Source organism: Lactuca sativa, chromosome 6 (assembly GCF_002870075.4).
Source record: "Lactuca sativa cultivar Salinas chromosome 6, Lsat_Salinas_v11, whole genome shotgun sequence".
Lineage (NCBI taxonomy): Eukaryota > Viridiplantae > Streptophyta > Magnoliopsida > Asterales > Asteraceae > Lactuca > Lactuca sativa.
In genome coordinates, this window is record NC_056628.2 from 118,476,738 (window position 1) to 118,548,826 (window position 72,089).

General features: G+C 37.4%; 2 protein-coding genes and 1 long non-coding RNA gene across 5 annotated transcripts; all 3 read right to left on the minus strand.

Moving 5' to 3' along the window:
• Positions 1–4,453: 4,453 nt before the first annotated feature.
• LOC111899269 (uncharacterized) lies at positions 4,454–6,543 on the minus strand. The gene is made up of 2 exons (XM_023895126.1): positions 6,417–6,543; positions 4,454–6,267 (listed from the first exon to the last, which is right to left on the minus strand). Exons 1-2 carry the CDS (start codon positions 6,541–6,543, stop codon positions 4,454–4,456), a joined length of 1,941 nt encoding a protein of 646 aa, XP_023750894.1.
• Positions 6,544–10,872: 4,329 nt separating this feature from the next.
• Positions 10,873–13,466, minus strand: LOC111899263 (uncharacterized). Of its 2 annotated transcripts, XR_008224817.1 has the most exons (9): positions 13,267–13,466; positions 13,042–13,162; positions 12,801–12,947; positions 12,641–12,725; positions 12,487–12,557; positions 12,233–12,373; positions 11,801–11,858; positions 11,407–11,553; positions 10,873–11,226 (listed from the first exon to the last, which is right to left on the minus strand). It is a non-coding gene; the product is annotated as an uncharacterized LOC111899263 (long non-coding RNA). The 2 variants fall into 2 exon arrangements; XR_008224816.1 differs by having other exon boundaries at positions 13,042–13,466.
• Positions 13,467–15,209: 1,743 nt separating this feature from the next.
• Positions 15,210–18,703, minus strand: LOC111899265 (serine/threonine-protein kinase KIPK1). 2 transcript variants are annotated; one of them, XM_023895125.3, is made up of 3 exons: positions 18,402–18,703; positions 16,280–17,766; positions 15,210–16,177 (listed from the first exon to the last, which is right to left on the minus strand). In XM_023895125.3, the coding sequence occupies exons 2-3, from the start codon at positions 17,734–17,736 to the stop codon at positions 15,403–15,405; spliced, it is 2,232 nt and encodes a 743-aa protein (XP_023750893.1). In that variant the 5' UTR covers positions 17,737–17,766; positions 18,402–18,703; the 3' UTR covers positions 15,210–15,402. The 2 variants fall into 2 exon arrangements, with proteins under 2 accessions (XP_023750893.1, XP_023750892.1); XM_023895124.3 differs by having other exon boundaries at positions 16,280–17,820.
• Positions 18,704–72,089: the final 53,386 nt, after the last annotated feature.

Consider the following 72,089-nt stretch of genomic DNA (forward strand, 5'->3'; position numbering starts at 1 on the left):
AGAAAATCCGACATTTTCTGAAAAGAAAAGCTTTTGAAAATGTTGTGAAGATCCATAGGTATGCTTGTTTGTTTCTATGCTTGTAAAAAAAATTGTTCATTTAAAATTGTATGCATTTCAAATCTGTATGTATTGAAAACCCTAGGAAAACCCGATGTTTTCCTAATTCCTTGAATTCCATGAAGTCACATTGAAAACATTGCATAGCGTGTAGTGTCAGTCCCAGGCGACGTTGGATTATTTTTGAGCATGATTATTTGCTACAAACACGCGTTACACAAACGACTAGTCTATAGTTATACTAACGATCCCGTAGGCGTCGTCCGTACTAATCACGTTATCCAATCGCCCTGACTATGTGTAGTCCCACATCCGAAGAGAGAGAGGTCACGAAGACCCCGATGACTCCATTAACCGGTTGGGGATAAAAATGTATGAGGGGTCCCCGACCCGCCTCGCATGAAATGTAGACTTTACTAGCAATACCAAAGGACCCTTGGGGACCAGTAGTATACAAGCCATTGAAAGTCCATTTACGTTGTGTCGGATCGGTAAAACCCAACACTCCGTAAAAAAAATGTCTTCGGGCCTTAAGATCAGGTCATTGGGCTAGCTAGGCTCAACGACAAGATTTTACACTTTTGGGCCCAAAGATGGTGCGTAGACGTCTGTGCACACTCGCATGTATGATGAATTACCAAACGTTACTTGTATGAATCGTAGTATCGTAGTGTCGTAGTGTTAGTAGTTGTAGGTTTCTATTGATTCGAGACCGAGCCAATTCGTTTAACAACGACTTTTGGTATTGTAATGTATTGTATTTCGTCGATAGTCGTGGTACCATTGTTTGCATGTATTGAAATAGCCTTGAAAGTTTTCTGTTTCAGCCCCTCATTGATTGTAAAATTTACTTTTTCAACCCTTTTGTTAAATAATTTCCGGTTTGGTCCTTGAATCGATTTTCTTGACATTTTAACACCAAAAGTTATTGAAATTAATATTTTTCTGCATATTTTTCAATGAAAACAGTTTAAGCCCCTGAAATTTCAGTTTTCTCGGTTATAACCCTTCTTTTCGCAACTTTGACAATTTTGGCCCAAATTGTAATATTTTTGCAATTTTGGTCCTTTTTAAATTTAAAAAGCATTTTTAAACCTTTGGAAAGGATTTGGAACACTTATGGTTCACTGTTTTCCAGAAAAATACAGTTTTGGCCCTCCAAAACAGAAAATCTCGCATAATGGGCCTCATTGGGCCAAAAATGTCATTTTTAGCCCATTAAGCTTGGAATTTATGTTTTTAATCCCCTAAATGAGTATATTTCCAGAAATTGTTTTATTGAAACTGTTTTGGCACACCTCATCCCTCAGAATTCGTGATATGCCAATTTGGACCCTTAATTTTGTATTTTTCACATTTTAGGCCCAAAATTTGTGTTTTTAACCCAAAGAAAATTGTTACTAAACCACTTAACCATTTTTCTTGAAACACTTTGTATTTAGAAATATATTTGAAGCTAAAATCATTTAACACAAGATATATCTCGGTTTTGAGGGGCTTTATGGCTAGATCCAACATTATAACACACAAATGCATACATATAAGCATGGAAATCATACAAGGCATACAAAACACATATAGATCTACACTTTCACTTGTATTCCCCCCCCCCCCACAAAACTCATAAAAACAGAAAATAGGGGGTATGAAGCTCACCTTGGGTGTGGTTTCGGTATTTGGAAGAAAAGATGGAAGAAAACTTGATGATTTTTGGCCTTAGCACCTTTCCTTGGTAGATCTCGAGTTTGAGATGGTTCTAGGATGCAAGATCATGATTTTTGCATAGATTAGGAAAGGATTTTGATAACAAAAAGAATCTAAACCATAGACCCAAGCATAATCTTACATTAGATGATGATTAACTTGCAAGATCCTCTTGAAAGCCCCTAATTTTCGAGATTTTTGGAGAGGGGAGGAAGGAGTGTTCTTAAGTGATCTAGAGAGAGTTTGAGAGATTTTTGTGGTGTGTGTGTACTTGTGGCCGAGAGTGAGAGAGAGGAAGAAGTGAGGTGATCTTTGAAGTGATACTTGCATGGAAGAATGGGATATCTTGCATTGAAATCCTATGGACAATAATGATGTGGCACAACAAGTCAACTCTTCCATCTTCTTGGGCTTGTGCATTTGGGCCGAGAATTTGGAAAGAAAAGGAAAAATTTGGGCCTTTGCCCCTTAGCCCAATATTAGTGTTAATCTTGAGTATGTTTTAAGCCTAAAAGAATGTGGTAGGATTTTCATATTTTTATTGGACTAGTTTAGGTTATTCATGTATCAAGGCTTTTAGTTCATTTTATTCTAGGTCCAACATGACCTAAAATGTTGAATTAAATAAATGTGGGTCCAATTTGAGTCCAATTAGGGTTCTAAGCCCTTGATAGTCAAATTGGAAGCTTATTGGTCCATTTGGATCCAATAAGGGAGTCCTAGCCCAAAATGGACTTAAACAAGGACTTCTAAGGTTTCCAATTGCTTGATGACTATTTGTAGTACTTGCATGATGTATTTGATTGAAGTTTTTGATTCACATGAGCTTGAATGTATAGATTACATGACACAAAATTTCCAGTTGTGACAGATGTTCCCCAAGTTCTGTTAGCTGCGATTTAGAAGCAAAACGAAACCAAGTAGTCGGGATGGTTATTGTATTTGCAAGTGGTTTTATAACAGAGCTGAGGCCAATATTTATGTAAAAATCGTTCTCCAATACTTTTTGATATTTATCTAATTCAGGGCAACTGTATTCTGATATGGTGTAACATTCCGATACATTAAGTATCGATTCTATGTATGACTGGTTCGTACGTTGTCCTAGGATCTGTATTGCATCTCCCTGTGGAAGAGAAATAATATGGTTGAAATTTTGATTAATCAATATGTGTTACACTTAATAAAAGATTGTAGTGTCGTTGCTTTTTATTCACTTACAAATCTGTCAACCCCAAGAAACCAGGTTTCGTATCGACGGACATCTTGCCTCCATTTTCGAACAATTCTCAATTCTATTGGACTTCCAATTCCATCGCGCCTCAATTCAGATATGCTGGTCATTGTTTGCTGTTCGTTTCTGACAGTAGGTGAAATGTGTTAGTAACTTTCCATTTTAAATGGATATAATGAGCCTATGTAAAAGATCATAATCTATTCTGTAAATTACTACATATCTGTAATACACATAAATATTTGTTGGTGTCTAATACTGAATGACTATAGTAAAATGAGGATATGAACGGGATGACAGTATGCGGTGATGATGTGGGAAACCTCGGTTGCAGTGATTTTTTGTAATAAGTCTCTATACACAACATTTTTTGTTTCGTTGTATGGCATAGCATCATCTCTTTCTATAAGGATCTTCAATGAATCTGGGGAAGTTGCTCTAGAAAGTGCTACATACAACTGCCCATGTGAGAAAACGGGTTAAGACCGATAAACACCGATTTTTTTCAGAGACTGCCCTTGGCTTTTGTTGATTGTCATTACATAGCATAATTTAACAGGGAATTGCTTTCGTGTAAAGGATACGGGAAAATCTAATGGTTTATGGATGAACTTTATGCGAGGTATATAGACTCGTTGTCCGATGGATGTCCCTGTGATTATAGTCGCCTCAATCACTGCTGGCAGAAGTTGTGTGACAATTAGTCTGGTTCCATTACATAAGCCATCTCGTTGCCTGATGTTTCGCATTAACATTATGGGTGTCTTCAACTTTAATTCCAATGTGTGTGGTGGTATTCCTAGGAAAGTCAACTAATTTAGGTATTCTATGGGGAACAATCCCTCTAAATCTGATGTGTGTTTTCCGTTCGGTTCCATTGCATCAGTACTGTTATATGTCCTGCTATCCGTTTCAACCGATTTGAGGATGATGTTGTTGATATTATCGGCGACTTCATTAGTTGGACAGACAATCGCTCGTGTTGATAGATCGATTACTGTCGGAGCATTAAGTAATTTTGTGTTGTATACGAAACGTATCAGTTGTTGTAGTGAGTCATGCGTTGGAGGTATCAGCAATGAATGAGGGATCTGAATCAAAGACGTGTCGCGTAGATCATCTGGATCAGGCCGTCCAACTATGCCCTCACCAATTTGAAGTAGCCATTCGGCAAAGAAGGCTGTTGACATTGTCTACGGATTCCTATCGTCATTGGAACTGAGCCTCATGTTTTGAGTCAACATCTGAATGTCGAAAAACTTCCATAGATATGAGTTTGGCAGTGTAAGATCTATGATTTGGGATCGTGTGCCTTTTGGCAAAACGGGTAGTGTTTGTCGAAAGTCACCACCAAGAAGGACTGAAATACCACCGAATGGCTTCTCGTCACAGTCAAGTACATCCCGTAAAGACCTATCAAGATATTCAAAGCATCGTCTATCACTCATAGGGGCTTCATCCCATATGATGAGTGATGTATGTTTCATAAGATTCGCTATTGATGTCCTTTTTTTTTATATCGCATGATCTGTTGCTGGCGAGATCAATTGGTATCTTAAATCTCGAATGTGCTGTGGTTCCAGAAGGCAAAAGCAATGATGCTATTCCGGAAGCGGCGACTGCAAGAACAACCTTTCCGAGCGATCGAAAAAAAGAAAGAATAGTTGTCCAAAGGAATGCCTTTCCAGTACCCCCATGGCCATAAACGAACATAAGAATCTGTTTGTTAGCTTCTATACAGGAAACAACATTTCTATAGATCGCCATCTGTTGCGTATTTAGTTGTGGAAGCAATTGTGCATGCTGATCTGCCAAAACCCTTTTGTCGTAAGTCATCTCTTCCAGGAGTAGTCGATTTTGGAGAATTATATGCATAACAGGTGATGGCATGGGCAAATTGAAATAAGCAAGTGATCTTGTTGGAACAGAAGAAGAGAGCATGTCTTTTAGATCATGAAGTAATTGCTGACGAACTACATCGTCTGTTGCATAGAAAGCCTTATCAGGTAATGTTGAATTTAATCTATAAATGTAGTCGTCTGACATTTTTTCATAAACCTTTTGCCACAAAAGGTTTGGATCTGTAACTTCACTGAATAATAACAAACTACAAAAAAAAAGACGAAGTTGGAACGGTGTTGCCCATGTAGAAGCATCATTGAACGCAACAAGCAACTCAATGTCATCCCCTATGATTCCAAGCGCATTACATGCAGATCTGTACGTAGGGTGAACATAACCAGATACGGTTCGGAGGTCTTCAAAAGAGGTACAACCCTTTTGGTGACACAACAACAACCGCAAGTAGAACAATTCACCAGATGATGGATGCACAAATACAAGACGACCAACCATGTTGGATGAAACAGCTGCTCTCCTATCCCACGATTTGGAAGGGCCATCCCATTTGTAGTATTTTGGATACTCAATATATGTGTGTTGATGACCTGTCGGGTCCTTTGCGTTGCTTTCAAACCATGCTAAAAGGGTTGTCCTAGTAGCAGATGGATTACAGAGAACTTGTATTATTGTTGTGTCTTCCTTGAAAAGAATTGATTGACTATTTTCTTCATGAACTGAGAGTATCTGGACCGCTGGATTTCGGTGATGTATAGGGAAATCAAATATTCGCCATGCTGCTTCATGTGGACAAATATATCTACCATCCAAATATGTTTTTATCTCATCAATGCGTTGCTTTTCTTGACACATGACATCCGGTTGTTCATTTATAGTGTTGCTTGGTCCAACATCATTGACACCTACATCCTTTTGAATGACATATCTGACACGATCTATTCCCTTTGAGATATACTTAAAAAGGTATTTGATCATCATGTTCCACCCACAATATTCTACATTTATATGAGCTTCGAATCTGGAGCAAAGTTTCTTGTTATATGGCACAACATATCCATTATGGATAATGGTTCCACATGATGTTGTGTGTTGGGCATCTGGTCCGTGTTTGTAGCGAGTGTAACCTTCTGTATCAAAGACTGTAGCGGCGAGGAATGGCTTTGGGAAATGTTTGCTGCACTTTCCATCCTTCATACATGGAGCTCTTTCATTGAGCAATCCACACGGAACATGGATCATGCACGTTGTTATAGTTGCATGTAGTTGAGGCTCTAGTAATGGATCCGGCAGTTCTGCTGTAATAAATGCATCAACTTCTTCCGGAGTTTTTATATTGTATTTAGCATTTACCCAAATTAATGTGTGACAGTGGGGAAGCCCTCTTTTTTGAAATTCAATTGTGTACAAATCTACACAGATATAGAAATCTGTTATATAGGAAAAGGGAAACGAATCGAAATGGGAATTAACAAATAGTTATAAACTATTGGGAGACAATACTGAGCACACTATAGAAGTGAAGTAATAATTAATAAATACAAAGAATGGTTATACGTACATGCATCGATTTCTCCAAAAGGTTTATCTTGCTTTAGGTAATTTATGAAGGATTGTACTTTCAGTTTGAATACTCTAGCAATGATATCTGCTCTGCTTTGCGGGTCTCTCTGATCATGCATGTCCATATACCGTGTAATCTCCGGCCATTTGACATTGCATGTAAATGTAATGAAATACTGTGGATTTCCGTGTACCCTACAGATCGCTAAAGCATCTTGATAGTGGCTATACATATAACGTGGACCACCAGTAAAAGATGCTGGAAGGAGACACGTTTTCCAACTGATCGGGACTCCCTATCACCTTTCGATAATGCATCATAAAGGCTTCCAACATATTCGGAACGAAGGGTTTCCTGATGTGTTGCATAAAATTGGAGACGACTATCCTCGATACATGTAAACGCATCGACTAAATACCGCTGAAACAATCTAGAAGAATTAAGAATAGCAGACCATATGTACTGACGCCCGTGAAGGTGGTATGCATAATACATATTTACCGTGAGGTTTTTAGCCCCAACATCAGTTCTGTTTCCTAATCTCATGGTCGGACACCATCCGGGCTCACCGTATGGAAACAAAAGCGGGTAATGCAGAGGCATATAAGTAGGGTGTAGCTTACTAATACGCTGAGGACGACCTGTATTGGAATGAATGACAATGTCGTAACGATCACCAGCAGACGCATCACCTATAACAATACAACCTAAAGATCCAGGTGTAGGTAAATCATACCTACGATCAGCAATGTCATTAAACAGATGAACTGAATATGATGGGATGTTCATCTCATCTACAAACTGTTTTGCAGTCTTAAACGTCCGTACGTATTCGTTATTGTCACTGAGAAAGGACACCAGAAACCTAACGACGCCCTCATCCAAAAGGTTTTTCTGAGGAGTTTTAAGCGATTTCAACCTGTTCTGAACTTCGTTAGCTGTATCAAATAGATATAACTGGAGATATCTAGGCCCCTTTACAACATCAGGACAGAGGGAACCGATCCTATGACTAATTTGTCCTGAAACCTTAAAAACATAAGGACCACGACCATTGTTCAGTCCATCATCAACAGTGGCACCAAAAGATGTCATAGTGAACATACTATTATAAGCCCTAATGTCCCTCAGGAAGCTGTTATTACGGAAAAGCGACATGTATTTAGGTGGAAATGTAGAGGGATAGGGCAGAACAACTTCACCAGACCTGCAACAACGACTATACCTCAGATGATTACGCGTAGATAATTTCATACTCCTTTCAGAAAACCAAAAAAGGCACCACAATACTCGCAGACACAACGACTATCCCCTAGGTCAACATACTGAGGAAGAACAGGCATAAGCCTCACCCGACCTGGCCGTCGACCACGACGAGCAGCATGAGCAACCTGAACATAAGGAACAGCCGACGTTGAGGCGGCGTCACCAGCAACAGCCGAGGGGCCACCATGATGGCAAAGTCGTTTCCGCGGACCGTACATCACAAGATTTAAACGCAACGAACACAAAATAAAAAAACTACACCGGGAACGAAAACACACAACGTGACAATTAGAAGATAAGAAAACGGAATAGAAAGCAAACATTCTACCTGCACATAAACGAAGGAAGCAGAAGAAGGAAATGGAGGCGTCTGAACCGCGAAAAGGAAGAAAGAGTAATGCAGAGAAAGCAAGGAAACAGAAGAAGAAAGAGTACTGAATGCACAAGGTTCAAAAATACGGATAAAGATGAAAGAAACAGACGTGGAATTAGTTGAGAAGAAAGAGCAAAGAAGACCCTAAACAAAATTAATGAATAACAATAAGACCCTTGAAAACAACAAAGAAAACAGAAGGACCATTCTTGCCAAATAACAGATAAGTTCACTATTCCTAAAAACTAACCTCCTTTAATATATATATATATATATATATATATATATATATATATATATATATATATATATATATATATATAAGAATGTGATCTATTCTATATATTAGTTTTGTGTTTTTTCCCCTCACATTTATATTTCCATTAATATTTGTTTGTGTATTGTGTTAAAAAATTAGTATTAGAAACTAGATTGACTGTATCAAACTGAATCTGTGTTTCTGTTAACAAAAAAATTATGCCATTTACGAACACTCTCATCGGGCCATCACTAGAACCAACTACAATCTCTAAATATTATTAAAAGAGAAACCTTATGACATCATCTTAAATAATCTGGACCCTTGATGTATTTCAATCTTATTTTTTCCATCCTTAGATCAAATTGCTGACATCAACTTCCCCATATGGAATGTATTTAATTCCAGTAAATGATTTCCAATCGTCAAACAATAACTTACATTCGTTGAAATGAAATGTATTTAATTCCAATAAAAGTTTCCATATTTTAAATCTTGAATTTCCGGTTATGAAGATTTTAATATGGTCAATTTTAAAAGCATATTACTAACAAACCATTTCAATCAAGGCATTAATATCAACCATTAATACACATTCGTTTATATTAGTAAACCATTAATATAAAATCTATTTTTATTAGGAAATCATTAATACCGAAAAATCATATTCAAATTATCACATAATATACGATTTTTCCTTGAAACCGCGGCTCATACTTATTTTCAATTTTTTCTTTTCTTCGAACATTCTCCAACAACATCATTATTATTGCTTATAACTTTCATCATCATTCACTGCTTCAAACATTCGCTCTTGTGCACTAGAAGGTCATTATCTTCTTTCGCTTTTTATATTTTTTTCGATTATTTTTTTGTTCCTATATCAAATATATCTATTCATATATTTTGATTTTCTTTGTCACAAATTACATGAAATCAGTTAACTATTTTTCTGAAACTTTTCAAATAAACATGAAAAGATATTACGTACCTTTAATAAAACAGAACTTAACTATATTGAGAACTAACATTAATTACGAAAATATTACTTTTATATATTAGAGATGATTATGATTTTTTTAATTTTTATGTCATAAGAATCCGGTTAATTTTGACATGATTTTAAAATATTATTGAAATTATTATGTTTTTGTGTATCATATCAACCTAATTTTTTATCTTTATATACTGACAATAAAATTTATAAATTTACACAACAAATATACATATTTCGAATTTTGTAATATTATTATACCTTACAAAATACAACTCCATCCAAAATAATTTTCGTCAGTAATTTCATCCATAATTTCAACAAATTTAAATTTGTATTTTCTTTATATAAATTTTTTTAATGATCCTAATTTTTTTTCCTACAAAAATATATCAAACATTTACGTCTTAGATAATGCTGCCCCATTATAATTATTACTTTCCAAAAATATATCCGTTTAATGAAGAATTTGATATAATGAAGGAAGTAAATGTTAATTAAAATGAGATATATATTCCATAATTATTACATGGGTTTACTAAAAAAAATTAATATCAAGGTGTAAACATTAAGCATTTTTAAAATGAAATTTCAAAATACATACAAACATTGATGTTGTACAATGAAATATAAAATTGAATAGACTGAAAAAAACATAGTTATGAAAAATTATATAGTTATGAAAAATTATAAAGTAAGATAAAAATTATTAAGATATTAGAAGATTTGTAAAAAGTACAATTAATAAAAATGTTACAGTTATTAGAAAAAATAAGACCGTTAAGATTAGTAAAAATACAATATATAAACTAAATTATCACAATAGTAATGAGATGTCATTATTTAATATTTCATATAATTGAAAGATATACCAAATTACATTGATGATATACTAAAATTATTTAAAGTTGTGCCAAAACTAATGCAAGGTTCTTGCAACCACCAAATAAATAAGAACAAACATAAAAGTCATCACTTATATTCATAATCAATTTAAAATAAACCAATCATGATTTAGAAAAGAATCTCCATTGATGATATACTAAAATTAAATCCATATAACATTTAACATTCTATAAATTATATTATATAACTTTATTTGAATAAATGATATAGTTGTCAATATTTAATGTAGTATAAAAAACGGTATATTGGTTGTCCATATATGTTTAAATTAGGTAATCTTATTATGGAATGAACGTCTAATTAAAATGCTTATAATTATATAACAATATCATAACTATATGAGACGATGAATGTCGTTCAACTAATAAAACAAAAAATATTGTCTACAAAAAAGTTCTTCAATGATTATAGATATTTATCGTTTTCAATGTATTTTCTATACATTTCAATAATACCAACAACCATATATTTTTTTGTAATCATTATGTAATATCTTTAAACGATTATATGTTTTTTATGCGTTTCCCGCGTTTAACGCGGGCTATAATCTAGTTATAAAGACAAATCTCAAACTACAATCTACATATCAAAACACTAAATTAAAAGCCGGAAGTTGAGAAAAATAATTGTAAGTTTTAAAATGTATAAAACTAGGGAAGAACCCGCTTTGTGGGATTGAATTGGATTTCATTCTATTTCTTTTGAAAGAAAAATGTGATAGATTACAATTCTTTCAAACTCTTTAACAATAAAATCTATTATCACAATTTTAATCACAACCAAGGTAGTTTTCCTTACCTCAGACGGTGGTCTTAATGATGAATCAATCATAGTATATTGTTCAACCTATAAAGAGTACAAAACACAAAAAATACTGTCGTTTGAAGGTGCCACCTGGAAATAAGTTTTAAATGCTACAACCAACAATCCAAATCTGATCATTTTTCCTTCAAGGGCAATTACAATGGCAGTACTATCACATGGTCAAATAATTCATTTTAGTTGTCACCTACAAAAAAAAATGATTGTTCATATGAAAAAGTTTACAACGCATCACACTTGGTCATTTTGTTTAATACCAATGCCATTAGAATTTTATGTTAAGTCGAATGTGAAAGAGATTGGATAAATATTAAAATATTATGAATAAATTAAATAGATTAAAGATGAAGTAATGTAGTTACATTACTTTTTATCAGCAAGCGCTGCCACCATTTGCGAAAATCAAATCCATTAACCTCATCTACGAAATTAAGCCAAACCTTTATCTACTCTTCGAAAAAGTGATTTTCCTTCGGTTCCCTCATTTAGTCTCATTTGAAATGGTTAGTTCAGTCTAGAAAAAGAAACAGAAAAATATCTTATGTAAAAAAAACACTTTATCCGGTCAAAGATCTATATGCATGAGAAGCTTTCTGCGTAACAATCCTAAATGAACAGTTATGTGAGCACAACATATAATGTAAACTCTATTATATAAGTATACCATTATAACAGGTAATTGGATATTTTAATGCTAACTGTTTATATCAAAGAATACTTGTTGGTTGTGTCGTATCCTCCACCAAAAAACAAATCCATACCTGAAAAGTAGCAAACAAAAACACCACTGGCTTGTTCCAAATGCTAAAGGATATGTCCCTGTAAATGGAAGGTTATTTTAGTAAATTCAACCAAATGAAAAGGCATTTGACTCGAAAGATTAAGGTTTAAAGTTTTTTATTAAAGATATTACGCTAATGTGAGTTGTGTCAAGTTAGCCAACACTTGTGGAATTGGTCCTCTTAGACTGTTGTTATTTAGCCTCTTGGTATAGTTCAAATTCCAAAAGTTCAATAAACTAAAATCATCATAGGTGATTATTAAAAAAAAAGGTAAATAGCTAATTTTACTACTTAAAAATATTGTAAGGTGTTAATATTAGTTAAATAAGGACAACGATTTTATCCTTGTAGGAGTTGATAAAAGTAAAAAAGAACAACAACTAAACTTGTTTCAAAGGAGACATATATTACCAGTTACAACAGCTGATGAAGAACCTCCAGAAGCAATATGGACATCTTTCTTAACAGCTAGAGACTCAATAAATGAGGGAATACTCTGATGTTGTCAAGATCCATGTCTACCATACCCCCAACAGAGCATCCAACCAACATCTTTCAAATAAAAAAACAATAAATCATATCAGTGGAAATATTGTTAAAACTGTTTGTTGGAATATAAGGGTAAAACGGTCATTAAAGTTAACAAAGGGGACAAAAAGTGTTACCAAAGGTGATTTTAGGGGCAAAATGGTCATGTTACATGAACTTCACACCACAGTGGATTTTTTTTACCAGACTGCAACAAATAGTGTTCTTTTACTTTTTACTTTCATTTATTCATGTATTGTAGCATCTTTGATTAAAAATTAAAAAAAAAACCTGAAATCGCTTTAATGCAATGGTAAGCACGTTTGGCGCTTCCAACAATGTCAATTCCTTTTTGGCTTTCTCATAGGATTTACACCTGTAAGTTAAAAAGTTAATAAATAAATAAATAAATAATTTTAAGGTAAGATTAGATGAGAAATTTTGAACAAACCTGCTGCATTTGTACTTTTTTTCACCATCTAGTACTTCAGTGCATGTAAGCTTCTTCAAGAGTTGCTATATCACCTTCAATTTCAACAGTGAGATCCATCATCCGCTCATGTCGCTATGATTTTCCACCACATTTCATGCACTTTATCTACAATTCAAAAGCCACAGTAGCTTAAGAAATTAGAAGCTTCTTGTGTTTTAGATAAAGATGATTTGAAGCAGTTAATAAAAGACATTGTTACCTTAGATCTCAGATAACCACCAAATGTAAGTGCGATTAGAGTTGTTTCTTCTTCTAAGGAGTTGGAAGATTTTGTTCCAGCTTCCTTAAGACTGGCGGATTGCAAAGTATCAATAGCATACCTGTAATAACATCACTTGATAACTGAGTCAACTGAGTCAACTCACTAAGAGACTATTACATCAATTTAAATGGCATAAATAATAAATGCAAAAGTATAAGTCACTTTATCTTAAAAATTCATGTGCATCTTCTTCTTTCCCATGGCCAAGATTGCTTCACCGGAAGACCTTCAATCGATCATCGTTTTTCAGAATTTCTGATAATCGATCGTCGTTTTTCAGAATTTCTAATAATCGATCTTTGCAAGTCGATGATGATAGAAGCATGAAAGGGAAAGAGAAGTACAAGCCCCGATTCAAAGTAAATCACATACCTCAACGCTTGTAGCTGCCTTTGACCCCATCATTCCTTCTTGCTCATCTAAGATTGCTAGGATTTACTTCAATCTCAATGTGAAACCTCTGTATATCCAACCTGAGAAAGCAACAGACAATTTAGATTTTATTTGGGCTTATCAAGTAAGGAAAGAAACCAACCGCATAGAGTTGTTTCTTCTTCTAAAAGACATTGTTACCTTAGATCTCAGATAACCACCAAATGTAAGTGCGATTAGAGTTGTTTCTTCTTCTAAGGAGTTGGAAGATTTTGTTCCAGCTTCCTTAAGACTGGCGGATTGCAAAGTATCAATAGCATACCTGTAATAACATCACTTGATAACTGAGTCAACTGAGTCAACTCACTAAGAGACTATTACATCAATTTAAATGGCATAAACAATAAATGCAAAAGTATAAGTCACTTTATCTTAAAAATTCATGTGCATCTTCTTCTTTCCCATGGCCAAGATTGCTTCACCGGAAGACCTTCAATCGATCATCGTTTTTCAGAATTTCTGATAATCGATCGTCGTTTTTCAGAATTTCTAATAATCGATCTTTGCAAGTCGATGATGATAGAAGCATGAAAGGGAAAGAGAAGTACAAGCCCCGATTCAAAGTAAATCACATACCTCAACGCTTGTAGCTGCCTTTGACCCCATCATTCCTTCTTGCTCATCTAAGATTCTAGGATTTACTTCAATCTCAATGTGAAACCTCTGTATATCCAACCTGAGAAAGCAACAGACAATTTAGATTTTATTTGGGCTTATCAAGTAAGGAAAGAAACCAACCGCATCTTAATTATAATACGAAATCGGTGATGATGTTGAACAGTAAGCAACAGACAAACCCTAGAAATTTAGAAAAAAGAAATCGAGTCGACATATGTGAAGAATATACCCGGGATTAGGTAAACCGATCGGGAAATCAGAACAGATCTAATTGCTTCGTTCTCTCGTTTGTGTCCTTCAGACGACAAATTAGAAGGGTGAAGAGGGTGATCTGGAGTTGCTTCAGACGGAAGCCGGTGGAGGATCAAACCAAGGTGGGGAAGGTGAGTAGTAGACGTAGAGAGATACAGAAGAAGAGAGAGGTATATGGACGGATGCTTAATTGCTTATTGAGTCGGTGGACATTAAGTGGAGGTGGACACTAATCTCTTTTCCATTGGCTTCTGTAACACGTGTATTTGTAGACACTTCCATATATCAACAAAAAAAAATGTGGTTAACAGTGATCCAAAGGAAAGCAAAGCAAAAAAGCAAAAAAAAAAAAAAAGAAGAATGAAAAAAAATCCCCACCAATGAGAAGCAAGTCCTGCCCCTTCAAAATTAGTATATATATATATATAATAACGTGTAAATAAACATTAAAAACAAATAGTTACTTGAAATAACTTTTATATTACAAGTCTTTTGTTATAAATTAAAGCCTACGTTTGTGTTCTTAAACGAAATTTTGTTTCTTTAATTGATTTTCTTTTATAGAAATAAAAACTAAAACTTTTAAAAAGTCTCAAAAAAAGGTTTATTGAATCTGCAGTACTACAGACAGTAACAATGTGCCAGTTATTGTTGTGTACTTGCATTAAAAAAAAAAAAAAAAAAAAAAGTCACATTATATTTATTCTCTCTCTCTCTTGCCATTTTGTCTTGGTTTAAACTTTGAATAACGAGGAGACCCTTTTAAGGAATTGGCAAAAAATGATCTAAGAATAGAATATGCATTATGCAGTAATTATATGCTTTACTAGTCATTAATTATAAACCATTTTGTTGCATCTTCAACCACATTTACATTATGTAGTAGAAACTACAGCAAAGAAGATACATTATGTCTAATACAATTCCGCATCAAGACACAATATGTCTGATACATACATTGTATAAATCTGATACTGTATCAGGCACAAGACAAGGCTAAAACAGCTCAAATTGGAGGTTCCCTCCACCAACGCTATGACTCACTCCAACATCACAAGCTTCCGGAACCTCCGGCGGAACCGCACACCGTATCAAAGCCCAATTCAACCCATCAAAAAACGGGTGCCGCCTAATCTCCGCCGCCCCTCTCTGCGACCCCAATCGATTTTCCGGCGACTTCTCCAACAACCCTTTAATCAAATCCCTCGCCTGAAAACTAACAATCGGTGTTTCCGGAAACCTTAAAGTTTCCAAAACCACATTCGCTAACGTCTCATCATTCCCTAAACCTTTAAACGGTGTCCTCCCATACAAAAGCTCAAACAAAAACACCCCAAATGTCCACCAATCAACCGCACTTCCATGCCCATCTCCCTTTATAATCTCCGGAGCCAAATACTCGTGGGTCCCAACAAACGAATTTGACCGGGCCTCCGTCGGCTCCGCCACAAGTTGCGGGTAATGTGCTTTAAGGTCCGGTTTCGGTTTGTGGGCCCGGTGAGAGGTGAAACATGAGACTTGGCATGTGGGTTTGAGGCAAAACGGGTCGATGCAATTGGACCCCGCACATGGGCCCGAGACCCGTGGTGGGTCCATGGGACCCGATTGGAGGAGAGTCGGGTTCACAGTGCAACGAAGAGAGAGGTCGAAATCGGTTAGCATGATGTGTCCGTCTTCTCGGACTAAAATGTTTTCCGGTTTTAGATCGCGGTATACGATTCCAAGCATGTGTAGGTATTCTAACGCGAGAAGGACTTCCGCAACATAGAATCTGCATATAAGACGAAATATAAAAAGTAAATGGCAACATACTTTTACAATTATTTATTCCTCGTATTATAAAAAGTATATGGTAATATCGTATTTAGCATACCTTGCTGCTTGCTCATTATAATAACGATCCGGTTGTTTCTGTCTAAGAACATGAAGATCGCCACCCGGGCAATACTCCATAACCAAACACGATAAATTCTCGGATACAAAATGCGCATACAAAGTAGGTAAAAATGGATGATCCAAAATTCTCAAAATTTCTCTTTCCGTATGTGCCCTTGGCATCTTCTTCCTTCTTTCCAAAAACTCATTATCCATAACCTTAATAGCAAAAAGACAATTTGTCCCTACTAATTCCGCTAAATAAACCGTTCCAATGTCCCCACATCCAAGTTTTTTCAAAAGACTAAAATTTCTTAAACCCAAATATCCGTTTTGTTTCATGACACGATGAATCGCCTGCCATTTCATATCCATTGACATATGAGGTTTGTTGTTGATACTACACCTACTCATATTGCTTTCTTCACTAATGCTAGTGCTACTACTGTATTCACCAATGCTGCTATTTGAACTTTGGGTGAACTCTGATTTATCTCCATGTTTTGAATTCTGGTTGTAAAGACTCGACCCGGTTGGACCGCATCTGGTTTGGTTCGACCCGTTGGGTTCGTTTGGTGTTAAAGCACATTGGCATTTTTGGCATACTAAATGGCTTGTTTCGGGAACTGAAGGGGACTTCTTTTTCATGATAAGTTTCTTTAATTTCCCTTTTCGCCTTAGCTTAAGGGTTGCTTTATTTATAGGCTTACTTGGCTTAGATTCTGGTTCGCGTAAAATCTCGTTTATCCGAAGGGTAGTTTCGTCTTTTTTTGTTGGCTTTTTCGTGGTTGATTGAAGAAAAGACTGTGGAAGATCGGGTTTTGACTTTATTTTAAAATCTTGTTGTTCTGGAAGCATTTTTCTTGAAGAACTGGATGTGCTTTCTTCACTTGGTTTAACTGAGGTGTGGACATTTGGTGGCTTGCTGGCGGCGGCGGGAGGCTCCGGCGGCTTTGATGTCCTCTTCATGGTGGTTATATCTGGTTTTCTGGTGTCAGAGAAGGCGGGAGATGGCGGCAGTGATGACCTGTACATGGTGGTTATATATGGTTTTCCGGCGTCGGAGAGGGCGGGAGAGCCTGGCAGCTTTGATGATCTTTTCATGGCGGCCATTTCCGACGCCTGAGAAATGCATTGTCGACGGAGTGCCTGTTTTAGGGATACGGGTTCTGGGTATGCTGAAGAAGAAGAAGATGATGTACTCATTCTCATTGGTTTCTTTGATGGGTTTCTTCTTGGTGTATTGGCACCTGTTTCATCTAAAGTGAAGCCATGAAATGATGTTCTGACATTAATGGCCTCAAAGAGCTTGTTGATATCATCTTCTATTGATTTAGTGTACATTTGAGGCTTTTTCCCTTTATCGTTTGCTGTTTTTTGGTAATTTTTCTTGGAAAAGTTACTTGATTTAGGATCATCCTCTAACTCCACAATCTCACAAGTACCAGACCCCATTTCTTTATAAACAGTATGCAAAGAAGAGCCCTGATTTAGTCATATCATCGAAGTCTTTAAGTCAGTTCAGAAATACATCAATTCCTGCAATGGGAGATAAAATTAAGCAGCAAAAATATATAGAATTTCCTGATAAGTAACAGAGGTGCATATAGTTTATATGCCAAATTATCTTTTTTCATATTCAAATATACTGAATTACTGAAAGTAACAGCTGATTATGATATAAGCACTGAAACAGAAAAGCATCCGACACATATATCGACCAATCAAAATGTGAAAAGATGTAACGCATAGCAAGAAAACAGAAAAACGATACTATTCTACATCAGAACTGAAGAATGCAGAACATCAACAATTACAAAACTAACCCTCTAGCACTATATGTTATAATCACAGCGAAAAAATAGTGGTTGTAATTTGTGAACATCAAGAGATCTAATACTCCTAGAAAGCCATAGAAGAAATGAAGAAATTTAAATTGAATAGCGTAGTAAGACATTGAAATAAACTTGTTTAAACGCATATCGGTTATAAAATTGATAACCATCAAAATCAGTATAAATAGTCAAAATTAATTCATGTATCATCAAGCAAAAATGCGCAAGATTTAATGGTTCAAGAAACAAAACGCTGAGATTGCAATGAAGGACAACGGAACAAACCTCAAGAATCTGATACCGGTAAGCTTCAAATCTGCAAAAGAAGTAAAAAGTGGATCGAGAATAGACGATAACTTAGATGAATGAGAGATCTGGGGAGATGAAAAGAGGAGTTGAAAATTGAAGTTTTGAAAAGTTAGGGTGGAAAAACACAGAGAGAATGGGAGTGTGTGAAAGTAGAAACCCTAGCGAACGGTGGGTGGAGGTTTGGAGTTCGAGGTGACAAAGAGAAGAGCAAGGTATCCTGATGAGAGAGATGGAGGTGTGAATATCGAATACAGTGAATAGTATTTTATTGGAAAGCAATGTTTGAGTGTGATGTATCTTAAGCGGATCGTAGATGGTATAAACATTACTTGGACCCACTTGCACCAAAATGAACAACAAATGCATTTATTTCATATATATAAAACAAAATAAAACATAATTATTAGTTGAGCTTAATAGATTAATATCATTTAGATTTTCTTTGAACATAAAATATGTGTTATTATTTGTATATGAAATGTGTTATATGTTTTTGGTTTGCCGATGAAATCTAAAGAAATTAATATATTGTTTTGGGAGTTTTTTAATAAATAGGTGTTTTTGAACAACTTATTTACCTAATAAGTATATTTTTAAAATTATTTATTTTTAAACTTAGGTCCCTTTTAATAATTATTGACTGAAAAAGATATGTCTTAAGAAATTCCGACTAAGGAAGAAAATCATGTTGTTTGATATTTTGATTGTACATCTGACTGAATGTGTTGACTGATGAAAAATAACTATTTTACTCCGCTGCTCTATAGTAATTGATGAAATTGCTGAAAAGTTATAAAAACATACATTTTTAAACACAAATTTGATTAACATTTGAAATATATATATATATATATATAATATTTTTGTACCCAAAATTCTCTTACTCATGAAAATGTCATAAATAAGAAAACAAATTAACAATACACCAATTAGCAAGTCAAAACTTTTTAAGTTGATCAACAAGCAGTTTACTGATTACAAAACCATTAATGGACACTTGTATCAAATTAACCCCTAACTTATTGACATTTGGATCATCAAAACCTTAAATTCTTGCATCTGCTACAAATCTTGATCCTTCACTAGAGTTTCATTTCGAATTTCAACTCCATTTACCTAACATGAGTTTTGATAGCTTCCAGGAAACTAAACGACAGATGATGTTGTTATAAAGAAAATGTGTCAGGGAACTCATCTTTCTTGCTCATTGTCATTCTCTCCACAAGCTTACCATTAAACCAAGTCATGTTTTTGATGTTCAAAACAAATGGTTTTATGACTTTATTTTTGGTAGAATAATAGGATCAACTACAATCTGAAACAAAAGAATAAACTACAAACTCATCATGTAATGATGCTAATAAGCAATCTATGATATTGGGAATTACAATGGCCATATGTACTTTTACAAAAATTCCCTTAAATCTTGCCAAGATTAATCTCAAGTTCTATAACGAATCTAGAAACATAATTGTGAAAACTATAGATGAACAAATAAACGACATTTTTTAAATTTGGTGAATTAGAAAGTTGTAATTTCATCATAAAATCCTTTATTCAAATAACCTATAAAATTGATGAATTAGAAAGTTGCAATTGCATCATAAATCTTTAACTTAATGATGTGGTGTCAGCTGTAAACAAGTGAAATCGATGTGATTAAGAAGATACCTGAATCGATTTATGTGTTTCTGTGGAGTCAGAGGAACAACAAAAAATCGGAAAACAACCAACAAAAATTCGGACACAAGCAAAAAACGCAACTGAGAAGAGGGAAGTCTGATGGGTTTTGATACATAAAATATATCAAAAAAAAACGGCAACAAAAGCTTTAAAATTTGCTTATAAATTTCGAGTATATAACAAAACCAACTCATCAAGGATCCTTTTAAAGAGGATATAATGATATTAAAACAACCATAGGGTGTTTGAGAATGACAAATTTTGAAGCCTTTGTACCCTCTTGGATTTGGGGTGTTGAAGTAGATGGCAATAACAAGAAGCGTGATCTTCTCTACAAGTAATCCACCAACAAAAATTTGTATTGTTTTTTCTTTAAGCCTTTAAGTGCTTAATAAAATAAACACTAAAAGGGAACACACAAAAGCACCAAATTCTTCACAAAACAAAATTCAAAAGAAGAGATGAAGAAGAGCCAAAAAGCTACGACTTTTTGAGAGGGTTTTAGAGAAAAGGCCACTATGGCAGCCAACCATGGTGGCTACCGCCCAAGTTGTTTCTTCTGCTGCCACCAACCACCATGAGGAGGTGGTTGTGTGCGTAATTTAGTGTGTATATGAGCATATTTCATGTGTTTAATGTTGTATGGATCTCTCTTGGCTAGGAAACGGAAGGAAACGCGTCACCACCACCATGAGGTGGTGGCCGCCATTTTCTGCCGCCGTTCCGCCACTACGAGCCACCATCTCGAGTGTCTGTGGGCTTTCAGGTGCGTTTGAATTGATGTTTGGAATATTTTTGGTGTTGCTTTGGCCCAAGATCATAACCACCACCACCGTGAGGTGGTGGCTGGCGCCGTGAACCACCGCCAACCACCACTGCCCGAGGTGGTAGTGGGTGGTACCCGACTTGTTTAGACTTTAATTAATGTAAAAACTTAACTATTGGATTAATTGGTTTTGTGATTTGGTTAAAAACCCTAATTAGGGTTTAGAAAACCCTAATTTTGGAAATGTGTATTTTGGATTTGTCGGGACTCGCACTTGGACCGTTGGATTTGGAATTTAAAATTATGCCCAACCTTTTTGTATGTTTGGTTTAGCAGAGTGATGTACTTAATGGATTAGGTACTTAATGGGTTAAGTAGGAACACTTAACCCTAATCGTCATTTTATGTGGAAAACTCTAATTGGGTTTGGGTTCTTGTTGGGCCATTTCTTGGACTACGTTATTGTGGGCCTTCGTGGGCCAAATGGAAACATGTTTATGGGCTAAGGAAATTATTGGGCTTTAGGATAAGACCTATTGGGAAGGCTTGGGCCCAATTTGGAAAATTTGGCCATATGTGGACCATAATTGAGCCTTGATGATTATGAGATATTGGACCATCGGAATGCCAAATGTTTGGACTAGGATGAATGGTTGGGCTATAAGATAAGTCCATGTAGAGTTTTGGGCCCAATTTGGAAAATTGGGCCATATGTTGGGCCTTGGTTCATTGATTGGTTTTTAGGCCTTTAGAGAGTGTGTTTGGACCTTGGTTTTGGATCAAGTTAAGTTAAGGGTAAAATAGTCTTTTTACCCCAAGCATGGACTTATGGTTATGTATTGGAACCCAATTATCAATTGGGTGTTGTTTTGATGCTGGCAGTTCGGAAATCTATCAACTAGCACCTGGAGTTTTATCCGCGGGACTTCAGCAGTGCGAGGTGAGTCTCCTCACCATACCATAGGTCTAAGGCACCAAGTTCGGCCCATTTATCTAGTTGTGATGATTATTGCGGATGTGCTATTAATACATTATGTATTTATATGAAGACCATGTGGGGGTTCCCATGTCAAGTAGTTATATATGTGGTATGCTAGTTGATTATGTGGTAATTGGTATGCTAGTTATCTTTGTGATACTTGCATGGAAGACCCCGAGGGGTTCCCGAGGCAGTTGGACATAAGACCATGTGGGGGTTCCTATGACATTCCAGGCTAAGACCATATGGGGGTTCCCATGGCAGTGGGCTAAGACCATGAGGGGGTTCCTATGGAACCCGATGTAAGACCTTGGAGGGTTTCCAAGGCATTCTTTGTCACACCCCCAAACCAAGGATGACGGAAACGTTCGGGGGTGGAGGACTTCATGTATAGTATCACAACAATGAGTATAATAGTGCTCAAAGTAAATACAACCATTATAAATATAATCAAGAAAGTTACATGGTTTTATAGTAGTACATGTTTCAAAATCGATTACAATATAATGACAAAATGTTTTGATTTACACCGAAGCGTTCCATCCTCAAAAGCTGGCAGTCACCTGTTTCTATTGATTACCTGAGAATACAAGTAGATTTTGAAAGAGTGTCAACAATTAATTTGGTGAGTTCATAAGCTTTTGTATGAAGAGTTGAAAAAAAAACTTTCTTTGTAAATGTAATGTTTGCACAAGAAAAATCCATTATTTTCCTTATAACATAAGTTGTAGTCTTGAGACCCAAAGACCAAAATGCTCAGGTACTTTACCATACTTATAATAGTGTAAGAAGTTTTATAAAAATAAAACCCATTTTGAAAGTAGAGATCCCCGTAAACTATGGTTGTCGTTATTTCCCTAAGCGAGTTATTATAACCATACTGATTGACTTAGTAACCTGTGACAACGTTCTTCAGGCGTCGGAATGTTATGACATTTGTCACCCCAGACCTGTCGGTCTAGCTATTGCATGCAGCTAAGGTGTGGGTTTTCAATCCCAATATAGATCTATATACAAGTATCACACTCTCCTTACAAGAGACTCTGACTATAACTACAAGATTTTTAACCAGTACTCTAGGAGTACAATGAAGTAATGCCTCACAACCGGACTTAACGAGTTTACGTGTAGTGTAATTGATAAACCTTTTTGTAGTAGGAATATAACCTTCCTTAGTAAGTTGGTAGAGTTGATGTAACATAAAATATACCTATTATAGTTTATCATGTATGTTATAGTGATGGAACAACTCTTTTGTAGTGAAAACTGAATCGTTTGTAGTGATTAGTAATGTAACAAAACATAAACTATACTTGTCATAGTTCATCTTGTATGTTTGTAATGAATGAAAACCCTTATAATGAATGAATATTTATGTTATTCAAGTGTAACTTAATATAAAACACAACTAAATAATATAGTCATCATGGATAAACATTTTGCTCAACACATTACAAAGTGTTAATAACTTGTAAACTGTTTGTATCTAATTTTTACTTTTTTGTCACTGTTTTTGTAAAAATCACAGAAAAATCATCGTGAGTCGAAATTTAAATCCGTAAACTCTGGAAGTTCAGAAAATGTGTCTAGTGTACTCACAATTTTTATTATCATTTTTAATAATTCCTAACTAGTGTCAAAAGGACCATTTTCACTAACTGGTCCGAAATCTTTGCTACAGTGATAGACAGTTTTGTAAAAATAACCATAAATCGTAGAAAAATCATATGAACATGTGCAAGTAGTAATTTTAAAGGCAAAACCCTGAATTATTTTCATATTGAACAATTTTGAAAGTTATGGAGTTCAAGATGGTCAAAATAGTCCGTGATTGAGCCATAACTTTTCTGTTAAAAGCTGTCATTTGAGTTTAAGCATGTTTTGGTGTTGTAACTTGTATTCTACCCCCTAAAACTAGAAGAAAACGTGAAAAGATGGGGGTATGAACTCACCTTGATTGATTCCCTGAGATGGATGGTTGAAGGAAGGAGGTTTCCAATTCAAAAACACTTGGAGAATGCTTGAGGATTTGAAGATCCTAAGAACAAATATGACGATATTTGTATAAGGAATCCATGATTTGAGTGAAGGAGTGTAGAATATTTGAGAGTGGAAATGAAAAGCTTACCAAATGTGGAGGAAGATTTCATGACTTCCTGGAGTTCTTGTTTCCAGGGAGAAATAATTGAGAAGGAAAGAGAGAGAGAGAGAGAGAGAGAGAGAGTATTTTTTTGATCTTTGAATGTGATGAATGAAACTTTTGGGGAGTGTGAAGGATATAGATTTTGTATGGATTTAGTGTAAGAAATCTGATGGAGTGTTTTAGGGGAAAAGATCTTGACTTGACTAGGTACTATGGGAATAGTGACATAAAGCATGAATAGTGACTTGATGTTGTCATAGCTTTATGGGAAATGTCAACCACTCTTAGATAATACCTTGTACAAAAGATATTATCTATAGTAAAAATTTCCCCAATATATGATTAAAATATGAATTTATAGGGTTTAATATGTTAAAATATGAGTTTGGGAGAAAATCCCCCTTCAAAATCATCAAAAATGGGCTTAAAACACGAAAGTGGTCAAAAACCGGGACGAAGAGGCGAACATGCGAAGTTCTGAGGGTCAGAACCGAAGGTTTGGTCTAAGAAGGTTGAGACCCGAAGATGGGTTTAGTCCGAGAAAGCTCGCAAGCAAAGTTCGTCGAGTGGGAAGCGAGAATGAGGTGAACCGAGGACCGAAGGCGAGATGAACCGAGAGAAGGTTCGGTCCGAAGTGTCATGAAGCGAAGGGATGTTTTGACCTTAAGGAGGGTTCGACTCTAGGGCTTCGGTCCTAAGGGTACTTCGGTCCTAAGGGTAGCTTCGGTCCTACGTTGCTGTTTTTTCAAATAATCTTCCCGTTTCGAGTGGTTTTTAACTAAGTTAAGGGTCGGGATGTCCCGAGTGATTATAAAAAGTGAAAAGTGATTTTGAGAGAGATTTGGGAGAGAGAGAGAGAGTGAGAGAGAGTTTGAGAGAGACTTTGTTTGTGACCTTTGTTAGTGTTTAGCCTATTAATGCAAGGCTTTTAAACCCCGTTAAGCCTGATTATGAATGTTATACGCCCCTAAAGGGTATGCAATAGTGTTTTATCGAGTCGTTACAACACTTACCCTGTTTAGGGTTTAGATTTTATGAACATATGAAACCTCTAAATGATACTTTATATTAACATAGAGAATTGTTCACTAGTATTTTTAGAGTAAGCCCTAACATATAAGAGCTAGTTGAGTGGACAGGTTTGACTTTTTGACTTTATTTGACTTTGACTTAACCAGGAATTGGTGGTTGTCACATCATCCCCCGTTAGAAGGAATTTCGTCCCGAAATTTTCGTTTTGACTGGGGAATCAAAAGTTGGGGAAAAGATGCGGGTATTTTTGTTTCATCTGGTCTTCGCGTTCCTAGGTGAACTCGGGTCCTCGCTTAGCGTTCCATCGGACCTTCACAATGGGAATGCGACTTTGTTTTGTTCTTTTGATCTCCTGGTCCATGATTTCTACTGGTTCTCCCACAAAGTGGAGACTCTCATTGATTTCAATCTCGTCAAGAGGGATAACAAGAGTCTCATCGGACAAGCACTTCTTTAAGTTGGACACATGGAAGGTAGGATGTACATTTTTGAGTTCTTATGATAGTTGAAGCTTGTATGCTACTGGGCCAATCCTAGCGAGGATCTCGAATGGCCCGATATATCTCGGAGTCAACTTTCCTCGTTTACCGAAACGTATCAAGCCTTTCTAGGGCGAGACTTTTAACAACACTCGATCTCCAACCTAGAATTCTGAAGGCTTTCGTCGGTTATCCGCATAACTCTCATGTCTGACTCTAGAAGCCTTTAGTCGCTCTCGGATTTGGACAATCTTCTCTGTAGTTTCTCTTATGATCTCCAGGACAATGAGGGTGCTGTTAGGGACTTGTCCCTTAGCTAGTTGTGTGTCACCCACTTCATCCCAGCATAGCAGTGATCTGCACTTGCGGTCGTAGAGGGCATCGAATGGTGCAACCTTGATGCTAGTTTCATAACTGTTATTATAGGAGAATTCGACAAGTAGTAAATGGGCATCCCAAGCTTTACCAAAGTCTATCACACACGCCCTTAACATGTATTCTAGCATCTGAATGGTCCTCTCACTTTGCCCGTCGGTTTGTGGGTGATAGGGTGTACTCATCTCCAGTCTAGTTCCCAAGGATTTCTGGAGTGACAGCCATAATCGCGAGGTAAATCGACTATCCCTGTCATAGATAATGGATTTTGGTACCCCATGCAACCGCACGATTTCCTTGATGTGTGTCTTGGTCAGATTTTCCATTTTGTCGCTTTCCTTTATTGGTAGGAAGTGTGCGGATTTGGTAAGTTTGTCAACGATCACCCAAATGGTATCGAGACCACCCGTTGTCTTGGGCAATTTGATTATGAAATCCATTGTGATCTGCTCACACTTCCACTCGGGTATTTACGATTGTTGCAATTGACCCGATGGCTTTTAGTATTCGGCCTTGACCTTGGCGCAGGTCAGGCACTTGCTCACAAAGGTAGCAATTTTGACTTTCATGTTCGGCCACCAATAGAGTTTCTTGAGGTCCAGGCACATCTTTTCTGAACCGGGATGAACGGAGTAGCGAGTTTTGTGTGCTTTGTTCATGATGACGTCCTTGAATCCACCAAACTTGGGTGTCCAGATGCGATTTATGAGATAGCGTATTCCATCACCCTTGATTTCTAGGTTCTTATCCATCCCTCTTAAAGCTTCACCTGTCATGTTTTCTGGTTTCAGGGCTTCCAGTTGAGCCTTTTTAATTTGTGTAGACAGGTGTGAATTGATTATCATGGTTAACGCCCTTACTCGATGGCCCGAGTATTCATTTCGGCTGAGGGCGTCAGCTACTACATTTGCCTTGCCCGGGTGATAACGAATTTTGCATTCGTAATCGTTTAGTAGTTCTACCCATCGACTCTGCCTCATGTTGAGCTCCTTTTGATTGAGGATGTGCAGAAGGCTTTTATGATCGGTGAAGATAGTACACTTCATCCCGTAGAGGTAGTGCCTCCAGATATTTAGAGCGAATACAACTGCCCCCAGTTCGAGGTCGTGTGTGGCATAATTAACCTCGTGTGTTTTTAGTTGTCTTGAGGCGTAAGCAATGACATTTCATCTTTGCATCAACACACACCCTAGACCTTGGTTTGACGCATCGTAGAAGACCACAAAGTTTTCGGTTCCCTCTGGTAGGGATAAAATTCTAGTACTGCACAGGGCTTGCTTTAATGTTTGAAACGTTGCCGCTTGTTTCACTCCCCAGTCGAAGGTTACCCCCTTTTGGGTCAGGGAAGGTAAGCGGTTTGGCAATCTTGGAGAAGTTTTTGATGAATCTTCGGTAGTAACCAACGAGGCCTAAGAATTGACCGATTTTTGTAGGCGTCCTTGGTGCTGACTAGTTCTCGATCGCCTTGACCTTGGAAGGATCCACGTGTATCCCTTCCTTTCTAACCACGTGATCGAGGAAACCCACTTCTCGGATCCAGAATTCGCACTTTGAGAATTTTGCATATAATTTTTCCGCCCTCAATGTCTCTAATACTTGTCGTATGTTACACCCCCGAACCAGACGGCGGAAACGTCCGGGGGCTGTCGTGACTCAATTGAATACCATCACAATGAATATACATGAAACATAACATCATACAATACCAAGCATTGGAATATTACAACTGGTAGCATTTACATTCAGTACATAGTTTCAAAATATTACATTCCCAAAAGTAAATTGTTCGATATTAATTAAACAACAGCAAAACGTCATAGAGTACAATTCTTCCTTCACTTTATCTGTTACCTGAGAATACAAGTATTTTGAAAAACGTCAACATATGAAATGTTGGTGAGTTCATAAGTAATGTTTGAAATCCAATGTTTTGTATCGTTTTGAAAAGCACCAGAAAAGCCGATATTTTCTAAAAATTGTATAGTATAAAAGGTGTGAAGATCCGAAAGTATGCTTGTTTGTTTCTATAAATGTAAGAGTACGATTTGTAAAACTTGGTATGTAATTCGTAGGTGTAACAATTGAAAATCCTCGGAAAACCCGACGTTTTCCCATTACTTTGCATTAAATAATTTTATGTTTCGTTATTTCGTTACGACAGGTGTATTCGTTGAGCTCCGGGGACGTTGGATTAATTGTGGATTGTGAATTGTTGTAAACGTACATTAATGAAAATGACCCGTTGACAACCGTACAAACGATTCCCTTAGGCGTCGCTCGCACTATTCACTTAACCCAACCACCCGGACTCATGTAGCCCCACGACCGAGGGGAAAAAGTGAGTGCGAACCCCCAGGTAATTCCCTACGTCGTTCAAGGCTATAGTGAATGCGAAGGGCCCTTAGCCCAACTCGCATTGGTGAATTCTCGACTTTGCTAGCAGTACCGAAGGACCCTTGGGGACCAGCAGCACGTTGCCATTGAAAGTCCTTTTACGCTGTGTTGGATCATGTAAGACCCAACAACTCGTAAGGTTGATGTCTTCGGGCCTAAAGATCAGGTCATTTGGCTAGCTAGGCCCAACAAACAAGATTTTACACTTTTGGGCCCAAAGATGGTGTATCGACGTCTGTGCACTCTCACGTGTGTATTGAATTCCCAAATTTTCCGTGTATGAATCGAGTTGTCGTCGTGTTAGTGGTTTCGGATTTGTTATTGATTCGAGACCGAATCAATTCGTTTGATAACGATTTTTGGTGTTGTTGTGTGTTGTAATTCGTCGGTAGTCGCAGTGTCAATATTTGATCACAACGGATGTATTGAATTAACATTGAAAATTTTCTGTTTACAGCCCCTCTTTATTTTGTAAATTTACTTTTTCAACCCTTTGAATAAATTAATTTCCGGTTTAGTCCTTAAACCATTTTTCTTGGCATTCTAACACCAAAACTTATTGAAATTGATATTTTTCAGCACATTTTTAGTTGAAAACAGTTTTAGTCCCTCAAAATACAGTTTTCTCGGCTGTAACCTCTCTTTTTTGCAATTTTTACACTTTTGGCCCAAATTGGAAAATTTTTGCAACTTTGGTCCTTTTTAATTATGAAAAGCATTTTTAACCTTTGAAAAGGACTTGGAACACTAGTAGTCCACTATTTTACGGAAAAACACAGTTTCATCCCCTCAAATTGGAAAATTTTGCATATTGGGCCCTATTAGGCCGAAAAGTTCATTTTTAGCCCATTAAGTTTAGAAATTTACATTTTAAACATTCTAAAGTGTATATTTCTGAAAAAATTCCTTTATGAAACTGTTTTGACACTTCTTAACCTCCAGAGTTTGTATTTTTACATTTTGGGCCCTTAAACTTCATATTCTTAGCATTTTAAGTCCAAAAATGTGATTTTTAGCCCAAGATGTTCATCTAAACCAACTTGGTTATTTTTCTAGTAATGGCTTATGTATAATGATATGTTTTAGCACTTGTTTCATGCATCATAACACAAATCTCGATTTTTAGGTCCTTTTGACTAGTTTCAACACCATAAACACACAAAAGTATGTAAATAAACATAGAAATCATACAAGGCATACACATAATGATAGATCTACACATTTGCTTGTATCCCCCCCCCCCCCCCAACAAAACTTATAAAAACTGAAAATAAGGGGGTATGAAGCTCACCTTAGGCTGTGGTTTTGGTTTTGGAGGAGAAATGGAAGAAAGTTTGGTGATTTTCGGCCCTAGCACCCCTTGATGAAGATCTCGGCCTTGAGGTGTTTCTAAGATACAAGATCATGATTTCTCATGAGTTAAGAAGAGATTTTTGATAGATCAAGGAACCTAGATCATAGAATTTAGTATAACCTTACCTTGGAGGGTGATTTTTGGTGAAAAATCTCCTTGGAATGCCTTTAAATCTCGAAAATTTTAGGAGAGGGAGGGAGGAATGCTCTTCAAGACTTAGAGAGATTTGGAATGAATTTTTGGTGGGTATAGGAGGGTGTTCGGCTGAGAATGAGAGAGGGGAAGAAGAAGAGAGGGTTGAGTTGACATACATAGATGTATGTTGGTCCATGCATGGAAGTATGGTGGACATAAATGAGGTGGCATGAAGAAGTCAACTCCTTTCTTCTTGGGCTTGTCTTGGGCCGAATTTTGGAAAGAAAAAGAGAGTATTGGCCTTTAATGCCCCTAATCCCAATATTAGAGTTAGGTTTGATGATTGTAAGATATAAGTGTGATTTTTATACTTTGTTGGGCTAGTTTAAGTTAACTATGGCCCATAATGTTTCATGAAGTTGATTTATTCCATTCTAGGCCTAATGTGGCCCAAATTGTTGGAATAAATGAAAGTAGGTCCAATTAGAGCCCATTAAAAGGTTCTAAACCCATGATAGTCAAATTGGAGGCTTATTGGCCCAATGAGTCCAATAAGGAAGTCCTAGTCTAAAATGGACCTAACAAGAACTTCTAGGGTTTCTAATTGCTTATTGACTATTAGTAGTATTTGTATGGTGTATTGGATTGAAATTTTGTTGTCATAGAGTAAGTATCATACATGCTCTTAGGTTTTTGATTCTACACTTTTACCTGACTGTAGTGATTACAAGACACAAAATTTCTAGTTGTGACATCGTAGGTGTTGGTTGTGCTCTTCCTTGCTCCTAGAATAGACCAGTATGTTGTCTATGAAGACAATCACAAACTTATCTAAGTAGGGCCCACATACCCAGTTCATCAGGTCCATAAACACCGCAGGCACGTTTTTTAATCCGAAGGGCATCACTACAAACTCCTAGTGACCATACCGCGTTCTGAATGTCGTTTTAGGAACATCCTTCTCATGGACCTGTATTTGATGGTATCCCGACCTCAGATCAATTTTTGAGAAGTAAGTTGCTCCTTGGAGTTGGTCGAAAAGGTCATCAATCTGGGGTAGAGGGTATCGGTTTTTGATGGTAAGCTTATTTAGCTCGCGATAGTCGATGCACATGCGGAACGATCCATCCTTCTTTTTTCACGAACAGAACTAGTGCTCCCCAAGGCGAGAAGCTTGGTCTGATGAATCCTTTGCTTAGCAGTTCGTTTAGTTGGCTAGATAGTTCTTGCATCTCAGCTGGCGCTAGGCAATATGGCGCTTTAGCTATGGGGGTAGCTCCGGGAATTAGGTCGATTCGAAATTCAACTTGTCATGCGGGTGGAACTCCGGGAAGATCTTTTGGGAATACATCGGGGAAATTACAGACCTTCAGGATGTCCTTGATGTCTTTCACCTCATGCTTCTCATTCACTACATGGGCTAAGAAGGCGTGGTATTCCTTACGGAGATACTTTTGGGCTTTGACACAAGAGATGATTTGTAGGTTTGTACTAGGTTTGTTGCCATAGACTACGAGAATCTTGCCATTTGGCAGATTAAGGTGAACGACCCCTTCTCAACACAAAATGTCGGCACGATTAGAACTTAGCCAATCCATGCCAATGATGATGTCGAAGCTTTTTATTGAGACCGACATTAGATCGATTTTGAATGGATGGTTATTTAGAGTGAGGGTACACCCTATGTATATATCGTTAGTGCTTTTTATCTTTCCATTTTCCATTTCTACGACGTACGTATCTTTTAGTGGTTGGGGATTTTGTTTTAGTGATTGTTTGAATTTGTGGCTAACGAAACTCCTCTCCGCTCCACTATCAAAATAACATGCATGCATATGAGTTATTGAGGAGAAACATACCGGTAACCACCATGGGATTTTCCATTGCTTCCCCTTTCCCTAAGGCCAATACCCTTCCGACACCGTCGGCATTTGCATTTTTAGCTTTTGGGCAGTCCCTTTTGTAGTTCCTGGTCTCTCCACAGCCGTAGCAGGCTCGCCTTGCTCCAACGTTAGCGGCAGTGGCGACTTGTTGGGTTGGCGCCTTGCAGAATCGGGCGGTATGCCCTTTCTTGTTGCAGTTGTGGCAATGCATCTCCTGACAAGGGTCGGTGTGGTGAAAGCTGCACTTGTTATGTTTGGGGAGGGTCCCAGTATATTGCCTTAGGGGTGCTTAAGCGGCGGGGGTAGTGGCAGCGTGCACCGACACTATTTGTTGCTTCTTGGCCGAATCCTGGGTCGGCTAGCTTTTCTTGTTGTTCAAGAATTTTCTTTTGTTGTTTCCCCCTTTTGCTTGATCGGGGGTGGCTGCCATAGTGCTATGGCTGGCCCTATGGTCGATGATTCGTTGTGATATCTGCTTGGCACTGTCAAATGTAGTTGGTCTTGAGGCCAACACGCTGCCTTGAATCTGGGAAGTTAGTCCCCAGATGTATTTCTCCACCTTCTTACTCTTCAGGGTGACCAAACTGGGACATAGCATCGCCAGATCGCTGAACCTGGCCGTGTAAGATGCGATGTCAGAGCCGATCATCTTGAGGCCCTAGAGTTCCTGTTCCAATTTCTGGACTTCACCCCTTCGACAATATTCGGTGAGCATAAGGGCCTTCAAGTCCTCCCAGCTCATTGCATTCGCCACCGGAAGAGTCAAGGACTTTAAATGACCATTCCACCAGGTAAGGGCTAGGTCAGTGAAAGTGCAAGCTGCAAATTTGACCTTGCTAGCTTTAGGACATGAACAAATTTCGAAGACTGATTAAGTCTTCTCGAACCATTGCATTAGGACAATGACGTCCCCGGTTCCATTAAAGGATTTGGGTTTGCCATTTGTAAAATCCTTGTAGGAACATTCTTTTGAACGCCTCTGACTGTCCCCCTGATTGGAGGTAGTAGCACCATTTCCCGACCCGCTAGTGTCGTTTGTACCAATTTGTGACATTACAGCTGCCACGGCTGCTGTTACGGCACCTTGGAACGGGGTCAAACTTTGGAGGTGGTGATGGAGATGATGGCGGAGGGGGTGGTATGTTGTGGGAAGGTCGAGGATTTTTCCGCGGTGGCATAATTCTGCCACAAATTTGAAATCCTATGAACTGAGTTACTGAAACCTACAAGTTATGATTATAAAGCCTACCGCATAGTATGAGTAGTGTATTCACTAACTCACTAGGTTGTATTGGTCTATTAGCTATTAGGGCGACGTGTAAGGTTTTCTGCCACCTCGCATGACTCACGAGTGGTTCCCTCCTTGTTCCTCCCTGACTCATCCATTGACTATCCTAGTGAGGTGGTGTCTCTAGTTAAGTTGTCGGTGCGAGAATGCGAATGTCTAAAGAATCTATGAGAATACTTAATCTATTTCTAGTACTAAATTTTTAACTTGAGATCCTTATTGAATCTTTCTATAATCACATAGGGTATACAAATTATATATAACTCGGATCTAATAGACATTCGAATATGTGATACTACTCTAAATCCACATCCAAACAAGGAAAGGAAGTGAAGCGAAACCACACATTCTAAGTCTATGAGATCTTTATTATATATAACTCTATGATGTATACACTCTGTAATTATAGGCCGATCAGTAAGGGTCTTTTAATTCTCACATAATTATTTATAGTTATTTAAGATACTCATATAGTATCTCTGTTTTGGGTTTGATTCTTAAGTTTCTTGTTATTGTATTCTTTAGTATTGTTATTGGATAGTATCTTAAAATACTCATATAATGTTTTACTTTATGTTTTGTTCTAAAGAATTCTTTGGACCTAGAAATTGGTAAGTTTTAGGTTTTTCGCAACACCACTATCATTCCTGAACACACGTTCACCATATCTTAAATAAATATAGTTGATCAGGCTATATTCATCCCATATATGATTACATAACTGCCCAAGTTTGACTGTTGTGTCCAAAAATTAAATACTTAATTTGCCCGTGTATCAATCAGATTCGTTTGATGGTGCGGAATCTCAATCAACTGGATGATGTCAGATCAAATAGAAGAGAAGAAGAAGAAGAATAATATGAATCTCTGTATGAATTGATTAGAATTAAAGTTCCAGATACAAAAGATTCACACTCACAAAAGGCTTTCTAGTTTCTCTCTTTTCTCCTTCATCAATCCGTTCCTCACACCCTAACACCTATATTTATACAAGGGGAGCAAGGGCTTGGTGGACATAGGCCGTAAATGGGTTTACGGCCGTAAACCTGTTTACGACCGTAAACTCAACCGTAAACCCCACCTGACCGTAAACTAGATTGAAAGCTCATAAAATATTACATAAAAATATAATTGCCGAGAAAAGCAAAGTATAAACCATATTTTGACCCAACAATCTCCTCCTTGGTTTATAGCTTTCTTTTCTTAATTGACCCAACAAGCTCCCCCTAAAAAGTAGCTGGCTCTTCTTGTTAATCTTCATTGGGAGATTGGCTTCAGCATTTATCTTCAAATTCTTCATAATTTCAAGATGTACTTGATGAATCTTCAATGAATGACTTCATCTTGAGCACTTGAACTTTTCTTCAAGATTTGACTCTGAACGCACATTGGGTGAGGAGGCTTGACGTACTGATTCTTGAAAGATAGCGCTTTTAGCTTGGGAATCTTCAGAGAGAACATTATAAAGAACAAATCTTCTGGATCACTTCAGCAGGTACAACGATAACGGCAGACTGATTGAGGAGGCTTCAATGCAATCTTCACATAATCTTCAATTTTAGCTTCACCTTGCTTCTGGGGTTGAAGGATCGAATGTTGAAAGAATAATCTTCATTTCATGCTCCTTCGAATGAGAATTCTTCGATGCTCACGGACGAGGCTTTGGCTCAGAAATCTTCAACACAAACTCCATGAGTTTCATCTTCACATGAAATCACTTTTCAAGACAAAACAAAGCTAAAAGAAAACTTAGAACAAAAAGTAAAACAGAAATAACACTATTTTTTATTTTGAATTTTTTTGATTTTTGTTTGATTTTTTTAAAATTTTAATTCTCCCCTAATATTTAAATTAGAAGAACACTATGAACAAACTTAACAAAAACAAAAATAATAGCTAACTTTAAGAGTGGTTTGGGATCAAGGTTTTTAGACAGCCTTTATCCGTTTATCAGTACCTTTCCCTTCATGAATAGATTTGGTCAATCGTCAGTATCGTGGTCCAGTTAAACACGAGAGATTGTGACAAAATTAGGACATACTATAAGTGACAAGACAATGTGATCCTAAGTTCCTAGATAATATTCCTTAAGGACCATTCAGCTGATGACGACCAAAGATATTGTTGTCCACCTAAATTGAGCAGCGATATCTACAGATAAACTGTATGTGTTCAATTTTAATTGTACTAGAACGTGTTTCCCGCTTCCTGGCATGCTCCAGCCATCAAGGACTTCCAGAATACTCCTTACAACGGGTGAGTAGACAATTATTAAGAGAGAAGATAAATTTAGAATGTGTTAGGGTGCAAAGTCACGCTTGGATGACGCTTTACCCACTTGTGTGTGTAATGAGTTGCCTTTCCTTTATAAGGAAGTGAGTGGCACTCATTTTATGTAAGGAACCATTTGGAGTGTTAGACTAGAGAGAGAGAATTTGTATACAAACCCATTTGTATAATCTTTCTAGATCTAATATGAGCTTACAAAGAATTATTTACTCCTTGTATTCTTGAATTTGTATGATGAATCACTAGATCTTTTCTAATTCCGCACATGCCATCATAATCAACACCACTACAATTGGTATCAGAGCGGGCGTTCTTGAATCTCATCAAGAATTGATCCTTGATGGCTATTTTGATTTGGTGATTCTTTTTGTTCATTGATCTTCGTGTTTAGAAAGTGTTTTTGTGTTCTAGAAGTCAAATTTTTCTTTGATTTGATCCATAATTCGACTTTCTCTCTCTAGAATACTTGTTTGTATCACTTTATCTCTCTAGAAAACCCATTCAAAATCACTTTCTCTTTCTAGAATTTTTCAAGTTCTTGTAATCATGGAGCAATGGTTGGTTCGAAATGAAAGTTTTCTATACGTATACAATTCTTTTGAATGCATTCTTTATCAATTGACTGTTGGAACGCAAAGTGAAGATGCACTTATTTCAAATGGAGAAAGGGATAGAAAGGGAGATTACATTGGTTATCCAATTTATCAAAACAAAGATTTGTTTGATCGATTGATTACAACATATCAAGAAAGACGAAGAAATAAGAGGAATGGTGAAGTCATAAAAGGAATTCCTCTTGCTAATTGTAAACCGGGAAGAAATGGACTTGAATATTATGCAAATTGTCGTGAAGCTCAAGAACATGTTCTTGATGATGTTCATCGTGTTCATGATGTTCAAGGAAAAGAAGTTCAAAACAATGGAGTTCAATGTGATGTTCTTGATGTTCAAGAAAAAGGAGTTCAAGTTGATTCTCAAGATGAAAAAGTTTTTTGCTCGATTGGAGTTCAAACCAATGATATTTTGTGTTCTTGTGATTCGTTTGAAGGAATGATTCCTTATCGGAAGCCGGTGGTTCAAGAAAATCATAAATATCAAACTCCAAAAGATTTGATTCAAACTCAAAATGTTCATGTTGTTGAAAGTGGGTTTGTTCATGAAGTCAAGTCTTCAAGATGCAAAAAGATGAGAAAGAAAAAGAAGAACAAGATGAATCGGAAGAACAAGCGGGTTTACTCACAAAAATCGTCATATGTTGTGAAGCCAAAATCCGTAACGCAAATTTGGGTTCCAAAGCAACTATCTCTAAATGTTGCATTGAATTTGAAGTCAAAACCCAAATGTGTTGGTGGTTCTTTTGAAGATGTTCTTGGATCGTTGAAGAACACGAAGAACACGAAGAACACAAAGAACGAGTTGTACATCTCGCATGGTGGGTGGTACAATGTTCGATTTGGAGATTTTCTCATTCCGACAAAAGAATCAAGATCTTCCAAATTTGATTCGTTCGTTGAAAATGGATGTTGATTCGTCAAAAAGGTAACTCAAATTCTCAAATGGATTCCAAAACGTCCATGATTTCGATTCGTGCTTTCCGTTTTTCATTTTTGATCGATTTGCTTCATTGGATCTAATTCATTTTTACCCCATTGATGATCCAATATTTGTTTTTAGATCAAGCTTAAAAATATATCTCGTTACTATTCTTGTTGTTCGATTTCTAAGCCTAATTGTCAAAAATGCTTTGATTAATTCTTTGAGCCCAAATACAAATTCAAGAATCAATCCATTTCGTTTGTTCAAAGATCCAGTCCAATTACGTATTCATTACTGTTCACCAATCAGTTTAAGCCCAACGTATTGATCTGATATCTTTTATTTCTTGATATGTAAATCAGTACGCGTGTGCTTTATTAGGTTGTACAATTCATTCCAAATTTTTTTTTCATTTTGAAAAATTCAAAAATCACAAAAATATTTTTGTTTTCTTTGTTCTTTAAACTGTGTGTGTTGAGAATTTCATACAGGGCAACAATGCGAAGAGGTCATACATTTGTGTTTCTGTGGGAAGATATTAAATTTCTTTTACAAACTAGTTAGGATGTCCCTAGAAGCATGCTGTTGTATGTAGACCTTAAGCCTCGAATGATTCTATATGTGAGAAATGAAAGCCTTGATGAAATTATCTCATGAACATTTCAAACCAACAAGGCTTGTATTCGCATAAATCAACAAGAGCTACCTTACTCTTCTCAAATGAGTTAAGAGTTTTCTGTTTTGTCCAAATATAACAGAGGTACACTTCGTTTCTTATCCCATCTTTTTAAACCAAATAGTTCTTAAAATCCAAAAAAAAAAAAAATTGAAAAAGATTTGTCCTTGAGGTCTTTGGTCAAACCAATCAAAACCTAGACAAATCACAACTCTGTGTTTAAGATCTAACATCATGAGTCCGTGATGAAAGTGAAACCCAAAATTCATAGACCTTTAAGGAATTGACGGGGAACTATGTTCCAGATCTTACGAAGCTTTTGCTTCAGTACCTTTTATACTCCAAATCATATTCATTTCGTTTGAGTGATTTTAATCAAACATTCGAAAACTACGATGTTTGTTCCCAAATAGATCCAGCATAATTTTTTTATGAATATGATTTCCGTGTGAGTATATTTTCAAAATCTTTGTTAATTTGAATATCATTCGCAACCAAGTTGTCACTGACTACACTGGTCATACAACTAATTTTGTTTACAATTACTCACCTTATTTTAAGGTTGATATGTAACAAAATTTTCGAAGCCACCCTTTGTGTCCAATAAAAGAAACCCTTCGAAACTTCTTTACAAGTTATCGATTGTATTTCACGGGAAACCACACAAGCTGATAATTATCTCTCTTGATAATTTTCGAAGATATCTTTGCCTGGGATAAAACTGTTTTTATGTCACAAAGAAATTGTTGACATCACGAGTTTTCAAAAGTTTTTTTTCTTGCTTCTCATCTATTTTTTTTGGAACACAGCACACACGGAATCCTTGAGGTTTGAGTAACACCAACTTAAACTGACGATTTCGAAGATCTGGCAAATGACTTCGCTTTTTAAACCCCAAAGTGAAAGAGCCTGACCTCAATTCCGAAGGTATCCGACGGTTACAATTCTTTTGGGGAACACCAAACAGTCCTATCTCTTGATGACGCATGGTGTAGGATAAGCGTGTAAGGCGTGTTGACAGTTACGATTGTTACTTTTTGATGAGTGCATGCCGGGTTTCAAGGTGCCATGTCAGTAAGCATTTAATGCATCCCGCTTCAAATTCAAAAAATTCTAGGGTTACATATAAAAGGGCAAATTACAACTTCATAACCCTTTACGCGATCAAAGTTTCAGAAAAACAAAAACTCTCTCTGCAAATCATCTTCTTCACAAAGTTCATTTCTTCAACTCATCTACAATGGCAACTACTTCATCACCAACAACCGATGAGGTCATCAGTGTTCCAATCTTGAAGATCCAGGGTTCAAACTATCAAGTAGAATCAGATTTGTCGAAATATCCGGAAGAACTACAGATGCTGGTGGTTGCTTTACAGAACTCTGTTCTGTCTAAAGCCATGTTTGAATCATTTGCTGCACCAATGTCATGGTTATCGAAGGCCGGTTCTACAGCTTCTTACAACAAAGAAACCGGGTGCGTGGAATTCACCATGGTTACCGACACGAGAATTAGGGTTTCCAAAAGATTGTTTTGCAAGATTTTGGGAATTCCAAATTCAGGTTCATACGACGAACTCACATCTTCGCAAGTGGTATACATGTTCAATGAGATGGGTCACCAACCTCCATTGACACGTATAAGTGATTTCAAGAAGTCGGGGCTACCAATATCTGGAACTTTTTATTTGGCATCTTCCTTAGATGTCTTACTGGAAGAACGGTGGGGTTAGACAAAGGAAGAATGGAGGTATACGCAATGGTTGCAGGGCTTTACTATGATTTACAGTTGGATTACTCTGAGCAGTTGTGGACAGAGTTTATTACTAGTATTTCGAAGATGAGTGCCAAACAAGGAATTTCTTGTGCCAGATATTGGAGTTTAATTGTCCAATATGTATATCAGAAGGAAAAGATTGAGGTACCGGATTACGAAGAGAAAGCTGTATTCCACATGTACGGGAGTCCGAAGGAAGTACATGACGATACGGCAATTTTTACCTCAGTCGCTCGGATTCCAGATGCTATGTTAAAGAAGGTAGATCCTACGAACAACGTGTTGGTGTCATACTTACAATCAATTGACACAACAGTTGTGACTGGGATGTTACAACACGAAGTCAAGAAAAAGTCGAAGAAGTCTAAGAAGATAGAAGGGGACTCTTCAGAAAAGGGGTGAAAGACGAACAGAATCAGGCACTCATTGTTCCTTCTACAACTATCGAAGAGGTGTCTCCGGTCTTAACCTCAGTTGCAGATACACCGGTTATTGAAGCCTCTCCATCAAAGGAAACGATTTCTTCGAAGACGGGGGTTTTTCGAAGAATCAAGATAAAACGAAAGTCTTAATTGGTGAAGAAAACGCAGGTCACTCACCAAGGGGTTACAGTTTGTGAAGTTCCAGCTCCTGTGTCTCCATCTTCGAAAAAGAGAAGGGTTGAAGAAATGGCTAAGTTCTTGAAGAAAACCAAACGTGTCGAAGATGAAGAACGTGTGCCTGAGACCCCAGAAGATGATATTCCAAAAGAAGTCAAAATCTTTCACTCTGCTGAGATTTCGAAACCTGCTGACGTCAAGATTCTTGAATCAACGACTCTACCACAGGTTACTTCTACCACCGATTCTCCTACATTTCAATCCATAATGGATCAACCCTTCACCACCATTTTCTCAACACAATCCACTGAACCACCACATCCTTCATCACCTATTGCTGAAACAATGGTAATTGATGAAGAAACCGACAACGAAGGGTTTGGAGGAATTTTCGAAGACCTTTCTTTTGATAAAACAGAAGAGGATTTTCTGGATCATATGCTAATGACGATGAAGCAGTTCAAGATTTTGAATTCAAAATTGAATTCAATCTTGTAATCTCAAGCAGATGTCGGAAGTGCTGGAATCAATCTTTTGGAAGTTGATTCATTGATGAAAGAGATGGAAAACAGGTTGCTATCGAAGACTTCAGGGCTCATTCGTGATTCAGAAAGCCGGATTTTAGAACAGACTGATCAGTCTGATAGTTCTACTGAGAATAGAATTAATTCTCTTAGAACTGATTTTCTGAAAGAGGTTAAAGACTTGAAGATGGTTACGAAGGAGCGTCATGTGCTCTTCGTACAGGAGGTGAAGAAGGTTAGAGAGGATGTGAATATGCAGATTAGAGAACTTCGAGAAGAAATGACGAAGGAAGTTCAAACTATTCAACAGGGGTATGATTCCGCACATCAGAAGATTGACATCATTTGTGATGCAGTTGTTCAGTGTGTCAAGATGTTTGAACAGCTCAACCCACAGATGATTTCTCTTTCAGCAACTGAGGTTCAACATTTTGGAGAATTGGTGAATCTGCTGAAGGAAATCAAAGAAATCTCTTCGAAATCCTCTTCTCCGATTATCTCTCAAGAATTTCTATCTCAGAAATTTCTTCATTTTGAAGCCATTCTTCAAAAGCATCTTACTCCGCTACTTCGAACCTCAAGCCTATTGCCAAGTGTATCAGATGCCCCACCTGCTGTCACAGGGGTGCAAGGGGGAGAAAATAGTGTTCAAGCAAAGGCTGGGGAACATGAGATGAAACCAGAAGATTCGAAGGCTCCAGTCAAACCAACAGTTGTTAATCCTTCGAAAACTGTGGTCAAACCAACAATTGTTTCAGCTGCTCCAGTTATGTCGACTGTGACTACAACGGTTCCGATTCCAAGACCTAGTACAAAAGGTATTGTAATTGGGAATGTTGTCTCTTCGAATGTTTCTTCATCAAAAAGTGCAGCTTTTTCGAATGTGAAAGACAAAGGAAAAGGAGTCTTGATTGAGAAGACAAACAAAGAAAAGAAAGCTGAGGTGGCAGCTGAAGTGGAACGTATTAGGCATGTGGAGAGCATTATGCGACAAAGAGCTCTTGAAGGTTCGAATGTAGATAAGGGAGATCCTTCGAAAGTTTTCAACTATGAAACTATCGAATCAAGAGTGATGTTTGATCATATGTACTCATTTGAGAAGATACCTAAGAAGAGTTATGTGGTGACAAACACTGATTATGGGCAACTCGACTTTCCAGTAAATGAAATGATGTTTGTCATGCCTCAGTTTAAAGCAGAGTCGAAGAATATGGATGTCGAAGAAGGAAAGAAGATGAAAATTCGATTTCATGCTGTGTTAGCTAAAGCTCAAGAAGAAGTCTGGTACTTGGAGAAGATTAAGAAGGTGATATCCATAAAAAGGGATGTCATTTTCGAAGGAAAGTTTCAGAACTTGAAGTATGTTGTGTCAAGGGCAAGTGGGAAGATACAAAAGTTCACCATAGCTGACTTTCCGTTGATGAACACTTACGATCTCATCAATACTGCATTGATTCTCAAAGACAAGTCCTTTTCTTACCTCCAAGAAACAGAACCCGATGTTTTCAGTCTTGGGTGTAGGCATATAAAAGTTTTCTTGGAAAATTATTTCGAATGCCTAGCTCAAACTGATATTGAGCTTGCTACTGTCAAAGGCATCGACATTACAGCTCCAATGGCTCCTACGAAGAAGCAGGTGGAATTGAAGAAATACGAAGACGGAGAAATTTGTTTAAAGCCTTTGAGGATAGTCTTCGCTGGTAAAGACAAAGCTGGAAGGGCCAAGAGATTCTTGTTTCAAACCTCTGAAGTGGAAAGATATACAAACTCGCAATATACGAACTTAATTGTTCGTATGAATCATTGCAAGAAGAATTCAGAAGGAGACAAGAAGGAGATAAAGAAAGTTATCCCTTGGTACATGAAAATTCGAAGAGTGCTGATGTATGCTGTACAACTACTTACTTCATGAAGACTTCGACCTTTATTCCAAAGGGGGAGATTGTTAGGGTTTGTATTGTAATATGTCGAAGTATTGTTTTGTTACGAAGGGTTGTTAGTCTTCGTAAGTTGTGTCTTCGAATGTATCATTATAATTACTAAGGCATTTTATCGAAGCTTTAATGTCTAGTCCTTAGTATTTTATTATGCTTTTGTACGCCTATAAATAGGAGTCTGTACAATATGAGAAGAAGAACTTTTTTACACACTTTACAGAGAATTCTGTTATACTCTGTAAATCAGAAAGCATAATATGAGCTGATCAAAGATTATATTTACTCTCTTGTTCATCGTGATTCTTCTTTCTTAATTCTTTTATAAATTGATCTTTAAACTCGATTACAAATCTCATCAGAATGCATATGCTGTACATCCAGGTCGGATCTCTTCTAATCACGCAAAGGATGAAACATATGACTAACTGAAGTTTTAGAAGGATTGAGAAGAGAATGGTGCATATACTGTGTACCAGGTCGGATTTTGAGCCACGCAGAGGAGAAAATATATGGCTAACAAATACAAAGAATTGCATAGATAGAAGATGCAGAGAAATAGAGTTGCATATGTTACAGTCCAGGTCGGATCTCTCGATCGTGCAGAGGAGGCAACATATGACTAACAGACAGACAGAAAGAAAATAACCTCTTATAAACCTAGTTTAACAGAATTCCCCAGTCACCCCATCCAACCGAAATTAAGGACAGAATCCACACATCGAGGAAAAGTGAATCCACAGTTCTAGATACGGGTTCATTAATGTGACCGGTAGATTCTCATGTATATCTTCCTGCTCAACCTATCCGAGCGTCGTAATGTCAGGCTAAACGAATCTAACTAGGTCAATGTTTGTCAAGTCCTTGAATTTCATAAGTTTTAACTCCTCATAGTCAAGTCCATTTAAAATCTTTCGTGCCTACCAGCGCATCGAACATAGAGCCTTGACAATTCAGATTCAGTCCCTTATACAGATTCCGATTGCCTGTTATCACATGATTATATCACTTCCCAAAACATCTCCCTCAAACACATTTCATAACCAACATATTTTTTTTATTTTCTGATTTTCTAATGTTTTTTGAATTTTTTTTTAAAAAATTTTCTAATTTTTGTTTTGTTTTTATTTCTCCCCCTAAATTTGTGCATAGGAGAGAAACGAAAGTAAATGCGCAAATTTAAACTATCCTAAAATAAAAATTAGTCTTTAAAGCGAATCAGCTTAAGAAAAAACTCAGGAGTATAGAGAAGAAAACTCAAACCGTAAGTCACCGATTGAATTTGCATCCAGAAGGTCTGAGAACAACACGCATAATCTCATAACATATCCGAAAATTCTTCATGTCATTAAGCACTAACCCCATGAGTGATCACTTCCTTTCTTTCTTTCCCATAAAAGGACACATACTCTCAACAATGGTCTGAATGTTGTACAGTTGAGAGATGTCCCCAATCATATGCCAGGAGCAGCCACTACCAACAAACCAAAGTTTGATGATATACCTCGCCAGGAGCAGCCACTACCAACAAACCAAAGTTTGATGATATACCTCCATAGCTGCTCCAGCACAGAGCGGGATCAGTTGGTCTTTGGAACCCAGTCCATTTTGAAACTGGGTCGACCTTTGTCATCAACGCAAGGTACTTTCTCCCATGACATGTCCTGTTTATCACAAACAGAAGATATATAAATATTAGAATCGTTAGAAGATTTGGGAGATTGAGCCTTTAGAACCCATTTGTAGTTGGGTTTAACCCATTTCTTGTTCGATCTGATCGGTGTCTCGGCACTTGATTTAGAACTTGAAGCCGTCTGCCTAGATGACTTTGACCTAACCGGTCTTGGCTTCACAGGAGCATCTCTTGAACTAGACTTCTGGGCCATCATTCCCTTCTTGTTCTTGGGAGTTGGATGCTTGGCCTTAGGAGTTGGGTTCTTGGCCTTCATGGCATTCCAATCGGCATTGTCTGAACGTGACCTTGAGGGGTTTCTTTTGAAAAATCTCCCTCTTGGTGCGTTCTGCCAGCCTTGTGCATAGTAGGGAACGTATGCGTGATTAGGACAATTTCTGGCAATGTGTCCAGGTGTTCCATAGTGAAAACAAGTCTTTTTTGTCACTGGGAAGTTGTTTCTTCCTGCCCCTGGTGGCGTATCCTTTCCTTGACTCTTATTGTTCCCACATGCACACTTGCAACAAGCACTCTGTTGCACTTGAATTGGAGGCCTGTATTTCTCAACGACAGGTTGATTAGAAGCAGCCGAGTTCGAAGCAACAGATTCAGAGCTTAAGGAGATGTTGGTTTATTAAATGGTTTTCTCCTTTGTTATCATCTTCTGCTACTTTACTATCAGACATACTCTCTTCGGCTGCTTGCTTGGATTGATTTAAGGATTGATTTGCAGGGAAAGTAGAAACGTTAGTATTTTCAACATTAATAAATCCTCTTGAAACAAAACCAGATGGCTTGCCATAAACCATGAATGGTTCGTTGGCAATCTCCTCTTTAACAAAGGTTGATACTGATATGTATGATTAAAAGGAGGAGGTACATTATCGTATCCTAAACCCTTTTGTTGGTTTTGTTTGAACTACAAGCAATGGTCAATCATATTGGCAACTATCTTGCCTGATACATCATATTTTTTAAAATCAAAATTTGCAGTTTCAAATTTGCTTTTTAATGTATCAAGCTCAGTAATTAACTCAGCATTCTGTTTCACTACATAATCATAATTTCCGCATTTATTATTGTAGTCATCCTAAAGTCTCCTAAAGTCCTTTATTTTTTATTCCAATTGGGCTTTAAGTGGTTTTTGACCTTTTCTAAGTTGGTAACCCTCATACCTAAGGTCCTCTACTTCACTACGGAGGGTTTCAATTTTCTTAAGGAGAGATTTAACATAATCACTATAAGCTTGAGAGCATGAAGCTTCATTGACCGGGATATTTGCAGAACTCATTTTATTTCCACACTTAAAAGCATCAAAGTCAAAATTTAAAGTTAAAAGTTAAAAATAATAAAATAATCAAAAGTTAATATTTTTTTTTTAATTTTTTATTAATTTTTATTATTATTATTATTATTATTATTTTATTTTAATTTTTAAAATATGTATAATAATATATTTTTTTAATTGCCCTTTGACTTAGAAGTCAACCTTAAAAGTCAAATTTAAAAAGTCAAACTTGAAAGTCAAACCGAAAAGTTAAATTTGAAAATTTAAAAGTTAAACGAAAAAGTCAAAGGTCAAACTTAAAAGTCAAAGTCAAAATTTTAAAGTAAAAAGTCAAAAATAAAAGTCAAAAGTTAAAAATAAAATCAAAAAATAAAAACTAAAAATTTTGGGTTGAAAATGGAATTTTAAAATAAAAAGAAATTGATTTTTGGGCTGTTTTTGTCAAATTTCGAAACTTGGATGCGAGAATGAGATGTTTAGTTTAAAAATTCGAAGGTAAGACACAAGGTGTTGGATGGCTGAGTTGGTTAAGTGCGCTGAGGTTATGAACTTGAGGTTGTGGGTTCGATTCCTGGCCGCTCCAAAGTCACTCCCCTTTTTTATTTGAAGCTGCAAGGTGAGGAAGCTGATGCGAGGACGCTGGCCGCAAACCGAGGACCGAGGTGCGAGGCCGTATACCACCGAGGCCGCAAGCTCGGACCGTGAACTTTGGGCAGCAAACTCCGGACCGTGAACTCCGAAACCCTAGCCACCGGCCGCAAACTCCGCTACACCCTCGCAGATTTCGACCAAAAACATCGACTTTGAAGCTCTAAAACACGATCGAAAACCCTTTTTTTATGAAAAACACGAAGAACAAACCCCCCTTATTTTTCAGAGATCTACTCAAAAACGCAAAAATATTTTGAAAATAAGATCAAATAATGCTCCAAATCTGACAAAATTGACTGATACAACCAAGCTCTGATACCAATTGTAAGGTCCTAATTTGTTCGTGTATCAATCAGATCCGTTTGATGGTGCAGAATCCCAATCAAACGGATGATGTCAGATCAAATAGAAGAGAAGAAGAAGAAGAAGAATATGAATTGATTAGAATTAAAGTTCCAGATACAAAAGATTCACACACACAAAATGCTCTCTAGTTTCTCTCTTTTCTCCTTCATCAATCCGTTTCTCACACCCTAACACCTATATTTATACAAGGGGAGCATTGGCTTGGTGGACATGGGTCGTAAATGGGTTTACGGTCGTAAACTCAACCGTAAACCCCAGCTAACCGTAAACTAGACTGAAAGCTCATAAAATATTACATAAAATATAATTTCTCAGAAAAGCAAAGTATAGACCATATTTTGATCCAACACTTTTGTTCTGTTCTACTTGTGATACTTGTTCTAGCATGTATATATATATGAGCATGTATACTTCTGGATAATATTGATATATTTATAAGTATACTTTTAGATAGAGCACTTCGGCCCCATTGTATTTATAGTTGTATATCTTTTATAGGTTGATATACTTAGTTCACTACAAACAATGCTCTGATACCAATCTGTCACACCCCAAAACTGGAACGACGGAAACATTCAGGGGTGGAGGACGTCATATATAGTATCACAACAATTGAATAATAGTAATCAAAGCAACAAAATTCTTTAGTATAAACGTAAAAGTGTTTACATCGAGTTCAAAACATTACATGTTGTTATAGTATAATAGTATCAAAATATAAGACGGGAAACTACTGCTCCATCTTCACGAACTCCGGGTGGCTACCTGTCCTAATATATTCCTGAGAATACAAGTATTTTGAAAGCGAGTATCAGCTATAAAGCTGGTGAGTGCATAAGATTTAGTTTAAAGTAAAAAACTTCTTTGAAAATTGAACAAGTTTGAAAGATTGACAAGAAAACCATATGTTTCCTTAAAGTAATGTAATATTGAAACAAATTCCTCTATAATCATTTAGTTTATACTAATTGCATATAATCAATACAAGACGGATAGTCGGTTGTATGATTCGGTCGTACCCCCACATCCAAAAAAGGAAAAGGAAAGTGAAACTGGGTTCACACAATCTCCAATCTATCTAGTCTTCATTATATATAACCTTTCGTATAAACTGAAGGATTTTAGTTATAATTAAAATTAATCTATGATATACCGATTCTGACTAAGATATGAGTTAATATCCATGAAAACTTAGCTTATACACGTTATGATATAATCAAGATGAGGCGGATAATAAATTGTGGGGTTCTACCCTAGTTTCACATCTAAACAAGGAAAAGAAACTAAGTTAGAAATCTCACATTCTATTGCTTACCAGATCTTCGTTATATATAACTCGAGAATGTATAAGCGAGGAAATTATAATAATAACCTTCTTACGAATCCTTTATAATGAACTAGAATGCCTAGTTAATGTTACTAGAATACCTAGAAAATGTTACCATTGAACCTAGGAAAACCCCATATTCACTAACTGTTATCGAATTGTGGTTTTATCTCCAAAAACCGTTACACTGAAGGTTGGCGTACTGTGCTATGGAAAAGTTAGCTTGTAACTCTCCAAAAGTACGACTTAACGAATGAATAAATATACTATGGAATAGTATACTTAGTTTTATATCTCATAAAACCATTCTTGTGTTGGATATTATGCTATTAAAATAGCAAGTTCAATCTTAGTTCATAGTATAATAAATATACTATGAAAAGACTATAGTGCGATTGTTATATTCCTTTGAATAGTACTCTGAATACTATTTGAAAAGACTATCCTGTGATTCACTTAGTACATACTTATTATACATAATCAGAAACGGGCGGGAAGTTGATTGTGCGATCCTGTCGTACCCCCACATCCAAACAAGGAAAAGGAAAGAAAAACAGAGCTCACACAGTCAACCGTCTATCAGTTTCTCATTGTACATAACTTATATGTATATACTAAGGAATCACAGAAACTACTACCTATGTTCTTGTTATGTTTGGGTGTTGGTACTATGCGTGCGTACCCATATATGATTGGTGTCGTGGTACTATGCTCGCATGCCCATGTTAACTAAAGGTACAATACCGTGCCCGGGTACCCCTTTTATATGTATGGTACATTGAAAGATGTACCTTTTTGAGTTCTTTATATTTAGTTTGTATTATTGTTCGTACTTTTTGAATAGATAAGACTAACAAGTATTAGATCTCTATGTATTGCTATGACTTCAATGAACTACCAAGTGATAAGTATGGATCTACAAAGTAATGATCATTGACTCTCTAACTATACTCCATATAGTTTACTAGTAAGTTCTCTGTAACTGATTGACTGAACTGAACTGAACTGACTTAACATGAAAGAATACCATTGCTACCCAAGGTATTAAACTGACTTCTAGAACTTTTATATCTACATAGATATACATAAAATATAATTAAAATTTAAACGACATTCGGACAAACAACCTTACTCTAAGCCCACATCCAAACAAGGAAAATGAAATAAAGTTGGTAGTCAGTCCTAAGTCCTTTAAACACTACTTATATAACTATATCTACATAGATATCAATTATACACAATATAAGTTAAAAGATTTTATAAAACATTTAAAAGCATTGCCTAATATTAAATAGTTTATAACCATTTAAATGCATTTTACAATATTTAAAAGAGTTTAAAAGCATTTTACAATATTCAAAAGAGTTTATTTAAATTTAAAATCATTTTGATGACTTGATGTCATTTACAACATTTAAAGAGTTTTATTTATTATAAACACAATTACTTGTGTTTAGACTTGTATCCCCCCCTTAAAACAGTGAAAAGTGATAAAATGTAGGGGGATGAACTCACCTTATGATTGGTGATCCAACTAATTCTAGTAAGGATGAGAAGTTCCACGAATGAAGTTCCGATATACAAATGATTCCTAATGACATATATTGGTACATATATGTATATAATTAGTGTATAATACAACTAATCATGAAGGGAAACTGATGGGTTTTAGCCAAAAGAACATCCTATGTGCTCATGCAAACCCTAATGCTTGGATCTAGGTTTCTCTATTGTACATGCAATGTATCCAAGACTTACAATCTTAGATCTAACATATTATAAACTGAAATTAGGGTTTAGAGAATTACCTTTGATTGTTATGTAGCAATAACAATCTCAAATCCTCATTGTAATGACATTAGAAAGCTTAGAGTCACAATTGTCACTCCTCTAATGGCTCACAAACACCAAGAGCAAGAGGATGAAGAATAAGGAGAGAGGAGGCTGCCCAAAAACGTCCAGAAACCCTAGTGGAACTCTTAGCCACGTTTTTGGGGCTTAAGGGTACAATATATACATGTAGGCTATTAGAGTTTTCAACTAGGAAACCCTAATCTGACTACTTAAGCCCTAAGCTGCCCATGGACTCTTTTAGAATATCACTTGGATGATTTCTAATGGGTTTCCCCATAGAATTCATCCAACCTATTATTCCAAGGTAATCCATAGCCCAAATGCAATTATCTTATAATTACAGTTCCAATCCCTTAAGTTTAATTAATCTCTTTTAGCCACAAAATTAATTATCAATTAATTCTTGACTAATATTAATTAAACAATATGATTTCTCCTTTAATATATTATTCTCATAATATATTAATAAATCATAATTAATCTTCTCTCTCCATAATTCATCCTATCAAGTTGCTTTGGTGAAGGCAACCCAAAAGGACCATGCACCATCGGGTCAAGTACATACCAAAATAGTTATGGACTTAGACACTAATCCAACATAAACAACCTAAGGGACTAAGGAACATTGGCTTGAAGTGTTGAATCACATGTGATTCATCAAAGGGAAGTGAATGGTACTAACTTGGAGTTTACGGCCAAGGGAGTTTACAGCCGTAAACTCATGGTCAATTATACATATGTGTGTGTGTTAAGATCCTACAACATCCATTAAGATCCTACAACATCCAATGAGGTTCCAAGGTCTAAGAACATGCATCAATATGGAGTTTACGGCCAAGGGAGATATTGGGCCGTAAACTCATGATCTTCATGAAGAAAGCATTTTTAGATGGTGTATTTTAAGGCTTCCTAGTAGATATGAAGTATAATGAAGGGATACTTACGATATGGAGGCTTGAAAGGGGTGATTTTGGCCAAGAACACTAGTGTGTGTTCTTGGTGTTTCTTGAAGATGTAAGAAAACATGGTTTCCATGGATGAAATTAATGGATGAAGCTAGTTAAGAAGGTGTATCAACTAATCAAGGATAGAACACTTACATATATGAAGATCTAGGATGAAAAAGTTGGATGATACTTGAGAGGATTTGAAGAAAATCGGCCAAGGAAAGAAAGAATGGAAGAAATGAGGTGATCTTATATATATAGGGGTGAGTTTAGGGCCCACTTGGAGTTTACGAACGTAAACTCTAAGTGTTGTGGCCGTGAACTCTTGGTGGTGACGGTTAAGGCATGTATGTTGTTCAGTGGCTCTAGCAGGTACTTCCTAACACTCATTCCTTGAGTGTATTGGGCTCCGAACACTCAAACAGACTTTAAACAGTGCCAAAGGATAGCAGGAGTGAGTCTGACTTTGACTGAATTGAATGGCTTTTAAAGCAAAAATTTCCGGGTTGTCACAGTATTCGGCCTTGACGTTGGCGCAGGATAGGCATTTGCTCACAAAGGTAGCAATTCCGGCTTTCATGTTCGGCCACCAATAGAGTTTCTTGAGGTCCATGTACATCTTGTCTGAACCGGGATGAACGGAGTAGCGAGTTTTGTGTGCTTTGTTCATGATGACGTCCCTGAATCCACCAAACTTGGGTTTGCAGATGCGTTTTATGAGATAGCGTATTCCGTCACCCTTGATTTCTAGGTTCTTATCCATCCCTCTTAAAGCTTCACCTGTCATGTTTTCTGGTTTCAGGGCTTCCAGTTGAGCCTCTTTAATTTGTGTAGACAGGTGTGAATCGATTGTCATGGTTAACTCCCTTACTCGACGGCTCGAGTATTCCTTTCGGCTGAGGGCGTCAGCTACTACATTTGTCTTGCCCGGGTGATAAAGAATTTTGCATTTGTAATCATTCAGTAGTTCTACCCATCGATTTTGCATCATGTTGAGCTCCTTTTGATTGAGGATGTGCTGAAGGCTTTTATGATCGGTGAAGATAGTACACTTCGTCCCCGTAGAGGTAGTGCCTCAAGATATTTAGAGCGAATACAACTGCCCCCAGTTCGAGGTCGTGTGTGGCATAATTAACCTCGTGTGTTTTTAGTTGTCTCGAGGCGTAAGCAATGACCTTTCCTCTTTGCATCAACACACACCCTAGACCTTGGTTTGACTCGTCGCAGAAGACCACAAAGCATGGTTGTCAAAATCGCGATCATGATCGTAGGATCGTACGATCCTACGATCCTAGGTATGAAAATCGATCCAGATCGTAAAAGGATCGTATTTGGGGTAGGATTGTAAGATCATAGGATCGAGATCCAATCCGATCTGATCCTACCTTTCTTTGATTTTTTTTGTACAAATGAGATTTTTTTACCACTTTATGTCTTTTATCCTTTACCAATTTACCATTTATCATTTTGTATTGTACCTTATGGCTAATATTTTGAAGTTTTTATAAATTTTGAACGAAAAATTGAGTTTGAAATATTTTTCATGATTAAAAATTATAATTTAAAATTATATTTTATTTTGTGGGATCTTAGGATCCCGATCCCGATCTTGCAAACCCAAAAACGATCCTAGGTAGGATCCCAATCTTGACAACCTTGCCACAAAGTCCTCGGTTCCCTCTGGTAGGGATAAAATTCGAGCACTGCACAGGGCTTGCTTTAATGTTTGAAACGTTGCCGCTTGTTTCACTCCCCAGTCGAAGGTTACCCCTTTTGGGTCAGGGTGGTAAGTGGTTTGGCAATCTTGGAGAAGTTTTCGATGAATCTTCGGTAGTAACCAGCGAGACGTAAGAATTGACCGATTTTTGTAGGCGTCCTTGGTGCTGACCAGTTCTCGATCGCCTTGAACTTGGAAGGATCCATGTGTATCCCTTCCTTACTAACCACGTGACCGAGGAAACCCACTTCTCGGATCCAGAATTCGCACTTTGAGAATTTTGCATATAATTTTTCCGCCCTCAATGTCTCTAATACTTGTCGTAGGTGTTGGTTGTGCTCTTCCTTGCTCCGAGAATAGACCAGTATGTTGTCTATGAAGACAATCACAAACTTATATAAGTAGGGCCGACATACCCGGTTCATCAGGTCCATGAACACCGCAGGCGCGTTTTTTAATCCAAAGGGCATCACTACAAAATCCTAGTGACCGTACCGAGTTCTGAATGTTGTTTCAGGAACATCCTTCTCATGGACCTGTATTTGATGGTATCCCGACCTCAGATCAATTTTTGAGAAGTAAGTTGCTCCTTGGAGTTGGTCGAAAAGGTCATCAATCTGGGGTAGAGTGTATCGGTTTTTGATGGTAAGCTTATTTAGATCGCGATAGTCGATGCACATGCGGAACGATCCATCCTTCTTTTTTCACGAACATAACTGGTGCTCCCCAAGGCGAGAAGCTTGGTCTGATGAATCCTTTGCTTAGCAGTTCGTTTAGTTGGCTAGATAGTTCTTGCATCTCGGCTGGCGTTAGGCGGTATGGAGCTTTGGCTATGGGGGTAGCTCCGGGAATTAGGTCGATTCGGAATTCAACTTGTCGTGCGGGTGGAACTCTGGGAAGATCTTTTGGGAATACATCGGGGAAATTACAGACCTTCGGGATGTCCTTGATGTCTTTCACCTCATGCTTCTCATTCACTACATGGGCTAAGAAGGCGTGGTATTCCTTGCGGAGATACTTTTGGGCTTTGACACAAGAGATGATTTGTAGGTTTGTACTAGGTTTGTCACCATAGACTACGAGAGTCTTGCCATTTGGCATATTAAGTCGAACGACCCTTTCGCAACACAAAATGTCGGCACGATTAGAACTTAGCCAATCCATGCCAATGATGATGTCGAAGCTTTTTATTGAGACCGACATTAGATTGATTTTGAATGGATGGTTATTTAGAGTGAGGGTACACCCTATGTATATATCGTTAGTGCTTTTTATCTTTCCATTTTCCATTTCTACGACTTACGTATCTTTTAGTGGTTGGGGATTTTGTTTTAGTGATTGTTTGAATTTGTGGCTAACGAAACTCCTCTCCGCTCCACTATCAAATAACATGCATGCATATGAGTTATTGAGGAGAAACATACCGGTAACCACTGTGGGATCTTCCATTGCTTCCCCTTGCCCTAAGGCCAAGACCCTTCCGACACCGTCAGCGTTTGCATTTTTAGCTTTTGGGCAGTCCCTTTTGTAGTGCCCGGTCTCTCCACAGCCGTAGCAGGCTTTCCCTCGAAGGGTATGTAATAGTGTTTTATCATGTCGTTACAACCCTTACCCTGTTTAGGGTTTAGATTTTCTGAGCATATGAACCTCTAATGATACTTTGTATTAACATAGAGAATTGTTCACTAGTAATTTTAGAGTAATCCCTAACACATAAGAGCTAGTTGAGTGGACCGGTTTGACTTGTTGACTTTATTTGACTTTGACTTAACCAGAAATTGACAGTTGTCACATTCTTATATGTTTGTATGTATGATTTATATGGCAGGTAGTTGAGATCATGTGGGGGTTCCCATGGCAGCAAGTTAAGACCATGAGGGGGTTCCTATGGCACCCGAAGTAAGACCTTGGAGGGTTTCCATGGCTTCCTTATATGTTTATATGCATGGCTTATGTAGTTGATATGATTTATGCGATTATGTGTATAAGACCTTGGAGGGTTTCCATGGCTCCCTTATATGATTGATATGGCTTATGTGATCGATATGATTTATGTGGTTATGTGGATTATGTGGGGTATGCTCTGGGGAACTCACTAAGCTTCGTGCTTACAGTTTTGTTTATGGTTTCAGGTATCATTGGTTTGGGAAGGAAGGGCCGACTTGATCGCAGCGCACACACCCGTGTTTTCCACAATGTATGATTTTGAGATGAAGTCTGATAAATGTTTTAATTAGCAACGTTTTGGAATGTTTGGATTAAATGATATCTATGTTTTGACTATAATAAAAATGAAATTTTTACCCTTGATTTTTGAGTCGTTACAAGTTGGTATCAGAGCCTTGGTTTGAGGGATTCGGACATACTTTCGGGTGTGTCTGAACTCAAACTGAGGATCTGTAAAGTTTTCAAAAGAAAAATGTTTTCAAGGAAAGAGTTTTCTAAGACAATAAAGGGTGTGGTGCATGCAATCGGCCGAGCTCAAGTAAGTTTTCCCTAGAATACCCATATATGTTATATATTATTACTTGATTTATGAATCTGGGAATTGCATGCTAGTTAGGGCTAGGAGAGATGCCTTTATGTGTTGTATGAGCTGGTAGACTTGCATGCTAGTGCTGAGTAGTCAGCTATAGATTGGCCTGATATATGATGCTTGTAGCCTTGGGGATACTGGATGCCATGCTAGAATAAGAATGACTATTGGTATTGGTAACTGCTAAGTGTATGCTTTAAAAATTGTATACGATTAGGATCTTATAGCCTTAGAATAATTGATTTGGCCTTATTTCCTGTTCCTTGTCTGGTTGTGGTCTTGAGGTAGAGTCTGTTATTCGACAGTCTATTAGATTTTGTTATGTGTATGATTTGCATGCATAAGACAACCGATAATGAGGATGGGTGGATGTGGATAGCACGAGTTGTGGTATGTGGGCTGAATGTCCTATGATAGTTCTTTGGATCGGAGTGCTACTACACGAATGTTGCTTGCTTTGTGCTTTGTGGAACTCTTGAATGATGGGAGTCAACTACTAAGTGAATATGACGATATTCAGGAGGTGGATCATTGACATCATGAGGAGTTCTTCAACAACTGATGGTAGGGCGAGGTTGGGAACCTAAGAAAGCCTAGGATACGCTCCAGTGAGTTAGTGGGGCGGTTCGGTGAGGTTGGGAACCTAAGGAGAGCCTAGGAGTTGCTTCGGTGGGTATTATGCTGTTGTTTAGCGGATATTTGGTGCATCAGTGAGTAGGTGACTAAGAGGATTCAGGAGGATTGCCGAGGAAAGTATGGATATGTGTGGAAGGTAGTATTGGGCCCGTACTACTGAAAGCACAAATCCATACTCAAATCGGTGAGAGTCTTGGAGAATCTAAGAAGCTTATGGGAATGAGAGTTCTTGGTTATGCTCTGATAGTGGGGATAGCTTCTTTGCCAGATGAGGATGAGTACACGTGAGGAAGGACCAGGGTTTGGTCCTAGCTCCGGTGGTGAGCTAGTTAGTGGAAGGACTGCCATGGTTTTGAGTTTGCCTTGGATCTCTTGTATCAGGCGGAAAGGATAGATTGTGCAATCTATTGCGCTTTCGGGATTGGAGGCTATGACTTGGGAGTAGTTGTAGCCCGATTTAAGGCATAAGTTGCTTCAGCTACTGCAGTTCAGCCGGGAACGATTGAGCTAGTGAGAGTATCTGGGTACGAGACACTGGATGATATGATTTCTAGAGACAAGAGCGAGAGGTTGATTTGGAGCACATTGTGGAGAGGGGACCAGATCGGGTGCATATATTGGAGGGCCCCGAGATGTAACAATTGGTAAAAATCGGTCAGTGTTCGGCGGTCAAACCACCGTGAACCGTTAGGTATTAATGATTGATTGTGTGTAATTTTATGTTTAATATGTATATTAAATATATTATATTTATAAATCCGAATTTCATACGACTAATAGTATATAAATGTCATATACGATATTTAAAGACAAAGTCTTGGCTTATCTTGCAATTTTGGCAAGTTCATAATCTATTAAATCTCGATTCCTCAATATATATATATATATATATATATATATATATATATATATATATATATATATATATATATATATATATATATATATATATATATATATATATTAAACTCACAATACATAAATGTATATGTATTGTGTGCGTATGAAATTGCTTCCAAATATCTTAAACCCACACACACATACATACAATCTTATAGGAATTGAAGTGCAAACTAAAGTCAATAGAAAATCAAGCAATTACATTACACTAATCAGCCATTTCACGTATTCTACCTTATACAAACAAATACACAAGTAATAAATCACACTTATACTACACATGTAAAATATCTAAATGATTTTTGACTTGTACCTTCAAATCCCTCAAAATTGATCCCATGGGTACAATTAGATCATGGAAAAATATGAGGAGTTATAATTCCTGAGGAGGCAATCAATCATCCAAACCTTCACCTAATCTTCCTCCCCACTCATTTCAATCTCTCTGTCCCCATTTCTTCTCTTAGAAACCAAAACGGGAGGACCCTTTCGTTCCAGCTTAATTCCTTTTGTTTTGATGAGGTAAACAGGCCCGAAACACCCTTTGTAAATCGATGATGCCTTTCCCTTTATTCTGACAGCCACCAAAGACGAAGAACGAGCCACGAAGGGCTCGTCGGAGATGCTATCTGTCACCACTCCACGTCGATGTTTGTAACCCCCTTCATCCCCTCATTGCTGTTGTGCTCGATTTCGGTTTTGATGAAATGAAGCGGAAGAAGAATCGGCGAGCTATCCGGCTGTGACAAATCTCCAGCCACCCTCACTTGTTTCCCTGTCACCTCCAACTCCTCCTCCTTCCGCCGGAGACCCCCTGTCATTGATTTCGTTTTCTCCTTCATCGATGGAACATCACAGAACCACCACCGATACCTTCCTTTGCTTCTTCCTTCAAGCACTGCCCAGCCATCTCCCTTGCAGCTACCACTTTTCTTCCCTCTTTCTTTTACGTTTGCTGACCGGAACAGAAGAAGAGACGACGAGGAAGTCGTCTGAGCAACTCCCTCGCCGTCACCGATGACTACCTACTCCTCCAATTTCTGCTGCCTTCAATTGTGCCCTTTTTCCCCGATTTATGACTGCCGGAGACGAATCTAATAGACCAGACGGCATCGTCGGTCCTGACGGATCCCCGTTTCCCTCCTTGCGATCTTTGAGCCACCGCCGGACCCATTCGACCTGCTCCCATTCGCATCGCATCGTTTCTTATCCCCCGATCAGACGAAGGAGACGTGTTTCCCTTTTCCTTCAATACCGATCAGACAAAAGAAACGGGAGTTAGGGGTGTTTGGCTTAGCGGGCCAAAATACTTTTACACCCCGCTCCCGAGTTGAACAGGGGAGTTATGGGTGTTTGGTTTAGCTGGGCCAAAATACTTTTACACCCCGCTCTTGAGTTGAGCTTTTGAGTTGAATTTAAGTAGAGAGAAGAAAAGAAAGAAATGAGAGGAAAACAATAGAGATTGGTGCTTCCGAGCTTCATTAAAGGAAGCAAATGGAAGGAAATAGAATGATCATTTTCCCTCTCAACTTTCCTTCCGATCTGGGAGGATTCGAAAAGAAAGAACAAAATGTTTAATTTTCCTTTCATTTCTCTTCAACTCGGGAGTACAAAAGAGAAATCTTCTTTCTTTTCTTTTCTTTTATTTTCTCTCCTTATTTCTTTTCTCTTCTCTTTCTTTTCTTTGCTACAACTCGGGAGCAAGGTGTAAAGATCCACGGATTTTAAAAGCTACTTTTAGATTTTGAATAAAAGCAAAATCAATTTTTTAGAAAAATTAGGAAAACTTGATTTTTTGCAATTTAAAAAAAAAAAAAGACTTTTGGCCTTTAAAGCTGAGCCAAACACATTAAAAGCCCTAACTTTGATAAGTTCCCTAACTTTGATAAGTTAGGACCACTTAGACGCAATCAGTCCCTCCATGGGATTCTTTTTTTTTTTTTTTTTTTTTTTTCATAAAGCCCTAATTTAACTAAACTTTGAGGAAATAACCATTTTAGCCCCTCCATTGAATTATTTTAACCAAAACAATCTTATTTTTGGTTTATGAAATTGCCAAACAAACCCTAATAGTTTATATTTGTTACGAAATGGTCCCGAGAATACTTCAAAGTTCAAGGATTATGGATTTGCGGTCCACACAACAAGTTTCACATATGGATTTGCGGTTCACACAGCAAGTTTCACAACAGAAACCTAATTCGAACAACTTGAACTCACGCTTTTAAGTGTGGGTTTCTACGGCCCCTCTTTTACGGTTTTAATATTTGTGGGAGAATATATGCGTGTTTATTAAAGTTTGATGATTTTCAAGTTTTATATACAAAATAACATCTTACTTTGTTATTGGTCAAATGTTTATGAAATAACAATCTAAAATTGTGATAAATCACTAGCAAATACTCAATCTGTCCCAATATTATTGTCCACGGACAAAAAACACACAGATTAAGAAAAACATTAATTACAACTAACTTTACTTAATAAAATGACAGTTTTGTTCTTACTTTGCATTAATGTTCTATTAAATGTTTAGTTGGTTAATTTATAATGAGGGAGTATTTTGGTAAAAATGTTATTTATTTTTAGATGTGGACTATTATTTTGGGATAAACCAAAAAAGAAAGATAAACTATAATTTTGGGACGGAGGGAGTATATTAAGTTAAAGTAGATTGTTATAAGTTGATATAATTATACTATATATGAAATATGGATATAATTATTAAGAAAAATCACAAGATTATAAGTAGATTGCTATAATTACACAAGTGAATATTATGAGTCACAAAAATGATGACTTTACATGTATAAGATAAAATATCTCATGGAAGCATGGAATGATATGATAATGACCAAAAATATTATCCGTGTATAAAATGAAAGTATATTGCCATAATTGATGGAAGATTAAATTCATGAAATTATATAATTATTAGTTGAAATTATAAGTTTTAACTTTCAATATATATAAGGTTATGTAAAAATGAATTGAGAAGTTATTAATATATTTTTATATTAATGATAACAATATAACTTCATTATATTAGTTATTTATTTTTTCGTAATAAATAAAATGATCAACTTCAAGACTTGAGAGTCGTTATTTACGAAATAAATACTTGTCGAGTATTGTATTTCAAGACTTTACCTTTGTTCCAAATTAAATGTATTAAAAATATTCTCACATAATTTATACTACATCTGTCACAAATTGATAGTCCACTTTTGACTTTTGAAGTCTTTTTTCTTCAAGTTTGACCTTAAATATTTTTGTGTTTGATATATAATACTTGATGCAAAATATATGAATGAATTGTATTTTAAACTTTTTTTCATTGTTATAAGTTTTATCAAGTAATATATAATACAAATAAAAATATTTAAGGTCAAAGTTGAATAAAAAAGACATCAAAAATCAAAAGTGGACTATCAATTTGGGACGGAGGGAGTATAAAATATGGGGAATGTAGATTTACGGTCGATCCAAACTGGGATAATTTAAAAAATGAGCTATTATGCTAATACGGCATCGAAACCATATCTAGTATGATAAATTCCTGAAATTATAAGAATTTAAGTTATCGTTTTCCTAAACGGTGAATAATTTTACATATTTAGTGAATTTAGAATGGAAGATTTAGGTTTGTCATACCTATTCCATATAGGTTTATCATACTTATTCGATACAAGTTTATCATATCTATTCCATACAGGTTTATCATACCTACTCCATATAGGTTTATCATATACCTATTCCATATAGTTTTATCATATATATTAAATATAGGTTTATCATACCTATTCCATACAGGTTTATCATACCTACTCCATATAGGTTTATTATACCTATTCCATATAGGTTTATCATACCTATTCTGACTACCAGATCCAATACGATTGAGTTTCCATTATAAACTATTTCCGATTTTTGCGAAAACTAAGATCTCAATACTTAGTAGAAACCATCCAATTCATAATCGTTAATCCACAAGGGAATGACTAACGCTGGGTGTAAGTGTCATATTATTGATCTTATACGGTACAACCACCCGCCTGGAGTTGCTAGCTACAACTATGTTTGACGAGATGGATTTTGGCGCTGACGTTCACATTATTGAACATTACCACATGTTAAAACGGGGTGAATGACTTTAGCACGCCCTATTATGATGCCGGTGCAATAATAGAGTACAGGGGTGAATGACTTTAGCACGCCCTATTATGATGCCGGTGCAATAATAGAGTACAGTGTCACGAGTTCGGTTATGATTTCATTATAAAATCCAAGTTTTGTTTCGTTACCGTTTAGAATTGATATTGGATTTATACGGGGTTTATGTTTACTTATTCTAGTCGAGAGAAATTGTACTTAGTGGGATAGCTTATGACTCAAAGCGATAAGTGTCAATACCAAAAATGAAGTCATATAACACTTAATTAATATCATGACACGACTCGACAAGATTTATTAACTTACATGAAATGAGTTATTTATATAAACCACTTGTTTTTATAAGAAAACACAATATTTACGTGGGAGGAGTTAGCCCCACTGGTTAAGTGTCAATTTTCAAATTAAGTCAGACAATACTTAATTATTGCCACGACACGATTTTACAAACTTCATAAATTCAAGACTTATGAGTTTTTCATATAAATGATATAAATTCTTGTATAAGGTTTCAAGAGTAAAGCTGGTTATTTAATGTTCTCACAAAGGGTAACATTTCCTATTTTTATATATTTTGATATTCAAAATCTTTATATAAAAATACATTTTGATATAAGTCTAAATGACTTATTTGTATTTTTCAACTTTTGTACATTTGGATTTGAACAAATGGTTTTTATGAATGAGTCATAGCACATTTTCATAACTCAACTATTTTATACTTTTAATAGAAAAGTAAATATTTATAAAAGTTGGTCAACCAACAAAATTTTATAAAACACTTTTGGGTATAAAAATGCTCTGTGTCAAAACTTGTAGAACTCGCCAACAATTTTGTTGACGTATTTTAAATGCATATATTCTCATCTTATTTAACAAATAAGAAGTATTCGCTCTGAAGATTCCTTATTAATTGTATTATACATTTGTAAACGCTGGATTGCTAGGCGTGTGTCACAATTTATTGATAGTCGTTATCAATGTAATTTCTATTTCGGTTATAATAGGAAATTATATTTGTACTGTTCAATATATGTTTAATAACTGTGATTACTGATTTACGTCGCGCACCTCGGCGTTTCCGCCGGTGGCCGATGGTGTCACGGGAAGAGACCTAAGATCTCGGATCAGTTTTTGAGAGGCCATCGGGGCCGGATTCAGTGTAGTACTTGCGGGAAATTGCATGATGGAGTTTTTTTCATTCCAAGGGTTTAGGTAAGTGTACCTCTGGGTTTGTTTCCCTGCTCGTGTTTGGGTTATACCTTCAAACATTGTCATATGCTATTTACATACCGTGAGTGGCAGGGAGGTTAGCGAAAGGTCGTTTCCCTCTTTGCCGGTTTGGAGCATTCAATGTTAGTCGGGTCTATGGTTGAGATTGGTTCAGGGATGTGATGCGGAAGGTCTACGGTCAGGATTGGTGACTCAGCCATTGTGCTTGGGTCGACTTTTGGAAGCGTCTGGGGGAGTGGTCTACTACAGTGGCTTTGGTATGGGCATCAGTTATTTGGACTTCAAGATATAAGGGTGGCATCATTTCGGGAAGTGTTCATCTTATCTTTAGGAGTTGTGTGGTCTTTAGGGCTTGGGCCAGTAATAGAACACTAGCAAGGGTAAGCACAAGTTGTATGCAGTTTGGTTATTTAAGAGTAAGAAGGATTTGGAATCCTTCAAATCTCATGTATTGCGAACACTTAGTCGAATCTAATTGGGGGAGAATCGCGCAGGTACTCAGGACAGAAGTGGGCATGAGACCGGGATGAGTTTCTCATCCCCATCGAGGGAAATGGTGGCCCAAGTGGATGATTAGTTTAAGGGTTGTGTGAGTTTGGAGTTCGGTAAATTTTCCCAGCACGTGAATCGCGTCTTCTTGGTGCTTGATAGCAGAATTTGGGGAAGCAGGTTAGGGTTCCATTCATGAAGTGAGTTCAGTTGGGTGTTCGGTCGAGTGTGTGCTCGACTTTGTGTGTGTTCCAAATTGATAGATTGGGGGTAAGGCGTAGGGCTGAAATTGTGGTGAGGTGAAAGTGTTGTAAGACTACGGGGGAGTTATAGCATTCACTAATGGACAATTAGGGTGGAAGTGTTGTAAGATTACGGGGGAGCTGTAGCATTCACTAGCAGTCAGATAATGTGAAAGTGTTGTAAGACTACGGGGGAGCCGTAGCATTCACTAGCAGTCAGATAGTGTGAAAGTGTTGTAAGATTATGGTGGAGCCGTAGCATTCACTAGCATTCAGATAATGTGAAAGTGTTGTAATACTATGGGGGAGCCATAACATTCACTAGTAGTCAGATAGTGTGGAAAGTGTTGTAAGACTGCGAGGGAGTCGTAGCATTCACAGGCGGGCGGATAGTGTGGGAAGTGCAGAAAGACTACATGGTAGCCGTGACATTCACGGGTTTGTTCAGATGACTTAGGCTAGGGTGGGCCAGTTTGCAAGGTTGTGAGTAGGTCATAACATAATTTGAATCAGGAAACGCTAGGTCAAAGTGGACCGGACATGAGGTACGACTACAATTATTCTGGTAGTAATCAGCTTTTTGAGTTGGATTTAGTGGCAACAGGTTGTCAGGCTAATATGATCTAATGGACCGAAGGATTGATGGAGCCAAGAGTGGCAATATAGCAAGGGAAAGTAGTGCTAGGCGAAGTTTCCTTCGGAGGTTGCGTGGGGCGACTCTAAGATTTCTCGTTGGTTCAGCAACCGGGCAGGAATCCAGTATTCCGGATGAGCTTTCTGTCAAGTATAAGTGTACTGCAGGGAAAGTTGGTATGTGACTCTGTGTTTTATGGGAACCTCAAGTTATTGGAAGCTGCGTAGCCCGTTTGGAGGTAAGTGCAATGAATTCGACAATGATTCAATGTGGGCGGTCTGTCAGGGAGACGGACCATCTCGAGACTCTAGATTTCAGATTGAGTAATGGTGATCATGTTGCAAGGCATTCGTTCGTCTTTGGGTTTTAGAACCTTGCGAGGGTTGGTTTTGGTTGCCTTGGAAAGGCTATGGTATGCTCGGGATTGTAACCATGTTGCTCAGGCTGTTTGGCTTGTCGAGGTTGGTAAGGAATGATTTCGAGGACGAAATCTAATTTAAGTGGGGGAGAGTTGTAACATCCCGTTTGAAAATAGAGTAATTCAACAAAAAACCCGGAACCCCAAGATGTAAATTTATATTTTATAATGGACCTAAAATCCATAATATTTAGCGAGGTGTTGGTTTCGGGGAGCCAAATGTCATGATTTGGATTTTCGGGGGTTAAAGTGTACTTACAGGATTTATTTTGTAAAGATTTTCAGAAGTTAGGGGGTGTTTGGTAATTATTGGATTTAATATGAAAGGATTTATGGAATCAGGGGCTAAAGAGTAAATTTTGGACCTAAGTTGAAAAGGTTTTGTAGAGGAGGGGCCATTTGGTAACATTTGGATTTATTTTGAAAGAAAAGGGAGAAGGAGGGACTAAAAGTGTCATTATGGATCTAAGTTTGAAGTGATCGGGACTTATAAACCCGACACCTTATGTCCCTAACCCTAACCCTAGCCACACTTTTTCAACCTCCAGTACCTTCGGACCCTCCTCCAGCCGCCGCCTCTCCGTCGTGAACCCGGAATCGTCGTTGCACTGTCGTCGACGACGAGAGATCGTCGAGGAACATGCCATGGCACTTCCGCTGTTGCGGCGATGTTTTACCAATCGTTCGCTTCCTCCAGCCGTCAGCTAGCTCGGCCGTCACCTCCATGTTGTTGTGTAACCCACCGTTGTTCATGTCGCCGGCAAAGACGTGGACAAAGTTGCGACGTCGAGAAGGTCGGAGGAGTTACACCGCCCGCCGCGACTGTCGTTGTGGCTCGCTGTCGCCGTTGCCGCCTTGCAACTAGTTCGTCCTATCAAGGTTCTCCGTTCGCCACATGCCACCGTGAAATGATGGTTGTTTTCGTGGCCTGCGAGGTGAGTGAGTGTGTGTGTGCTGTAACGTGTTCGGTTGTATAAGTGTGTAGATGGCCAGAAATCACAAGAAGACCACAATGGCCGCCAACCTTGGTGGCCCCCGCCCATGTTGTTTCTTTTTCCGCCACCAACCGTCGTGAGCAGGTGGCCGTGTGTGTGATTTAGTGTGTGTATGAGCATATTTCATGGGTTTAATGTTGTATGGATCTCTCTTGGCCAGGAAACGGAAGGAAACTCGTCACCACCACCATTTTCTGTCGTCATTCTGCCACTGTTAGCCACCATCTCGGGTGGCTGTGGGCTTTTAGGTGCGTTTGGATTGATGTTTGGAGTGATTTTGGTATTGCTTTGGCTCAAGATCATAACCACCACCACCGTGAGGTGGTGGCCGCCGCCGTGAACCACCGCCAACCACCACTACCCGAGGTGGTAGTGGGTGGTACTCGACTTGATTAGACTTTAATTAATGTAAAAACTTAACTATTGGATTAATTGGTTTTGTGATTTGGTTGGAAACCCTAATTAGGGTTTAGAAAACCTTAATTTTGAAAATTTGTATTTTGGATTTGTCGAGACCCGCGTTTGGACCGTTGGATTTGGAATTTTGAATTATGCCCGACCATATTGTATGTTTGGTCTAGTGGAGTGATGGAATAAATGGATTAAGTCCTTAATGGGTTAAGTAGGAACACTTAACTCTAATCGGCATTTTATGTGAAAAAACCCTAAATTGGGTTTCGGTTCTTGTTGGGCCATTTCTTGGACTGGTTTGATGTGGACCTTCGTGGGCCAAATGGAAACATGTTTATGGGCTAAGGAAATTATTGGGCTTTAGGATAAGGCCCATTGGAAAGGCTTGGGCCCAATTTGGAAAATTGGGCCATATGTGGACCATAATTGGACCTTGATGATTATGGGATATTGGACCATCGAAATGCCAAATGTTTGGACTAAGATAAATGGTTGGACCATAAGATAAGTCCATGTAGAGGTTTGGGCCCAATTTGGAAAATTGGGCCACATGTTGGGCCTTGGTTCATTGATTGGTTTTTGGGCCTTTAGAGTGTGTGTTTGGACCTTTGTTTTGGACAAAGTTAAGTTAAGGGTAAAATAGTCTTTTTACCCCAAGCATGGACTTATGGTTATGTATTGGAACCCAATTATTAATTGGGTGTTGTTTTGATGCTGATAGTTCGGAAATCTGTCAACCAACACCTAGAGTTTTATCCGTGGGACTTCAGCAGTGCGAGGTGAGTCTCCTCACCATACCATGGGTCTAAGGCACCAAGGTCGGCCCATTTATCTAGTTGTGATGATTATTGCAGATGTGTTATTGATACATTATGTATTTATGTGAAGACCATGTTGGGGTTCCCATGTCAAGTAGTTATATATGTGGTATGCTAATTGATTGTGTGGTATTTGGTATGCTAGTTGTCTTTGTGATACTTGCATGGAAGACCCCGTAGGGTTCCTGAGGCAGTTGGATATAAGACCATGTGGGGATTCCTATGACATTCCAGGATAAGACGATGTGGGGGTTCCCATGGCAGTGAGCTAAGACCATGATAGGGTTCCTATGGCACCCGGTGTAAGACCTTGGAGGGTTTCCAGGGCACCCTTATATGTTTGTATGTATGATTTATATGGCAGGTAGTTGAGACCATGTGGGGGTTCCTATGGTAGCGGGCTAAGACCATGAAGGGGTTCCTATGGCACCCGGAGTATGACCTTGAGGGTTTCATTGGCTTCCTTGTATGTTTATATGCATGGCTTGTATAGTTGATATGCTTTATGCGTTATGTTTATAATACCTTGGAGGGTTTCCATGGCTCCCTTGTATGATTGATATGACTTATATGATTGATATGGCCTATGTGATTGATATGGTTTATGCGGTTATGTGGATTATGTGGGGTATGCCCTGGGGAACTCACTAAACTTCGTGCTTATAGTTTCAGGTATCATTGGTTTGGGAAAGAAGGGTCGGCTTGATCACAGCACACACACCAGTGTTTTCCGCAGTGTATGATTTTGGAATGAACTCTGGTAAATGTTTTAATTAGCAACATTTAGGAATGTTTGGATTAAATGATATCTATGTTTTGACTATAATAAAAATGAAATTTATACCCTTGATTTTTGGGTCGTTACATCATGCATGAGTTAGGACCTTTGGAAAGGTCTTAATGGATTATAAGGGGGTTGTTGGGCACATATGGAACATGCAAAGGCATAAAGTTGTCAACTTTATGCCTTAAGACATCTTAATGGACTCAGATCTAAAGTTGGACGTCAAACTCCCAAGAATTAAGAGCTTAATGGTCGTTTGTGCATGTTTGACTTGTACGCTGCGCGTAGTAGCATATACATAGTCCGTACTGCTTAAGGAACTAGTACGCTGAGCATACTGGAGTGGTACGCAAGGCATACACACTCAGAGGAGTTTTTGGTTTGTTTTGGGCCCACAAGCCATTGGGCCTTATTCAACGTTGGGTTTGGACTCATTTTTGAGTTTTGGGTTGATTTTTGTATTTTGGGGCCATAGTTGTTTTGGTTGCGCCTTATTGGGCCATGTGGCCCATTAATAGCTTTGGACATGGACTTTGAGCCCATTAGCAAAGGAAAGACTCTTGGGCTTAGGTAATTGGGCTTTTTAATTTGATTGTATTTAATCCTAATTTTGGGTTAATGACATTATTGTTCAGCACGGGTGGTTTCGGACTGTTAGGCGAGCAGCTTTCATGTTTAGCAGACTAAGGCGAGTCTCCTCACTATACCAATGGGTCGAAGGCACCAAGGCCGACCCATTTTGTGATATGTGGTACACTAGTTGATGTAGTGATATGTTGTATACTAGCTGGTTATATGTTATGTGGTATGCTAGTTGTTTATGTGATATTTGCATGAAAGACCATGGGGGTAGCCCATGGCACCTGGATATCATACCATGTGGGGGAGCCCATGACATTCCACGTAAAGACCATGGGGGGAGCCCATGACATTTGGATGTCAGACCATGTAGGGGAGCCCATGACTTTCCAGGTAAAGACCATGGGGGAGCCCATGACACATAGTTGTAAGACCTTAGGGGGAGCCCACAGCATCCTGGAGTAAGACCCTGGGAGGATCCCACGACATCCTTATATGTTTATATGCATGGCTTATGTGATTGATATGAATTATATGATTATGTGGATTATGTGGGGTATGCTTTGGGGAACTCACTAAGGATTAGCTTATAGTTTGTTAGTTGTTTTAGGTACTTCAGGATCTAAGGGCAAGAGTCCGACGTGATGGAGTGACATGCACTCTTTAGCGTTTTATTTGGGACACTATGATATTATGAATAATTTATTTGATGTTATGGATTTTGAAAAAAAATGTGAATGGAAATTTTATATCTTATGGAAATGATTTGATTATTTAAAATGAAAAATTTTATTGGAAATTTGGGCCGTTACACCGAGGGTATTCCATCCCGAGGATGATTGGACCCATACGCATTCCAACCCGATGGTTGAGGGTCGAGGTTATTCCATCCCGATGATGATTGGACATATAGTATGTTGACATTCCAACCCGATGGTTGAGGGCTGGGGGTATTCCATCTCGGGGATGATTAGACCCATAGTATGTTGGCATTTCAACCCGATGGTTGAGGGGCCTGAGGTATTCCAACCCAATGGTTGATTGGATCCATAGTATGCTGTTATTTATTCGTGTGTTAGTATTTTGGAGGAACACACTATGCTTCATACTTATAGTTTTGGTTTATGGTTTCAGGTACTTCAGTGGACCGTGGCAAGGCAAACGCGTGACCGTACACATCCTTGGTTTACAATTGACTGGATCATGGAAGACTCTGATTTTGATTAATGTTTTGGAAATAATAGTTTTTAAACACTTTTATTGATAAATGGGTCATTTTTTAAAGGTTTAAAATTTGTTGAAATTTTTGGGATATTACAACATGCACCTATATACTGTGATTATGTTGTAGAAAGTGCGACCACTTCTTGCTTTGAACTATTCCATGAAATGGCTCCTCCATTAAGTGCGAGCACGTATCCTAATTGTGATCATGATTTATCTCGAGCCGAGATTGCTATAGGCCAGGTGGGGGCCCGAACTCCCTCGTTCCGGGAGTTCAAGGTAGGGATGAGCGTAGGCGGGTACCCGCCTCATTTTGCGAGAACCGAAACCGGAACCAGAACCGGCGGTTCCTAGAAAGTTAGAACCAGAACTGGAACCACTCTAGGCAGTTCTTAAATTTTTGTAACCAATCCTGGAACCGGCGGTTCTGGTTCCTGGAGCGTATAACCCGGTTACATTAACTTTGTTAACTTTTGTCAATAAAACCGCAACTTAGTTCGATCCAAATCGTATCAGTTCAGACTAAAGACGGACATAATCAGACCAATATATTGTAAACCGGTCTAAGTAACACACACACACACACACACACACACACACATATATATATATATATATATATATATATATATATATATATATATATATATATATATATATATATATATATATATATATATAAACCGGTTTCGGCGGGTACCCAGCGGGTAGCTGTTCCGAAAAAATGAGAATTGGAACTGGAACCGCCTAAGGCAGTTCCATAACTTTAGGAACTGGAACCGAAACCGGAACCGCTTAAGGCAGTTCCAGTTCCAGAACCGGCAGTTCCGAGGCGGTTCCGGTTCCAAAAGCGGGTACCCGGTTCCGATGTTCATCCCCATTTCAAGGTGTGCGGGGCGCCTGGGTTCTTTGGGGTCAGGGACCCCTTAGTTAGTCGACGCATGGTGGCAGACATGGAGAATGCCCAACATACGAGCTTTTTCCTCGAGGCGTCAAAAGTGGGGTTTGCTTTGTGCATGTTGAGGGAAAGGGCCTCACTTGCTTACTAAATGTGTTTTACAAATTAATGAAAATATCACTTTTGAAGACAAATGGCTAATATTTATCTACGATACCAAAACCGACTACTAATCTGGCTGGTTAATTGGAAAGAAACACCAAAAATTTTCTTTTCAATTTTCTAAAGTTAAAATTCTAAAAATGCCCTTTTATGTAAAAAAATTATTTTCAATTTTTTAAAGTTAAAATTCCAAAAATTCCCTTTTATGTAAAATTACTTTTATTTTATTTTTACAGGTGTCGGAGCGAGAGAAAGAAGTAGGACTTTATGCTTTTAAAGTTTAAGAATGAAGATTCATTTACAGTAGTTGTATCATTTTATTAAAGTTAATAACAACCTACTTTTCTTGCAAATTAATATAGGCATTCAACTTATTTGCAAGTTCTCAATATAAAATGCAACTTTAATCATTGTTTTAAAACTTATTAAAAACTTTTGAGCCTTAATTACATGTTATTTTTAATAACTTTCTTAGGCAACATTCCATGGGGGAAGGGGTAGGTTTTCAATTCCATTCCTTCCTTTATTTGTTAAAAGACTAGAATGACAGTTCAACCGGGAAATATGCACACGTCCAAGTTGCTGATGATAATGTAGTTGTAATCCTATTAGCCTAAAATTGGGTTGATATCTCAAAGTATAGTGCTTTAATTAGAAAAATAAAAATACAATTTGCATTACTATACGCCCACTTATCAATTCCGACATTGTACTTTTTGCTTACAAACAAAATCTACCGATTAGAACATCCCGATTTCCCTTTATGAAACAAAAACAACACCCTTCGCACCATGTAGAGTGTGGGCATACCACCTAGTTAATATTAATAATAGTTTTTATTTGTTGAATACCAATATTATAATAAATGTATTGATTCTATCATTTTTGTTTGATATTTTTTTAGCCGAAGTGTTTTACTTTTTGTAGACATATATTTTTATAAAAAAACGTAGGGAGAATTTCATCTATATCATTGTAAATATTTATAATTACGGTTATATCTTTGTAAAACTTCAAATTATATATATATATATATATATATATATATATATATATATATATATATATATATATATATATATATATATATACCCTTATAAAACTTATTAACTCACATATATACCCAAATACTTAATTTAATCATATTTAATATGTTAAAAAAATTGTATTTAAATTGATTTTTCATATTAAAAAATAATTAAATTGTAACATTATAATATTATCTCCTGCATTGCTGTTTCGACAAATTTACTTTGGGAATTCTTCAAAAAAGTCTCAAACTTTTGGGAAAAGTTACACTTTTGTCCCAACATTTGTTTTTTGAACAAAAAAACCCAGGAAACCGGGTAAATTGAACATTTCGGCCCTATTTTACCAGTGACCTTCATTTAGCCAGTTAAATTGGCTTATGTGGCAAGGACTTGCTGAGGTGGTTGGTGAGTCATTTAATGGCGTTGTATTAAACTCTAAATATAGTGGAAAACTTCATTCGTGCCCTAGCAGACAACGATTGAAGTAGGAACAGTGGAGGACCAAGACAAATGTCTTCTTCGTCTTTTTCAATTTCAATGAATCGTCTCAGAAAGAGGTGCTATTGTGGTGATCCTGTAGGAAGACAGACTTCATGGACTCCATTAAACCCAGGAAGAAGGTTTATAGGATGCCCAAATTACCAGAATGGGCTCAAAGATTGCAAGTACTTTCATTGGGTGGATGCTCCTCTACCAAGCCAGTGGTATGCAGATCTGTTATTAGTATTACACAACAATGTCAATTTGGAGAACCATCGAATATTTGGGGAGCTTGGGCAAGAACCACTAGCTGGGAACTTTTTTGGAGACGTTGTGGAACAACCAATGGCACAATAACCAATTGCACAACAAGCAGTGGAAGGAGGAAGATGGAAATCATTGCTTTATGTCTCTGTGGTTTCTTTTGTGTTTTTGTTGGTTATGTTGATGGATTGGTAGGATAGAAAGTTGTTTTAATGTATTTTGGTTGTGTTTGTTTTGGTTATGACTAAGGGTTGTTAGTTTACTATGAATGTAGTATCTTGTTACTCATATGATTATGAATGAAGTATCTAGTTTATGTATGAACTTTAAATGTGTTGATTGTAATCAATGAATGGAATCAAAGTATGACTTTAATAAGTTAATAATGGACTTAATACACAAACGGATCAATACATAATGGAGTCAATCATGCATGACCGGAATCATGCATGACTGGAATCATGCATGACCGGAATCATGCATAACTAGATATGGCTTTCAACCTTGATGGGTATGGCTTTCAAGAATGGATGGCCACATTCATGGGAAGATTTTGAAGGTTTAGTGTCTGAAGTGACAATTTTACCCTTACATCAATTTTAACATAAGAGGATTATGGAGGCAATTAAAAGAAAGGGAAAAATAAAATAGAACATGTAGTAATATTAACCAAATCCAGAACAAGTTTAACATAAGAGGACTGGAATCATGCATAACTAGATATGGCTTTCAACCTTGACAGGTATGGCTTTCAAGAATGGATGGCCACATTCATGGGAAGATTTTGAAGGTTTAGTGTCTGAAATGACAAATTTACCCTTACATCAATTTTAACATAAGAGGACTATGGAGGCAATTAAAAGAAAGGGAAAATAAAATAGAACATGAAGTAATATTAACCAAAGCCAGAACAAGTTTAACATAAGAGGACTGGAATCATGCATGACCGGAATCATGCATAACTAGTATCCATATAAGCAAACATTGTAAGCACAAGTAATGTATGCATGACTGGAATCTATAAAACAAGGAATCAATATAACCAAAGGGAACATAAACATTGTTAATCATAGAACATGTAGTAATATTA

Excerpts from the sequence above, each read along its gene's own strand:
- LOC111899269 (XM_023895126.1), bottom strand. The coding sequence starts at position 6,543 with ATGGACATGCATGATCAGAGAGACCCGCAAAGCAGAGCAGATATCATT. Across the intron at positions 6,268-6,416 it reads TTTTGGAGAAATCGATGCAT|ATTTGTACACAATTGAATTT; the intron begins GTACGTATAACC and ends ATATCTGTGTAG.
- LOC111899265 (XM_023895125.3), bottom strand. The coding sequence starts at position 17,736 with ATGGGGTCTGGTACTTGTGAGATTGTGGAGTTAGAGGATGATCCTAAA. Across the intron at positions 16,178-16,279 it reads TATAATGAGCAAGCAGCAAG|ATTCTATGTTGCGGAAGTCC; the intron begins GTATGCTAAATA and ends TCTTATATGCAG.